At 40.0% G+C, this 68,861-nt stretch overlaps 6 protein-coding genes across 6 annotated transcripts in view; 4 read left to right on the top strand and 2 right to left on the bottom strand.

Moving 5' to 3' along the window:
* The window catches only part of LOC131691230 (mucin-17-like), a 10,160-nt gene extending 9,449 nt beyond the window's left edge, over positions 1–711 (bottom strand). The window contains exon 1 of the mRNA XM_058977470.1: positions 1–711. This exon is cut by the window's left edge and continues 9,449 nt beyond it. Coding sequence (XP_058833453.1) covers positions 1–667 — 667 coding nt within the window. The 5' untranslated portion in view covers positions 668–711.
* A 354-nt stretch (positions 712–1,065) lies between these two features.
* On the top strand, positions 1,066–1,961 carry LOC131690940 (uncharacterized). Its single transcript, XM_058977025.1, has one exon. It carries the CDS (start codon positions 1,076–1,078, stop codon positions 1,913–1,915), a length of 840 nt encoding a protein of 279 aa, XP_058833008.1. The 5' UTR covers positions 1,066–1,075; the 3' UTR covers positions 1,916–1,961.
* Positions 1,962–33,219: 31,258 nt separating this feature from the next.
* Positions 33,220–34,171, top strand: LOC131690181 (probable endochitinase). Its single transcript, XM_058975753.1, has 2 exons — positions 33,220–33,589; positions 33,645–34,171. Exons 1-2 carry the CDS (start codon positions 33,259–33,261, stop codon positions 34,088–34,090), a joined length of 777 nt encoding a protein of 258 aa, XP_058831736.1. The 5' UTR covers positions 33,220–33,258; the 3' UTR covers positions 34,091–34,171.
* Positions 34,172–37,713: 3,542 nt separating this feature from the next.
* LOC131687107 (uncharacterized protein K02A2.6-like) lies at positions 37,714–38,847 on the bottom strand. The gene has a single exon (XM_058971148.1). The coding sequence runs from the start codon at positions 38,845–38,847 to the stop codon at positions 37,714–37,716; it is 1,134 nt and encodes a 377-aa protein (XP_058827131.1).
* Positions 38,848–54,827: 15,980 nt separating this feature from the next.
* On the top strand, positions 54,828–55,900 carry LOC131690530 (uncharacterized). Its single transcript, XM_058976395.1, has 2 exons — positions 54,828–55,178; positions 55,233–55,900. Exons 1-2 carry the CDS (start codon positions 54,839–54,841, stop codon positions 55,679–55,681), a joined length of 789 nt encoding a protein of 262 aa, XP_058832378.1. The 5' UTR covers positions 54,828–54,838; the 3' UTR covers positions 55,682–55,900.
* An 11,307-nt stretch (positions 55,901–67,207) lies between these two features.
* On the top strand, positions 67,208–68,325 carry LOC131693267 (uncharacterized). The gene is made up of 2 exons (XM_058980967.1): positions 67,208–67,556; positions 67,614–68,325. Exons 1-2 carry the CDS (start codon positions 67,226–67,228, stop codon positions 68,057–68,059), a joined length of 777 nt encoding a protein of 258 aa, XP_058836950.1. The 5' UTR covers positions 67,208–67,225; the 3' UTR covers positions 68,060–68,325.
* Positions 68,326–68,861: the final 536 nt, after the last annotated feature.

Here is a 68,861-nt window from a genome sequence, read left to right on the forward strand (position 1 = left end):
CCTCAGGGGTTGTCTCTTCTGGCGTGGATTCAGCTGGCGTGGTCTCCTCAGGCGTAGTAACTTCAGATGTTGTTGTTGTTGTAAGCGTTGATGCTTCCAAAGTAGTTGCTTCTGGTGTGGTTTCTTCAGGGGTTGTCTCTTCTGGCGTGGATTCAGCTGGCGTGGTCTCCTCAGGCGTAGTAACTTCAGATGTTGTTGTTGTAAGCGTTGATGCTTCCAGAGTGGTTGCTTCTGGTGTGGTTTCATAAGGTGTGGTTTCCTCAGGATTTGTCTCATCTGGCGTAGATTTGGCTAGCGTGGTTCCCTCAGGCGTGCTTATTTCAACCGTTTTTGTAGATGAAGTTAATTTTGGCGTTGTTGTAGTTACTTTCTGAGTAGTAGTAACCTCCGTTGTCGTTCCAGTTCCACATCCTTGGGGAATCGTATCACGGCATGCAGCCTTTCCGGCTTCACTTGAATCTTCACTACAATACTGGTTCGCAGTGCAAGTTGATGGAAACTGGTTTTGATCTCCAATGCAAATTATGAGTGACGAACATCCGCTACATTTGGTTGCGACTCCAAAACCTCCCACGGGTATTCCACAAGCGTTGTTTTCTCCTAGCGTACATAAAGGCAATTGTATCAACAGCAATAATCCAAAACTTATGAACTCCGGTGGTTTCATTTGACCTTAGCTTTCAGAAAATATTATTTATGCAAAACGACTTGATTATTGGAGGACTGCTCATTGCTAATTGTTGTGGAGATGAAGATATATTGTGAAGTGTTTTGTTATCTAACAGTATAATATGTTTATGGCATGCAAAATTTTGACTGGATTGTGCATATATATTTTCTATTTCTTGGAAAAAATGTGCAATCCTTGTTCAAGCAAGCCAAATATACGCAGCACCGGTGATAATTTATCAGCCTTTTTTATCTGGAAGATATCAATGTAAATAAAACATGTCTTATCTTCAAACTTGTACCGTGACCTTGTATACACAAGAGGTATTCATCTCGCCGACTTTTTGTGCTTTTTTCACACCTTTGCTTTAATAGCCATGATTATTCTCATCTTAAGTCAGTCAAAATGTGGGCCTCTCACTGGATCTATCTCGGTGTCCTGTTGCTGTCCCAACTATATCGTTCGCAATGTTTGAACAACCAGTGTGGCATTCCAATGGGCAGTGGAACAATTGCCACCAAATGTACGGGCTGCAAATCGTTGATAATTTGCGTCAGGGATTTGACTACATTTGAGTCAGGCTGTGACCAAAATGAATATTGTATGGATATTCCGGGATACCCCGGAAATGCGGTCTGTAGTACAATGTTGCCGTCTGGATGCACAGCAGATTCGACGACAACAACTTCTACCACAACTGCTGCAACTACAACTGAAGTAACAACAACTGAATCGAATCCCGTCACACGGCCATCAAACGATCAAGCTGCCATTCAATGCACCGGGTCCGGTATCTATCCGGATCCGACAAACTGTTTCATTTATCACTACTGCTCAGCTTCCAACGAGGATTCAACGGTTCAAGTGTGTCCACCGGGTTATTCTTTCTACCACGGGGCTGCCTCGATAGGTGTATTTCCCTGCAAGCTGGATACCGTTTGTGACGTTGTTGATTGTTCCGGAACTGCAACCGTCGTACCGTACGGAACGAGTGAAACATTCTTCGCTATTTGTCATGGATCGGATGGAGGATCGGCAGCAATGATGAAATGTAGCGATGGAGCTGCTTTTGATGGGGTAGAATGTGTGTTTAGTTGCACCGGGGAAGGAATGTTTGCTAATACAGTTGATTCGAGCGTGTACTACAAGTGTTACTTCTCTGGTACAGAGCTGGTGAGTACGTTGGAGTATTGTCCAGCGAATAAAGTTTTTAACGATGTTATAAAGGTGTGTGTATCAAAATGATTCTTTGGTACAAAATCAAATTAATAAGAATGGTCAATAGTGTTCAGTATTGTTCAAGTTCATAAGAATATGATGACTTCAATCAACACTTTACACATAATATTTATGTAGGCATTTTTGTTGGGACTGAAATGGTACGATCCAAAAATTATTTAAAAAAATTCGAAAATGCTCGAATTCATAGCATTTATCAAAAGATGTTAAAAGTTCAGAGACAAATACAGTACCAACCCTAACCTGAAGTATTCAATTAGAACGGTTCTTTAGACCATAAACAAAACACAATGTGAAATGAGTTATTACAGCTAAAGAATTTGCTCTGAGTTGATCATATCTTCAGAAAACGTTCATAACAGAATATATTTGGCTCCAAGAACTTGATTTAACATTTCAAAAGCTAACAATGAACAAAACCTTTAGCGACCAGTTAAATTCAAAGAATAATTTGGAACAGTTGTTAGAACTTACATCTCTTGTATTACTAAAATTATAGCATGATAAATCGAGGTATTAAAATACAGGTCGGACTCGATGATTCGGGAAAAATGATTCGATTATCCGGGTGTTTCGAAAACAAAATTCAAACTTCTACTAGAATCTCTGATTATAGTGCCAATTCGATCATTGCAGTCAATAGCATTTTTTGACTAATAAGGGGTCTAAAATTAAACTGCTCTCAAATTTTGACATACCTAAAATAGCTTATATATGGGTTTCCCGCGCAAAGTGACCAAAAAACCATAACTTGGAATCGACCTCCACGAATTGGAACTGGATTTGAAGAAATTGTTTATCTAGAGCCAATATATAATAACCTAAATTATTGTGTCATTTGAATCACCTTCGTTCCATGAAAACACTCTTAATTTTAGAAAAAAATTTGTTCAAAAAATTATTTTTCTTCTGATTATATCTCTGGTACTGTTTGATCAATGAATCTAGAAAACATACTAGTTTTAAACGGCAGTCGTGCCAAATATGCAACTTTTTAATTTTAAGCTGTACGCACACGATGCGACAGGACAAACGCCACAAAAAATACTCACTATGGATTTTGTTCAATCTTTTCCTACGCTGTTGCTGTTGCCGCGTTGGAATAGATTGAACAAAATGCATAGTGAATATTTTTTATGGCTTGTATCCTGTCGCCTCGTGTGCGTACAGCTTTGAACTAAAAGTACATTTTTCTCACTGCACTGCAGACCTTTTTGACACATAAAATGTTATACATGCTTGGCTCGATCGGTTTCTGGAACTCTCTTGGGATAATGATGACAAGCTTCTCAGTACTATGTTTGAGTAGCTACCTGAAAACAACCAAAATATGATCGAACTATTTAGTTTAATCATCGAACCCTTTGGTTAAATAGTATTTTGATTGTTTTCGTATAGCTTTAAAATGCTTTGCAATATCGCCTTGATGTAAAAGAGAAAGTTACAGGAAATGTCATGGGTCTTTTGAAAAACTTTGTTGTTGATTGACAAACGCGAATAACTTCTGAAAAGGTCGCAATGAAACAAAAGAATTGTGTTGTTAAAACAAAATTTAAAATATCTCGAGAACTACTACATTTCAGATAATTTTTGTTATGAGCATTTTGATTTCAAATGGCATTTAGAATCATTTTTAAAAAGAAAATTTTATTGTTGACTGCAAATAGTATGAATTATAAAAATATGTCAAAAGTTGTTGTTAGAAAAAATTTTCATTGAGAGCTTCTCCATGATCCAAATACACTGAAAAAGTTTCTTTTACGTCTTTAAAACGATAAACATAAGATTTTTGAAATTTTATGATAGGGTAAAGCAAATAACTTGTAAAAAGGACGTCATTAGTCGAATTAACCTTTTTTTGGAATAATGTTTCAAATATCTCGAAAACTATCGCATTTTGGAATATTTTTGTTAAATACATTGTGATTCAAAATGATACTTATAATTATGTTCTGTAATAAAATTACAGTTTTGCATGTCAATTACTACGAAATTTCAAAACATGTATAAAGTTATTGTTAGAAAAACTTTTTTACCGGTATGTTCTCCATCATACAATCACATTCAAAATGTTTCTTGTCTCTTTAGGTTTTTGTTGACAAAATATAGAAAAATAGAAAAATTTGGCTTTTTTGCCCTTTAAATTTTTACACAAACTTTTGTTTTTGTGAAAAATGACACATTTTTTTTCAGTGCTTTTTTTCGAACAGAAATGTTCATCCCTGTAACTCGTTTTCAGAAGTTTTACTTTACTGTGAAATTTATTCAAGTAGAAATATTTACGCCCTTTTGAAAAATTGCTCTTGAATGAAAATATTGCAACTGTCAGAGAAAATCATGGAGATTCATAAACCGACGAACGCAACTTCAAAGTTTCGTTGGAATCGACGATGGCCATATTTTGTGGTCGGCCGGTACTCATGGAATCCCTCAATTCTGTCGAAGTTTCCTTAGCACTCAAATTGAATCTATTTCAGAACTTCGATCGAATCCATATCCGTTTTTATACGGTTTTTTCTCTGAATTTTGATACAGGATTCTAGAGAAAAGCTTCTCAAAGATCTGGTGGAATCCTTCTCAAGATATAATTCTGCTGAAGATTATGATTTATTTAAGCTGCTGATGGCATCATGTTCCTGTTTTCAATGAAATCCGGTGTAAAATTCTGATGAATATCCTGCTCTGAGTTTCAATATACTTAATATACACAATAATGCGCTTCTTTCATTATCCTATTCATTAATTGATTCCTGCTCAGAGTTCCAATGGCACCTTTAACCCCTTCATGCCCATGTTGTTGATAAACAACCACGTTTCTAAACGACTCTAACTTTTGTTTTACACAACGTGTGTTTACAACGACAAGTAAGGTTAATAATTTGGACTAATATCTATTCAACATTATTGAAAACTGAGAAAACTTTCTAATTTAGACTACCTTCAACTACCTTTTTCATTCAATTGGACTAGATCGGAAGGTAAATATTAAGCAGCTTCTAGCACTGCTAAAGAAGCACCTTTCTTTCTTAAACTTTTCTTTTTCGTGTTTAATGACCCCAACAGTTCTAAGAAAATTAGTTTTGGATTCCTATAAGCAGTAGAAAAAAAAGTTGGTCAAGAAAGAGTTGCCAAGATTCTGATAAGAGACCCGGGAGCAAACTGGAGGCGATTTCAATTCTTGAGTAGCTCAAGCAAACATGAATGTTAGTCTATGTAAAGAAAGCGAGAGTAGTACTTCTCGTTGAGGCGGCCGGGAACCCAACATATACGTAACTGTTGGTAGTCCTTTAAAATTTTAAAACAAAATATTCTGTTTAAAACCGTAATTGACTCTGTTCTAATGCATTGTAATGAATATCCTTAATGGGTTTTCGTTCTCACATGATATGAATGTTTACGAAAATTACCTTTAGTAAGTCTCGAACTGAGGTACCTTGCCTCGTCCTTCACGGTAAGTGCGCTGCGTTTGCTTCCTGGACTATATTGCATATGTTCGATTGAAATGAAATATGCCGAATATAATCTTCAAGAAGAGTTGCATAACAAATAAACCCACAGCATTACAATAGCATTATATCAGCTTTTTATATGATCTATAATGGCATTAAATACACTTGTAAAGCTTACTTGCTTTAAAGATCCTTGAAGCATGTACGCGTTATATCAGCTTTATATACGCATATAGAGCAAGCTTTAATGCGATATGTTGGCTGCGCAGTTATGCATTATTGATGCTAATAAAGAGCTTTATTGCATTGTTAATGCTGTAATGGAGTTTCAATGCAACATTAGTGCAAATGTATAGCCAATATAGTGCAACGGCTTAATGCTTATGGTTGGTTACTTGGGAAGGATCTCTTTGTGGAGGCACAACGCGCACTCTTCTAACTGGAATGAGGGTTAACCCTTTATAAGGCCCAGAGTTTGGGGCTATTAATGAATGTTATATTAATAGAAACACGGTTCTTTCACTTAGTTTAGAATATGTTTACATTTATTTCGTAATAAAAACTGTTTTGAAAATATACTAACTACCGCCCGTTAGAAAACGTCAGTCCTCGTAATGTTTGATGTATTTCCAACGATATTGGTGCAAATATAAAGACAAATCGAACTGGATCAGAAATTCAGAAACAAATTAAGGTGGGCTACTGGTTATTACCTGATTGACAATAAATAACCCATGGATTCTGAGGATAAGTTGAAAAATGAGACCACAGATTACAGACGTCCATTTATTCATTTTATTTTTTTCTTTGCAATTTTTACTACTCTTAAACCAAATTTTCGGCTTAAAAATAGTTGTTTTTACAAATTTGCATCACCAACTTATAGAGTCTAGAGTATTTTTTTTCAAAATCGAGCTAATTTTATTGTCCAAAAGGAAATCGCCGTATTTTTTTCAAAAAATTCTTCGTCAATCCGACACTTTTTACTGTATCCCAATAAAAAGTAATAAGAAGAGTTGCCAGACTCCCAACAAGCAGATTTCATAAGATTGGAACACTTCTCACTTCATATTCCTGCGTTATGAACGAAGCAAAAAGGTGGCAATATAGTTGCCACAGCCTTATAAAGGGTTTAAAGAACCGTTAGCGATATATGACACGTAAATTAAATTGGAGCCAAGCAATAGACGACCCCCAGATTACTTTAAAAAAACCCTTAATTGAAAGTTTATCTCCAAAACTCAACGTAGGAGTTAGGTATTTTTTACACAGAATATGTAGAGAAACCCGGGGCTATTCGAACCTACTTAAGCAAATCGCCCTTTTAGGTAGATAGATGTGAAAAAAGTTACCGCTCAAAAGTCTTAATTATTAGTTTGAAACCTCAGCTACATTTTAGTACCATAAAAGGTTCATTTGCACCACTCAATGGCAGCGCTAGGCGACGATTTGCAAACCTCTACGTTTTTCCATTCTTTTAAAATGTAGCGGATCTCCCAACGGGGCAACTCAGACCGTAATTTTTCTTTATTTTTTTACAATGGAATTATGTTTACCTATAAATTAGTTACAAGAGACACTCCTTATGAAGCACAAAAATTGCTTTATAAAAACTTAATCTGGTATGTCATAGCTGTCGATTGGCGGCCCATGTAATTTCTTTGATGTGGCGTGTGCAATGCTGTGCGCAGCCGCAAGCCGCTGAACGGTGGTTGACGGAATAGGGAGTCCGAATAGCCCCGTACGCTCATATCGCACAAAAGCAGTGAGCATCTCGAAAATATCTTTGTTTTCACCCAAATAAAAATCATTCCATAAAATAGGAGCCTCGAGCTTTCCAAAACAATTACCTTTTATTTTTATTTTGTTGCTTTAATCACGGTTTTTCCATTATGATGATTTTTGTTTTGAGAATGGCAAAACAACGAAACACGTTGTAACTCCTTTCTACAAAGAACAAAGAATCAACTTCAGCTCTCAAAATTAATGTTTCAGAATAGCGGTTCCACGCATATGTATGATAGTCAAAAAGTTTTGCTATTTTCGGAGAAATCGGGGGGGGGGAAGAATAACCCCCACTGTCTTAATAGCCCCGGGTCGACCTATTTAAAGTTTGAAATAATTCGTCTAAGTAGTTTTTGAATGTTAGTTAACACCGCAAATCGTGTTTTTTCAGAGACGTTCTACAAAAATCGTCGTCACAGAGCCGCTTGTCGATATTTGTGTTTAGAAAAATTACAGAATGTTATTAAAATTATACATTATAATGTACAAAAGTTTTGATCAATTCGCTTCACCCAAATTTCAAGAAAAAAAATCGCAAGAAAAATGTTCATTTTTCACGCTGGAACTCCATGTCATTTTTTTCTTCGTTATACATTTTGAATTTTTTTAAATTAGGGGGTTACACATTGAAATATACAGTATACAAGAGGGGAAATATAATATTCGTAAGATCAGGATGGGGTCATTTTGTGTGTTTTTTGTATAGCAATGCACTTTAGGATTATTAGCAGAGAGATATTGAATATTAACTAAGCCAACATTTTACAACCATAATAAAACTAGGACTAATTAGAGAAATTGATTCAATTTTGTGGGGTGATAAGATTAGGGTGGGGGTGGATAATTAGGGCTTTTTATGAGTAGTTGTACTGTTGGGTATTTCTTAAAGAGAGTATACTAAAACTAGAAAAGACAAGGGGGCAAGTTATGGGATGATATTAAAGGTGGCGATGGTGGTGAATTCCCTCATCTAGATATCAGAGACAGGGGAGATAGGGTAGACAAGTAGACAGGCTGGAGAAAAATATTAACTTTTAGTTCCAAACGATTTCGTAGTACGGGTCAGATGCGGATCGGCAACACACCGCGTTGCGCGTGTGATGTTTGTGCTGTGGGTCCCGTGTTTGTTGGCTCAGTCGATAGAGATGTTTCGTGTAAGCTTGAAGTCGCATCAAACCATCGTTGGTGTAGGGTACAGGCGGAAGAAGGCACTTCTGAGAATGATGAAATAATTAATTTTTTTTATTTCGATTATAGAGGTTTTAACCTCAAGGTCATTCGCCTCTTCGGGTTAGAAAAATCTCTTATGAAAATTTTCTAACCCTATGTGCGGGGTCGGGACTCGAACCCAGGTGCGCTGCGTACAAGGCAATCGATTTACCAACTACGCTACGCCCACCTCCATGTATACAAGGGACATATAGAGGAGATCGCGGCTAGCCAGTCATCTCAAACCGGGACATTGGGCGATCCTCATCGGGCCCGAAGGGAATCCAATAGTTGAGATCTAGCAGAACAGTAGCCGACGCATGCCCAAACAATATGTTCGATATCATGATAACCGTTGCCCCAAACGCAGATTTGCGTACCCAATGCGTCGGAGATGAGTGTCTAGCGTGTAGTTATTGGGCATGAGCCGAGACATCACACGAGAGAAATCCCGATCCACATGCATTCCTCTGAACCAAGGTTTCGTTGATACTTTCGGGATGATAGAAAGTCTAAGCACTCTTTGTCCCACCACGGGTTGGGAGAATGTTTTTGGGTGTTCACGCCGGGTACTCGTTTCGTCTGAGCTTGAATCGTGCTAACAAGAATCGAGTTGGACAAAAACTTACACTTATCCTCCGGGGGAAGTACCTGCGTCGAGTCGATAGTTTTGGATATCGCTGCAGCGTAGCTCTTCCAATCAATGTTTCGTGAGAGGTCATAGGGAACATTGATTGAGGTTGGATTAGGTCGTTTTTTAGAGTTTCCAAGCGGAGCCAAAGAATGTCCCTCACAAGGATCGTTAGAGGCGTTACCGCCACTTAGCAAGAGAGCGTATGGGTTTTTGGAGACATGTGGAGCAGCTCTTGTAAGCATTGCTGCGTAAAAGTGTCTGGAGCGATCTTTGGTGGAACGCTTCAGTTTATCTGCGCGAAGTTTGCACGTTGGGAATGCCAGAAACGCATGTTGATTCTCTCCACAGTAAACGCACTTCTCAGCGGGCGTCCTGCAAGCATTATCCGCATGGTGTTTCCCACATTTGCCGCACCGTACTTTGTTGCTGTGGTTGGCAGTCTGTAGTATGGCCTGGATGCTTGCAATTGGAACAATTCATGACCCGCAGTATTTTTAGTCCCATCTTCGATGGACATTGAGTGCAATTGCTTGCAGTCCAATATTTGAACTGATTGAATGTTAGGGTTGAAGCGGCATCACTTACAACCAGTGCCGTAGCGTGGTCTTCTCCCTAAATAATTCATGTTTAACTATCGTTTATTTCATGTAAATTCCAGCCACAAAACTTTTATTGTATATTTAGGAAAGCCACATAGGGAAAATCCAGCTTTTTGGCATGTAGGGAAAACAGGTGATCATCGAATTTAGCAACCGGACGCATATCAACAAAAAAAAAGTTTTCCGCAATCGCACGCGATTAATGGGTTGCGCAAAATGGCCAAAGTGCAAAAAATTTTACCCGTGAAAAAACACATAAGGACCCTTAAAATATTCAAAATTTGAATCCGATTTTTTATGCCAAATGTATGAAATTAAGCGTCGCGATCTACATTTAATTTTCACACTTCAAATACAAATTTAAAAACTTGTTTTTTTCGAATTGACATCAGATTTTGACATCTAATTTATTTCTAAAACACTTGGCGTTGCGTTGCATTGTGACGATGATTTTGACGGATTGCACACTGACTTCATCATTTTTGACTCCTGATTATCTAATAAGAGTTGCTTAGGAAATGGTAAGTAGGAATTCATACTAATCCGACCCACATTAAAACCTCAACAGCATGATAGCCATCATTGCCGGCCACCCCCATCTTCATCGTTCACGGGGAAGGATAAAGGATAAGGTAGACAGGAAGTGTTGATGCTCCACCTACTTAACGGAAGGACGACGATTCATCAGACTCTTCCACAGGTGTCGCGGAGTTGGTAGTTTGGAAGGGTATCAGGTCTAGGATTCGCTTCAAGCAAGCGATGCGACCTATAAAGTATATTTTATTAGGTAGTTGTTTAGTTAGTCTTCGAGTGCACGATGACTCGAAAAAGAAAAGATCTTTTTTAGTTTTTGGTTCTTTTTAAACTCTTGGCAGCCGGCTACCGAGAGTATCCTGTGTTCCCTAAACAAAAGCAATTTGAACTCCACACAGCCGACCGTGGGAGTATTGCCTAGGTAAGCTAATCTTATCTGCGTAATGGGCCGGATCACTATTTATTGAAACAGTATTTAGACAGAATTTGTTACTTCTTCTCTACGATATATTTATTGGCTTGAAAACTACCGAGTGATAACACAATATACCGATAGCGCGAGATGTTATAAATCATGGAAAGTATTTCTTATTTTCCATATCGGATTGTTTTTGGAATACAAGTATACGAGCGATAATAACGAACACTGAAGGGAAATATAAAGGATTGTTAACCTGATGCACGGGCTTGTTAGCAATAACGGAGCTTGAAATAAGATTCATAAAAACAGATGCGGCGAATTTTCAGTACGTATTGACCCGTGATCATCGATACTAGTCAGATTAGTCGTATTTGGGTTAGTTTCCGATCAAATATTCATTTTTACGGCAATGTTTTCTCGACTAGATCTGTTCACACCCTCATTCTGCTACTATCGGCAGAAGGCTGATAGCACCCAGTCGTCGCCGGTCTAAGGACCAAATGTCATCAATAGACTTAGACTCGCGTGGAGGCATGGGATAGGAAACTTGTGAGAATTTTATTATCCCACCATTTGACAACCCGGATACACTTTAAAAGTATTGGCACCTCGAAAAAAAAAGTCCCCATGCAAAATTTGAGCGCAATCAAAAACAGTGTCATGAAGCGTCGAGATCTGGTGTAATGTAGAAAAAAGTGTCTCTGTGTCACAAGAAAACATATTTGATTTGAGATGGGACTTGAGTTTGGAAATGCAGCTTTCGTTTTTTTTTGTATGCCAAATATTTTAAAAATCCATGAAATTTCGAAATCTGGTGTCATAGCATAGCATAGCTAATTGATTTCTAAAGCACTTGGCATACAAAAAAAAATAAAAACTGCATTTCCAAACTCAAGTCCCATCTCACCTCAAAAATATTCCTTGTACCACGAAGACATTTTTTCAACATTACGCCAGATCTCGGCGCTTCATGATATTGTTTTTCGATTGCGCTCAAATTTCGCATGTGGACTTTTTTGAGGTACCAATACTTTTGAGGTGTGTCCGATTTGAAATTTCAGAAAGATCATAAATAATGGCACTCTACTGTATATTAAGTGTACCCCTGAATTGACCCAAATGATCCTAAAATGGATGCCGAACAAGATTCGTCGCCACAGATTTGAGCTTGCCCGCTCACAAAGTTAAAATCGATGGTGTAGTTATCGATTCCAGCTCATGCGCGGATCTAGTGTCTGTTTCAATGCCCCTTGCTACAGTGAGTGACAATCGCACCGGACCTTCAAACTAGTGTCGGGTGACCTTTTGGCAAGACTGCTTTGCATCTTCTTCGACAAGGATCGTCTGCATGATCGGTTATTTGTTGGTCCCGCGCGTCGTGCATGTAGTATTGCACTAATTACAAGCAAATGAGTCTTCGTAACAATATTTTTTCTCTCTTTTGAAAGGCCGCTAAACATACCAGCAAGAAAAAAAACTCTGCCAAAAATCCGAAACAAGCAGAAAACTGGTCAATTCAGAAGAAACAAAGAGTTTCCAACGCTTCCAGGAACACCAAAAATCATGTGACATTTCAACCAGAGATTCAACTTAGTGCAAGATTGGTTAGTCCTAGGTTTGGGAACCGGAAACTTTGTAATATTACGGAACTACTCCCGGCATCGGGGAGACTTCAATTTTCATGGTACGGGCTATCTTCTCGATGATAATTGATCTAGCTTAGTCTACGATCTTTGCTACAACTTCAAAAAGGCGGCCTGCTTTACTGGCCAAGACCACACTTCCGTTCCCCATGTTCCTATGAAACTGAGAAAACGAGCTGAAAAGGTTTACAATATTTTTCGCTATATTTTTTGAAACTGGAAGTCTTTGTCTTGTTTGTTGTTTATTCTGGACTAACAGGACCGTAGCGTAGTCCTCTGACGCCTTTAATAGAGTCTCAGTTATGCGCCTTTTTGCTGTCTGCTTTGGCTTTCTTTTTCAGTTCGACTTTCAAACAATAATTTTGTGTGTACCTGGAAATGATACTCTTATTCTGACTAATTTCATGAATTTGAAAAGTAGATCAAGATTTAAGCGCCCCCCTAAGTTTGGTGCCCTTGACAGGGGCCAACCTGGCCAACCGCACGCAACGGCTCTGCTTACAACCCCGTCATTCTCCACATTTCGAGACGGAATGTAGACGCGATACTCTGTCGTGCAGGGACTGTTGCTAGCAATATCGTTTATCTGTTTCAAATCATCAAATTAATTCATAACTAGGCGCTAATTATCTGACTGGACTTTTTTAAACCCAAACGCCTCCGAGTAACGTTTTGTCAGCTCAGTTAGTCAGTTGGTTCTGAATACTATTCTTCTATCCATCACAGGGAAAGGTTGGGATCCGCATCGAATTAGAAACTAGTGTTCCTAATACCGTCCCTTTATGGCGCAAATTCAGTGCTGATAGTAACGAGAAAATACCGGTACGCAAATGTTTGATTTAATCAAGAGGAACTCTGTAGTGAAATAGAATTTTTATAATCATGTTTTTGTTGATCAGATTTTATATGCTTAAAAGGTATTGTGATCAACAAATCATATTAAATGTGTCACTTATTTCCGAACAATATCTCATATTTTACCAGAAGATTTTTCTTCTGAAGCGGCACTTTATTTGATTCCGCGATTGGGCTCGCTTTTAGAACAAATTATTTTTAGCTGCGCTATTTTCTTCGAATTTGAACCCCATGGCCAATAATAAACCAAATATCCTCAGTTTTCTTGATTGGATTCTCTCTCTTACCACATCTCGAACAGAATTCAGTGCAATTCACTGTGCAGCAGCCTTATGCAACAGTACGATTTGCCTCATCGTATCCTTTGCACTTCACGGCTCTTTCCTCTTCGGTACACTCCGTCTTCTTGCTGACTATAGCTGGCTTCTACACTCGCCAGCAAATCACAACTCTCAGCATTCGAAGCGATTCCTGCAGACTCCAATCCAAAATTACTATGTGCTAAACCGTCGACTAAATCAGTGTTCGTCCATTTATAGATAAAGATTAAACAGCAAATTGAAACCAGAAGTAACACCAAAAACTAATTATGTCGGCAAACAGCGAATTATGGAAACTAATCAGAACTTCGCTTATGAAACATTCGCAAAAATCGTGTTTTTCATACGTTATAAATACTTTGCTACTTAATACAATATCGTTGTAAATATTTTCGACCTATTAGTTAAAATATTCCTTGCAGTACGAAGAAAGTTATCCATAACCGTTAATCTTATAATACCACAATTCTGGTATTATACGTTTAAAGGTTATGTCTCTTAAGGGCAAAGCAGTGATTACATTGACCGTATGTGAGTTCGTTATCATTTTCCACATTTTTCTCCCATGTCACAATATATCCCATAGAAACAGCGTGTCCGATGTCTACAAATATTTTTGAGTGGATTGATGAATTGAAGATAATTAAAAACTTTAATATCGCGAGTTGTGTTTACTTATACATGGCACCGGAAGTATCGATAATTATTTTTATTCAGCACTCTTTTCCCTTTTTTTGGGCAGTGTAGTCTTAAGAACTTACACTTATAACAACGCGACGCGAGATAGGGTACAATGTCCTGTAGATGGGCAATTTCGAGCCCGAAACCGGCATTTCGGTAATAAAACCGGGTCGGTATTCCCCAAGTTTACGGTACCACAAGCCAAATAGAAAATAATGCTTTGCTTGTTGCTTGAGAAAATTCGAAATTTATTTTGTTACCAAATGTAATGTATTTGCATTCATTTGGTCAAATGAAGCGGTACATAGCAAAAAAATCTACTGATCACTTCGAAAATATTAGCAAATTGAAGTAAAGAAATGCAAATACCTTTTTACCAAAACTGCTTCTGGTCGAATAGGGGAGGCACATGTCCCCCGCGTTCCTGCCTAGAGCCGCCAGTGACTTAACACCTGGATCTACTTTACGCTTCCCAAAACACCAACAAAAGACTGAAGTGGATGAAATCCGTTTTTTACATGCAGGGATTAAATTTAAACGAACGAGCCTTTAGCAATTTTATTATTCCTTTAACAATTTAGCGACATGGAAACAATACTTTTGCGAAACAATTTTAACCCAAATTGCCAATCCAATATCCAGCATTTTAGTTTTATTTCCTATTTCACGATTTCACTATTTTGCTCCAGAAAAGATTGCACACCATTACTTTTGAATTGGTAACGCCGGCGCCTTCAGAACATTTCGTTTCGCCGGCTGATATATGGTAACGTTGCTGCTGAGTCCGACTATCGTATCGCACTGCATTATTCGTCGGTTATACAGCCGATTACTTCTGCACTTGGTTAACCGTCCCACCAGCGGTTTATTCTTTTCCACCCTAGAACACTCGTAATACATTGTTGGATTGTTACTGTTCGGAAACCTGCCCTCACTAGGACACTGAAATCGACAAACGTGCCCATCGAATACCGTCATCTCTGGACAACGGAGCATGTAGATCGTTGGGTTGGTTCGATCCTCTGACGGATCGCAATATGCGTACAATCGTCGGTTCCCCTCGTAAGGAATCAGAATTCTCGAACTGTTGCAATTCACCGTATAGCAAGTGCTATTCTCTGTTCGACGATCGCAAGCCAACGTGTCCAGGTTGAACTGGAAACCCTCCGGACAGCGATACACATCCGAACGGCCGGTGTCAGACGTACACAGATGGTAAATGCTGCAATCCGTTGGATCCGGGAAGAAACCTCTCGAGGTGCAACGTAGTCCGGTTGCAGAAGTACACTCCGTATAAACAGGATCCGGTGTGGCCAAGCAGACATCTCCCTCCTCCAGGCTGTTACAGTACGGATGAGTTTCGGGACATGACCGAGGTTCCAGACTCCCAACACATACCGAGATGTGGGTGCAGTTGGTGCAAAGGGTCAGTTTGCTGGATGCGCTGCATGTCGCCCTCGGTGTCGGATCCGATAAGCTGTTGTGTTTCTTGGTCGATATTCCAAACTGCTGGCGAACACCATTCACGTAGATGCTGCTACTTTCAGCTGCTGTGAAAGTCTGTGAATATAATAAAATAAACACTTGAATGTACTACCGTTACTTCGCGAAAATAAGAATGACAAACCAGCCAGCAACTGATCGTGAATAACTTTGCAAGTCTGTTGGTCCACATGGTGATCTACGGGAAAATGATGAAACAACCGAATGAACGCCACAGCTTTATATTGAATATATCTAATGTCTCCTACAAAAAAAATGTTTACAAATTGTATGGCTAAACGATCTCAAACATGTTCAACTGTGCCGCACTGCGGTTATAGTTTTTTTGTTGATCTATGAAATTAGCGTGCCGAAATCATATGTACCGGGTGGATGATCACTGTTCCGATTTGGGGTGGGTCACTGAACTTGTACTGATGATGTATCCAATTATGATGGAAGAAGCCAGGCTATAGGCTATATTCCTTAGAGTTTCCTGAATAACATCGTTCGACAAGATGAGGCACAACGCATATTGTTTATTGGAAAGCAAAAAGAAACTAATGGAAAATAGTGTTCTCCGATTTCCGTTAGATAGTACATCAGGATCCGTATTTATAAGCATTTGAATATATTTTGTATTATTAATTATAAAAACAGCCACCCGGAGGGATTAAAAATTAAGAAAAATAAAAGAAAAAATCAAGTACTACTTATGGTGCAAGCAGAATAATGCAAATCTTAGGTGAAACAGAAATAATCCGACCAAACTGTTGAGAATTAAGTTAACTAATCTATACTCATATTCATCGCCTTATTTTATAAACACTTGCCATGTATACTTCGGCATCACTTGTTTACTTAGTTTTAGTTTTTAATATTTGGGCTATGCTTTTTCACTTTTAACGACATTCAGTTAGCTACACGGAAAAAAATCCGTTCATAAACTCATGATCAAAAGGTCACGTGACCAAGTTCCTGAAATTATAAATAATAAACCTCGCATTCATGAAACTATTTGTGTTTTTTAAAACTAGTTCGCCCCGAATATATACATGGCGTTACATTAGAATATTTTGTTTGGTTACTGTTGTTGTTCAGTGGACATGTTTAGTTTTTGTTGTGATTCTTGTTCATGATTTGGGAATAGTCAGTCGACAGTCAAACATTGTCCATGATTTCAAGAGCTTATTCGCGATTCTTGTGAATTCTCATGACGTTAGCGGGATTAAAGTTCAAGATTTCAAGATCTTAGTCGCGATGTTAGTAATTTTTATTAACGATTTCATGATATTTTAGTCATGAGTAGAGTGATTCATGTTCATGATTTCACGATCTTTGTCACGATTTTAAATATGTCTGTCTTGAGTTGTGTGATTTGTGTACATGCTTTCAGGATCTTAGTCGCGATTTTTGTAACTTCTGTTCATGTTATCGTGATATTTTAGTCATTAAAAGAGCATTTCATGTTCATGACTTCAGGATCTTTGTCACGATTTTAGTTATTTTTGTCACCAGTTGTGTGATTTGTGTTCATGCTTTCAGGATCTTAGTCACGATTTTTGTAACTTTTGTTCTTGTTATCGTGATATTTTAGTCATGAATAGAGCAATTCACGTTCATGATTTCAAGATATAAGTCGAGATTTTCAATATTTTTGTCACGAGTTGTGTGATTTGTGCTCATGATTTCAGGATCTTAGTCACGATTATCGTAATTTCTGTTCATGTTATCATGATATTTTATTTTAGAGCTTATTTTCAAAGAGTAATGTAACTAATGTTCATGATATCAGCATTTTTATCATGGCAGTCGTAAATTCTTTTCGCCTTATCGTGATGTGTTATTTTTTGGTTAATAACGGTTTTTGCCTTTCTCAATAGAAAGGTATTGCAATTGCTCTGAAAACCGACTTTTTAACGGAGGCCCGGAGGGCCGAGTGACATATACCATTCGATTCAGTTCGTCGAGTTCGGCAAATGTCTGTGTGTATGTATGTGTGCATGTATGTATGTGTGTGTGTATGTGTGTGTGTATGTGACCAAAAATGTCACTCATTTTTCTCAGAGATGGCTGAACCGATTTTGACAAACTTAGTCTCAAATGAAAGGTGCAACGTTCCCATAGGCTGCTATTGAATTTCTAATGGATCCCACTTCCGGTTCCGGAATTACAGGGTGATAAGTACGAACACGCAGAAAATGTCGATTTTAATAAATTCTGCAATGAATGTATAAAGGTGAAAATTTTCCAAAATATGACCACAACTGCTTCGATTTGTAGTATTAGGTCACTAACATCCATTCAAAGTCTATTTGGCCACATTGGCCACCATCATCGGTTCCGGAAGCCCCGGCGGAAGTATCTAAATTCAGAATAACAGTCACATCGGTTTCTCGGAGATGGCTAGACCGATTCGACTAAACTTGGCCTCAAATGACAGGTATTGCGTCCCCTTAAATGGCTATTTAATTTCATCCCGATCCGACTTCCGGTTTCGGAGTTACAGGTTGTGGCGTGCGATCACATAGCAAATTGTGAAGGTAAAAATTTCGCTAAAATGTCTCTCAAACAACTTAAATTTGCTGTTCTAGGTCACCGACGGCCAACCAAACTTTCGTTGACTACATTGACCACCATAGACGGTTCCGGAAGTGCCCGGGAAAAGCGGCCATCTTTCAAAATTTACGAACTCACATCAGTTTCCCGGAATTGGTTGGGCCGATTTTCACAAACTTAGTCCCAAATGATAGCTATAATATCCCCATAGATGTCAATAAAATTTCGCACGGATCGCTTATATGGGTCCGGAAATATAGACTAAATCGTCCGGTCACATATGAAATTCCCATATAAGCCGGAACTCTAATTTTTTTTTTCAAAGGTGGGACCCCATGAAATTTCAGAAATCGAATTCGTATTTTTGATGCCAAACATCTTTAAAATGCTTGAAACGTCGAGATTTTATGTTATCTCGAAAATTTTTTTTTATGAAAATCTACTTTTTGGGACTTTGCTGATTTCGCACCTTTTTTCAGTTCAATATTACCGTCGCTGTTTTTTCTTTTTCAAAATTTTATAACTCGAATAATGATTTATTTTCCTGTATATAGTTGTCATGTGATGTATAATAATAAAATGTAATATATGCATTTAAAAGTGTTTAATGAATATAAACAACGCACACATTCTCGTGATTCATGATTGAGAAAGGCACAATTGCACCGCTAAGTGGATTAAAATAGGTTTTTTTTATTATAAATGATTAGGGATATCTTCTAAATATCAAAAACACGCGAATAGATACTAGATAGATCGTAAATCATGCACTAGGAATCATGAACCAGTTCACGAATACATGAATAATATTTTATGATTTCGTGAACTTTTTCACGAAAACGAATGACAAGTTGTGACTTTTGTACTAGGTATCATAAACCAGTTCACGAATACATGAATAACATTTCATGATTTCGTGAACTATTTCACGACCACGGATATTGGATCGAAACTAATGTTAGAAATCATGAACCAGTTCACGAATGCATGAATAATATTTTTTGATTTCATGAACTAATTCACAAAAACGAATGGTAAGTTGTAACTATTATTCTAGGTATCATGAAACGGTTCACGAATACATGAATAATATTTCATGATTTCGTGAACTATTTCATGAGCACGGATATTGGATATTCAATAATATATTAATTCCTATTCGTGAACCAGTTCACGAATGTATGAATAATATTTGATGATTTTGTGAAACATTTCACGAGCACGAATATTGGATCGTGACTAATATATTAGGGATCATGAATTAGTTCACGAGGATTGAATGGATTTATGCATAAAATTCCGAATTTCGTGAAATAGTTCACGATAAAATAGCCAGAATATTTTGATTTTGTGAACTAATGTTCCTATTTCTATGAAAAAAAAAACTAGGAGTGGGTAATGTCCGGGACATAACCGCGGTGTTGACGTAGGACTAAACTTGGGCATATCATATGACATTCATGGATAATTTGAGCCAATGCCAATTTTGAATGAATGTTTACTGGAAATTTCATGTCGAATGAGATTGCCACATTCACTGATTTTCTAGGACTTGCAAAAACCTTCGGGTTTGTAGATTAATTTGATAAACATTTGCTTATATGAATCACTGGTACATGTACAGAAGAATTAACAGGGGCAAACTCAATCCAAGTTATTAAATGGAACTTTCTAATTCATTATGTTTTCATCCTAATAAGAACGGTTTTCAGATAACTATTTTTGGTGATACCAGACGACAATCCTTTCTAACAACTCGAACCTTGCCCGAATTCGCTTCTGCTGCGTACATACACGAACATTCCCCTTTTGCAGCTCACATCGAATGAGCATTGTATATCGCAATGCGATCTCTTTTATAAACTTCTAAGTGCAAATGGAAGTCCATCCTTTTGTGCGCAAATGGAAATATTTTCATCATTCTTTTTGGTGTGGCTTTCGCTTAGTAGTTTGTAGATTAATTCGATAAACATTGGTTTATATGTGTCACTGATAAAGTACAGCAGACTTGACAGGCGTAAACTCAATGCAAGTTGTTAAATGGAACTTTCTAATTCAATTCTTTCTCCATTATGTTTTCATCCTAAAAAGAACGGTTTGCAAATAACTATTTTTGGTGATACCAGACGACAATCCTTTCTAACGATTCGAACCTTGCCCGAATTCGTTTCTGCTGCGTACATACACGAACATTCCCCTTTCGCAGCTCACATCGAATGAGCATTGTATATCGCAATGCGATCTCTTTTATAAACTTTTTAGTGCAGATGGAAATCCATCTTTTTGTGCGACAAATCGAAATATTTCCATCATTCTTTTTGGGTTGGCTTTCGCTTAGTAGCAGGGTTGCCACATTCACTAATGTTCTTGAAAAATTTGCAAAAAACACCAATCAAAGCAGGCTAATTAATGCTTTTACAAAATCTATCAAAATTTATGGTAAAATCTACGGAATCTACTACACAATTGTTTCGATTATTTCCCAACGAATCGCGCAAATATCTGTTTGTTCCGTACAGCACAGCGCAAATAATTGACGTTGGAAAACAAATCGGCAACTTCAGCTGCCAAACACTTAGGCACGATCGAAGCATTTTTCCGTCAATGTCACTTTTCTGACTCAAATTTTTGTAGGTATTTTCTTGCTTCCGTCCAATTGGTCAGTTTATTAGTTTTATCGTACATTTTTCGGATATTATTATAGAAAATAACTAGCCCGATAAGAGGGAAGTTATTTTCCAAAGCACGAAATGGAAATTTCAATTGTAATTCTTCTGAGAACGATTTTGTGGTCCTAATAAGAACCGTTTGTTGTGAATATTATTTCGCCGTTTCCCGCTCGGCATGATGATTATTCGCTTGGTATGGATAGCGTACAGATTGGTATCTTCCAACAAACTAACCAGGCAGGCCCCGCTCGCTTCTTAGAGGGCCATTACGGCTGAGCTCCGGAAGAGTAGATCGGTTTTGAAATGCTGTGCAATCTCACAGACCAGGCACTGGAAGAGCAGCTTGCGAATTAGTAACTCTGTCCACTTCTGAGAGCGATGAATTTCACGCAGGGCGACGACAGTTCTTGGTTGGCAGCGATAAGGCAGTAGCTATGATTTGGTTGGTGGTCAAAATGCAGCTTCTCGTTGAGCAGCACACGTACGTGCGTTCTGCTCTGTAGCTTACACACGTCTGGCTTTAAGTAAAACTGTGACACCCATATTTATAGGTTCTAGCATTAATGTTGATTCGCATTAAAAGTAGTTTTTAAACTTTTTAAACAAGTTTTACATAGCAAACAAGGTATCAATAGCAAGCGTTGAACGTTTTCCTTTCGATTTATGAAACAATATTAGTAATTCCTTTAGTAGGAGAAAAGTTATTAAGGTTCAAAGTGTACGTAACGCATCCGTTTTGAAAATTTTGAAATGACTCCCAGTATAGTAAAGAAAGACGTAAGTCCTACGTCAAAATCATGAGACAACCTTTGGTTTTATGAATAATGTTCATAAAGTTGTGAACTAGTTCTGAGCATGAGCATGATAACCGTACAATTCGTAGTTGCTACTCCGCGATTGACCAGGACTAGCGAAATTGCACAGAGAATCAACGAATGGAGCCTGGGAGTAGCTATCCATTCTCAATGTGCAAGTTTCGAGAGTTCCATATTTTCAAAGTCAATAGCAGCGCCGGCCACGTCCTTACGGTCATCGGGGAAGGAAAGGAATGTTAGTGTAACAAACGTTGTTATGGAGACCGTGTATACCTCTGCATCTCCACGTTTGTCACGGGAAGGAATTTTTGTTAGTAGGATGGGATAAAAAGTTACACAAATCAGGATTCACCGTGATAAGCGATACGATCTATGTAACTCTAAGAAGTGTTATCATGTGTTTATTGCTCTGGGCAGCCGGCTGCCGAGAATTTGTGATAGATTTATCGTTTGTTGATTTAATTCGGAAATTCTCAGTTTGTTTAACCTCATTTCCAGACAGCCGGCTGTTGGGAATATCATATACGTTTATTTGAATCTGTGAATGTGAACGATGTTATTACTCCTTGCCTCTCCACACCGGCGAAACACGGCAGTTTAAGAGTATTGCATCACTACGCAGAGTTATTAACATTACTGCCTTGAGATATTTGACGGCTAATACCTATGTTATCGAAGACCTCGTAATACAAGAATCATTCATCGTGCAAAACCTATGGTATTATTATAAACAATAGAACAACTATTTACTGTTTCCTCGCCACAAACAATTGAATAAGATGCCGACTTATATGCCACCAATACTCGCGCGCGTTACTATTTAAACCGAAATGTACCCCGAGTGGTATGAAACAAGCATTATTTAAGCACCTGAAACGACGGACACACAACCGACGACACGCGTACGTTTTCATGCTTGAAATCCTACTATAAATAGAACCAAGAATAGCAGTCAAGAAAGACAAAAAGAAAGCAATACACCAATTCAACACAACAATATGCTAACGCCATAAAATAGAATAAGAAAAAAATTAAGAATAAACTCCCGTTTCTGTCGCCATCAATCGAGTATAAAACCATTACGCATATGACGACATATGCCAAACATGACAATCAATAAACCACTATTTAGAGGATCCGACCAGATGCTCAGTCAAACCTATGCAAACCTCTTAACAAATTTACAATTATACAAAAATGGTCAAAATGCAATGTGTAAAATTCCTCCACTCATTCATGAGATTCCACAGAAATCAGTCCCAACAAAGCCATGAAAGCTTTTCCATTTTCGTCCCTCCCTAGTCAAATCTTCTTGAAGCATGGAAACCTGTCCAAGGGCTGAATATTAATATAACCCTTCAAATTGTGCACCTTTGGTTTTAATGATTCCTTCAATCCGATTAATAAAAATGTATATCACCAGGTCACAAGGAACAACGTAATACACAAGTACTATTAAAAATTCCTACACGCGGCTTACATATACAAGACTAGCTTGTTAGAGTGTAAACATTCGACGAACGGGTGTCATAGAAATCGTCGGCGAAAACAATTAGATGAAATTCATATATTCTTTGCTGCTAACGGATGATCGGCACCTGGTAGATCACAATTACGGTTAGATATGTTTTCTATGTCAGCAACCAAATTCCCACTTTTCGCTAATAAACACATAGATGCACTGAATATCTACTGTGTCTAGTGTAATTATGGCGTAATTTACATGACGAATCCATTACAGATTATTTTTTCCCCACCGTAAGAGCTTAAATATTGTTAATTATCAACTTTTGAGAAATCCGTTTGTTTATCTCAACGATTTCTCTGACGTCACCAAAAACTGTCAATTCGCGGAGTAGCAAGCCTCGTTTCTGTGAGCCGTGTTCCTACATAGCTTGGAAGTTTTCTCTCTCTCTCTCTCTCTCTCTCTCTCTCTGCATCATTCAGTGCAAGTTCATTAATGTGAGTTAGCCAATCCCTCGTGGAAGGATTTTCGTCCCAAACTTAAAAAGAGTTTTTAGGGTGTCGAAACATGTATATACATTCCTTTAAAAAGCCTTGATCCATCTCGCGAGCTATCAACTCTCATACATAACTCAACAGCCAGCACTACACTCAGTCAAAACTGAGTTAGTTTGTTCAGTTCAAAGGAATATCAGCTCAATTAGTGCCACCCTGTTGACATATACTATCCCACAATGCCGTAAAATCTACGAACATCCAAAATCTCAAAACGAGCAATTCTGTAGAAAAATCAAAATAGGAACGACCGCTAATCTGTAACTGTTCATAAAGTTGTGAACTAGTTCTTGACAGAAACCGTGACCAAAGTTCACAAAGCAAAAACAAATATTTCCACTAATGAAAGCGTTATGGGGGCGTTACTGAAGGAAAATAGAACAAAATTATAAAAGCCATGATTTTTGTTCATGGTCCTGTTTTCGTAACGTAAAAACGTGATTGTTCCAGAATTCATGGCACTTTATTCACGATTTTGGGAACAATTTTTTTTTTTTCGTAGGGAAAGTTATGAAAATTTAGAGCCATACTACTCAAGTAAGAGCAAGGATGTGAAATATATACAGTACGAAAAACTAGAATTGACAGGGATCTTTGACAACCTTAAAATCTTACGAAGTAGTCTTTTGCTTCTGCTGGCAGGAATCGAGCTTAGGTAGAGTAACTACGAATCGCGCAAGTCTAGGCTCAGGACTCATGTCTCACGGCAAAGACAAACTTGTCTCTTCTTACTAAGAGAACTGACAAAAGTTAAGTCACGTAAGATCACCACTAGAAGCCTGTCGACGATTCACAGCGTTAATTACGATGCATTCCCATCAATTCTTTTTTTCTATTTCCATTTTTTTAGTACGACTAAAAATGGATATAAATTTTTCTTTTTTACTGTTCTTTTTTACTTTTGTGAAGACAAAGTTAGCACCGGATTGGCGCTAACTCCAAAAACAAAAACACTATTTGTGGTTTTGAGCAAATCTTTAGTCCTGCGTGATGTGCCTCAAGAAAAGGAGCTCTGATTAAGTAAAAAATCATTTTTTTCGCCTTTCTCATCTAGAAGGGTTATGCAATCGGTCGGAACTTCGACTTCTTAATCGAGGCCCGCAGGGCCGAATCTCTTATACTATTTGACTCAGTTCGTCGAGCTCGGCAAAAGTCCGTAGTATGTGTGTATAAATGTATGTATATTTCATATTTGAAATATACATACATTTATACACACATTACCTCACCGAATTTTCTCAAAGATGGCTGGACGGATTTGCACAAACTTAGTTTCAAATGATAGGTACAACCTTCATATCGGTTGCTATTGATTTTTTTATTGATCCGACTTCCGGTTCCGGAGGTACGGGTTGAAGAGCACGATCACACAGAAAATTCCCATATAAACTGGTACTGTGTACAACATTACTTGGATTTGCGTGTTTGGATCATTAATGACCCATTGAAGGCGCTTCGACCATATTGGCCACCTATAACGCTTCTTGATTCCCCCAGGGAACTTGCCAAATCCCTAAGTTAATGTCATACCTATTTCTCAGCGAATAATTCACCGATTTCTACAAACTTGGTCTCAAATGAAAGATACAAGGTTCCCACTTGCTACTATTGAATTTCTAATTGATCCGACTTCCGAATCCGAAATTACAGGGTGATAAGTTCGAACACGCAGCAAACCCCGATTTCATCGTATGTGGAGATGTAGGTAAAAAGGTAGTTCTAGGTCACTAACAGTCATTTAAAGTCTCTTTGGCTATATTGGCCACCATCGACGGTTCCGGAAGCCCCGGCGGAAGTACCCAAATTCAAAATAACATTTACATCGATTTGACCAAATTTAGTCTGAAATGAACGGTGTTGCGTCCCCAAAAACTGTTATAAAATTTTATTTCGATCCGACCTCCTGTTGCGGAGTTACGGGTTGTGGAGTATGGTCGCAGAGAAAACTCATGTTCAAACCGATACCGCGATGAATCGAAAAAGGATTTTTTTGCTAAAATAGAAGCCAAATATCTTGCATTTGCAGTTGTAGGTTACTGACGGCCCATCGAAAACTTGTTGGCCACATTGACCACCATAGACGGTTCTGGAAGTGCCCGGAAAAATCGTCATATTTAAAAATTAAAAAAACTCACATCAGTTTCATATCAGATGGTTATGCCGATTTTCACAAACTTAGACTCAAACGAAAGGTATATTATTCTTATAGACTGCTATGAAATTTCGTACAGATCGATTTTATGGTTACTGAAACATAGTAAGCAGGGATTATAATTCTCTCTCACTCACACGAGAAGTAGCTTATCCGATATCCAACTTTTCCGAGATAAGATGAGTCACAAAATTCTCGCAAATAGCGTGAGAATGATTTTCCGGATAAAATTTATTTGACCTTTTCCTTCTCACCGGAGAAGGGGATAAAATTTTAATTTCGTGGAAATCAATAAAAACTTCAAAAAATACACTTAATTACAAAGAAAAGCGGCAAAGAAGTATGATAGACTTGTTTTATCGTGTTTTGGAATAACGACAGCAAAGCAGGGAACGCAAAAAGGATACCGTGATAAACTCATTCACTCATTCTCCGGATGTTTTATTTATCCGGAGAAATAACACGTTGTATTTATCCGGAGAAGTTGTGTGAGTGCCAATAACTTTTCGTGTGAAAATGTGAGTTTTCATTGTCGCAGTAGCAAACTATCCGGGCGCATTTACTCATATGAGCGATAAATGCAATGCCTGATAGTAAGATATCGTCCGGTTACATAAGAAATTCCCATATAAGCAGGAACTAAAATTTTTATTTCAAAGAAGGGCCCCATAAAATTTCAGAAATCGAATTCGTATTTTTGAAGCCAAATATCCTTAAAATGCATGAAACGACGAGATTTTAAGTTAAACTGAAGCAAAAAATGTTTGAGAAAAATAGACTTTTTGAGACTGCTGATTTCGCACCTTTTTGCATTTCTTATACAAAAAGCTTATGCAATCCGTTGCAATTTCGACCTCTTAACCGAGGCCCGCAGGGTCGAGTCTCTTACAAGGTCTCTTATACTATTCGATTCAGTTTGTCGAGAACGCAAAATGACTGAGTGTATGCATGTATCAAATAGTGTCACTCAATTTTCTCAGAGATGACTAAACCGATTTGCACAAACTTTGTTTGAATTGAACGGTATAAGCTGCTATCGAAGTTTTAGCTGAACCGACTTACGGTTCCGGAGCTACGGGTTGAAGAGTACGGTCGCATAGCAAGCTATGCTGTTTATCACTGAGTTGATAACGTCCACCGTGGACTTACCCTTCCGAAAGGCAAACTGGTTGCTTGACAGACCGTCCGTACCTTCTGCGTACGGAGTTAGCCTGTTGAGGATGATCCTCTCAAGCAATTTGCCAGTCGTGTCGATCAGAAAGATTGGTCTAAACGCCGATAGGTCGTCTGACGGCTGCCCGGGCTTCGGCAACAACACCAATTTCTGCCTTTTCCATCCATCGGGGAAAGCCTGTACATGTTCGGGTTCGCTATGATCGCTGCCTTGAGAGCGCTGTTTGGAACTCCATCCGGCCCTGGAGCTTTGTTCATTGCCAGGGAATTAGCCACTGCGAGTAGTTCTTCATTCGTCACCGGAGCAACCATTTCGGCCGTGCCCGCACTGTCTCGTAGTGCAGGTGGTCAGGGGTTTGTGGCTCGAGACGGGATGAGTGCTTCGATAATCGTCGCCAACCGGTCCGGAGACCGTTCTGGGGGTGAAGAGCCTCCTTTGGTCTTGGCCATCACGTTTCTGTAGGCGTCACCTCACGGATTCGCGTTGGCACTCTCACACAGGTTGTCGAAACACGCTCTCTTGCTGCTTTTAATGGCCTTGTTAAGGGCCAATTTCGCAGCTCGAATCACTTCACGGCGGTTCTCTCTTGCATCCTCGGTGCGGGCTCTTTGCATCCTACGTCTAGCTCTGAGGCAGGCTGATCGTAGAGCTGCAATCTCGGCACTCCACCAGTATACCGGGCATCTGCCGTTTCTTGGCAGGGTTTTTCTCGGCATAGTGGCGTCGCACGCGCGTGATAGAACGGCTACCAGCGCATCCCCGCTTAGGCTGTCGGTGTTGGCCTCCAGTCCCAGGGCCGCGGTGAAAGCTTCGCTGTCGAAGCGGATTGTTAAATGATCGCTATGGGTGTAGCCTTCGTCTACCCTCCATTCCATGCCTGGAACCAGACTCGGGCTGGCAAATGTTACGTCAATCCATGACTCCACCCCGTTTCTACGGAATGTGCCAGCGGAGCCATTATTAGCAAACACAGTATCGAGTTTCGCAAACGCCTCTATTAGCGCTTGGACTCTGCTATTTTTACAGCGGCTGCCCCACTCTACTGCCCAAGCGTTGAAGTCTCCCGCTATGACTACCGGTTTCTGGCCCACTAGGGCTGACGAGAACCTGTCAATCATCTGCCGGCAGGGATGTTGTACGGGTCTGATAGGAAGGCGACATCTGTCCTCGACTCCGCGACCGACTGCCACCACAGCTATTGGACTGCTGCACAATGGTTAAGATTTAGCTGTATGACGTTTACGGCTTCTTCTTATTTGCCTCACCGAAGGGACACGAAGGTCCACCCATAGCATGATTACGGGCTTGCTTCTTAGCGGTGCAGATAAGGCATTTATGCGCCTTAGTGCAGCCCCGAGGGGAACTCAGCCGCCGCTTCGAGCGACTTGGTTGCTCCATGGAAGGGGAAGGGGAAGGCCCCTGTCTGGGTACCTATGTCGGCCTTCTCTCTTCCCTCCCTCTTGGAGGCCACTGTCTGGGTTTCTCTGTCGGACTTCTCCCGACATTCCACCCTCTTTGCGTAAGCCTGCTGTTTCTGTCTTGCGACACGAACAGCCTTCCGGAGCACTAGCAGGCTCTGTTTCAGCTCCTTGCTGATATTTTGGTTCGCGTTAGTGAACTCGATTATAGTATCGTGCTGTTCCACCACTTTACGCATCGCGGTTAGTGGCCCGTCCAGCGCGTTCGTAGGGCAATTTTCTACCACTGCTGGGGGGTCACTGGTACTGTCGGATGCAGCCCCCGTCGCTCCACTACTCTCTCCACTGGGGGGGACCCCATCAAACCACCTTTAGCAAAGGGGTTCGGCACCTCCGATTGTTTGTTTTTATTGTTTTTCACGTCACTCATTGATCCCACGAGTCGCGCGAGAAAGAAAGGTCCGCCACGCCAGAGCTCCGCAATAACGTGGTAAGGGACACTTACTGTGGGGGTTGCCCAGGTACCCCACAGGCTCCGTTAACGATCGAGCATCTTTTTCACCCCCTCGATCACTCATCCCTCGGCACGGGTCGCTTCACGCCTTGGACTTGGGGTTATGACCTTTTTTGCTTTACGTGGTGACCGCGACCCAGATCATCACAACCTTCCTCCTTTACCATGACTTTGGACCTGTAGCTCTGGTTCTCAATAGTTCCAAGTACGTAGGTTATTACAGACATGCTACTATTGAGATCCGTCATTCGCTAGCGGAGTTTCAACGTCGCTTGTTCCTAAACGTAAGTCACACCCCTTTTTTCCAGCGAGCTCCTAACCGATTTTTACAAACATGATTTTAATAGTTTTTATTTTTTAACGACATTTAATTAGCAAGGGACTGGAAGGTGTGAACTATTTTTCAATATTAAGAGCCATAGAACTCAAGAGAGAGCAAGGAGTTGAAGGAAGAAAGTTTAGAAAGCGTGGAGTAGGGTCACATGAGCAACTTTATAGTTTCCCGGCGACTTAACCCTAAACGGCTTTAAATTTGCATAGCTTTCCCTGCCCAGTAATCTCTAGTTAATTGAATGTTAATAAAATGTAAAGAAGAAAATGTGACTACATTTAGTCGAAATAAAACAGGAAAAAAGAATTCACAATATGTGTAGCCTGTCGATGAACCACAGAAAACTGAATAAACAAATTTATCTCCACAGTATTTTGAAGCAAAGTGACCGAATTTTATTGGAAAATATGACATTTTTCGGTTTTTATAGCGCTATTATCCGAAATTCAAAGATTTTTCTATGTTGTGGTTTATATAGTAACTACAAGTCTAAGCTTTAAAAATCTTACTGAATTTCCTGTTGCGGACAATTTTATCGAGAGTTATCATATCCACCGTTGTGTTCCTCGACGTGGAAATAGTTGGACGTCTACTCTTCGAACGATCGTATGTGTTACTCTGTGCGATTGAAACTTTTTTTCGTGCATAATGAAAGTAAAAATAAATCTTAAGGGGTGGCATTTTTTTAAAACTTTGCGTGAAGCTAATTGATCAAAACTTTTGTACATTATAGTTTACCATTTCATTAAACTTTTGGAATTTTTCTATGGAAAAATATCGACAAACGACTCGGTGACGAAGCTTTTGGTAGAACGTCTCTGGAAAAAAACATGATTGGCGGTGTTACCTGCCACTCGAAAACTACTAAACCGATTTATTTCAAACTTTGCATACACATTCCATGTAATGAGTTTTTGAGATAATTTTTCGATTAAGGGGGTATTTACTCATAGAAAGGTGAAATTTTTCGCGAAAAACAATTTTTTTTTTTAAATGAGAAAAGCGTTTTTCGCGCTGAAACCTTTACACCCCCCTTAACGTCACACAAGAGGTCCATTGTTGCCCTGCCTTCAAAACCGTAAAACGAAACTATTTTCGATTTGAGCACTTTACACCAGATGCCCTCTTAAGCTGATGAAAATTAATGGAGTCCAAACTTGGCCCGTTTTTGGAGCTTGCGTCAATCCGGTGCTAGCTAAGTCACTGAGTTTATGTCAGATTCTGATGAGACGAAATCGAAACGCAAATTCTGTAACTATTACGCCAAATCAGAAAACGGATCATCATTGATATCCTCAAAACATCGAGCAACCATCGCAGACCATGCGCAACAAGATAACGATGACCCCTAGCCGCTATTAAATGGCACCGATGACATTTCCAAATACTGCTAGGATACTTAAATTATACAAAAGACTATTTAGCTCCATTAAGCATTGAACCTTTACAAAAAAACGAGTTTTAAAAAAATCATTCAATGACGTCTCAACGGTTATCCGACGATGGACGGGGCCCACTTCGACACTATTTTGAAACACTTTGTTGGTCTTCTCAGTGGGTGGTACTGTACCCAAACAATGCTGCCTCATGACGCACACAGGCTGACCTTCAAATTTATCTTTTTTCGCGGAAAACAAACGTAATCTAGACGCAACAAATAACACGTAACAGATGATAAACACTATGAAGTTTTATTTATAAAACTTTGATAAGTCAATATTAACGTTTAAACAACATTTTATTACGTTTATGGGGTAAAATGAACTAGAACGTATCTAGGCTAAATTTTCAATACGACGTAAGCTTGTTGCTAAGGCGAGACAGCAAGAGTCAAGGCTTGGGTTTTAAATTCTCAAATAAAAGATAAAGAATAAACGGATGTAATATACCCTCGTTAAATGAAAATAGGCGTATTTTATCGTTGAGTACAATGATCAACTACTTCATTTTTTCTAGAATAGTTAGAAATTAAGTTCATGTATTTTAAAGAACCTTTAGTAAAAATAATTCTAATAAATTCTAATTTTTTTTACCCAGGAAAAATAACCCAGCTACAGTGCGCGAATTAAGTATACCGTACCCCATAAAATTCTTAAAATAATAGTTCTGCAACACAAATCAAAATGAAATCAATTTTTGTGTAATACTTTGGAACGAAACAAGTCATATGGATCATATCTTGACTTTATTGTTAAGTTTCTTATATTCAAATGAGAGAATTTATAAACAACTCATAAGAAATAGGGTAAGGTAGGGCAAATCCGACCGTTGGGTAAACCCGACCCCCCTCTGTTATCGAAAATCGGAAGCACTACGCGAACTAATATCAATTTTGTCGTGTAGAGCATCGAAAATAATCATAATGGTGGCATGACAGCATTTTATTAGTCTACATCGCGATGCTCAAACGACAATAAGTGTGTTTTTACAACTTTTGATTTGATTTTTGTGCATCATTGACTTCAAGATATTTCTGATTGATAAAGTGATTGCATAAAAATGTAAGTGGATTTAAATTCTTTGATTTAAGTCTTACAAAGTGCATAGATGAATTTAGGCCAATTTTTTTCATAATTTTTTTAATCGCGTCGTAATGAAAAATGATGCGGTGGGGTAAACCCGACCTCTAAATAGTGGGGTAAATCCGACCGCTTTTTTGCTAAGAAAATGTTTATTTATCAATTTGAAAAATATTTTTATTATCATTATTTAGCATTTTTTCGCACAATTACAAACGAAAAACACAAAAACGTGATGAATATAGTATTCGTTGAGCTTTTACGTGCTACTGCTCATGATTTTGACATTCCAAGATTGACATTGAATTCCATTTTCTTCATGTTACATTTTAATAACATAACATTAATCGATTTATCATTGAACAACCATAAAATTTGGGTAATATCTGTACTAAATCAACCAACCACATAGGCGGTCGGGTTTACCCCATCATTTTTTAAAGCAGCAGAATTGAACTTTTTCGCAAAACTCTTTTATCTCCAAATTTTCTAAATTTGCAAATAAAATGCTATATATAGAAAGTTGCCCAGAAGTCTAACCTTCAATTTGGTATATAGAACGACTTGATCCGATGTAAAATGAGAATTTTACAGCCAAAACCATTTACTAGGTCGGATTTGCCCCACCTTACCCTATCTATACCGTGCAAAACCGAATCGCACTTCCATATAATGACGATCACCGTCGCCAATGTCATGATCCTGTGTTCTTCCTGGGACGTCATTATAGCCATAAGGGTTTGTGCATTGGGCCGGAGTTCTAAGGGTTGCAGGTTCGAATCCTGCCTCTGGGGTGAATTTTTTGACATAATTGCTTTTGTTCAACTCATCATTTACCAAAAATTACCAAAAAAAAATCTTAAATGAGGTATTGGCACTTACGTCAAAACCCAAAAAAAAATATTTGTTCAATAGTGAATGTTTTCAAAAGGGACTCCTAGTGTGAGCAAGTTTGGGGTTATGCAGAAAAAGAATTGGGGAAATAGTGGAGTGAACTCAATTTCTGAATTGGGGCACCAAACCTAACTTAGACTGTTGGATTCTATGTTTAGTAAGTCAGTAAGTAATACCAACTTGAGGTCACTTAGACGATAAATCTAAACAGACAGTTAATGTTAGTTTGGATTTATAGTCTCACAGGTCTCAAATTTGTGTCAATTGCTGACGAGTTGAATACGAAATCTTAAATCCACCTTTCCTAAGTCTGGCGGTATAATCATTATGCAACTATACTTTTAAAAATTTGTGATTTGAAGTATCAATAGTTCATTGTGACTTTTCACTGCATCATTCGTCTTACCAAATAGCTATTATTCGCGAGATTTTTTCTCCGAAAACTGCCATGACTTTAATTTGCCTTCCTTATGAGTTTTTATGGCTTACTTGTTTATTTTGCATGTACACCAAGGTTGGATTGTTTCGGCTAGATTATTTTGCACAAGCAAACAAGCTCTCGGAGATAACCGAAAAGGCTAAAAATTAGATAATTTTATCCCATTCGGTGTATAAAAGCACCCTTCGGCTTGAAGCCTGTTCAGTGTGTGTCGCAGTTCGCAGATCAGAGAAAATGTTCGCCAAAGTCATTCTACTAGCGATAGCCGTCCAGGTTTGCCTGGCAAGTTCCGATGAGATGCCCGGATATCCTCTAGCGATGGCATCGATGTTCCAGCCTGCACCGACGGCATTCTATACATGCGATGGCACCAGTTCCGGCACTGGATGCAAAAGCTGTACAGTTTCGCTACTCTGTGTTGGAGCTACGGAGGTTCCCACTGATTGCGTTGCTACCTCACCGACCACGCCCAACTGTAATAACGGTGCATGCTCTGCCACTGCCGCCGAAGGATGCGAAACTCAAGCTAAGCCTATCACCTGTACCGGCGAGGGAGTATACCCAGGTAATATATTGAGGTGATTCTCGATAAGCCTCTATTAAAAGTCTTATTATTTCAGATGCGAAAAACTGTGGAATCTATCACTACTGCAGTGCATCAAGTAGCCCATCGGATATATACACATGTGCTACGGGATATGTGTTCAATGCAGCCACCGGATTGTGTAAAAGAAATGGTTCGGCGTCGGATTGTGTGGTGATCAAATGTCCCGCCAGCAGCGGATATGGTAGTTACGGTAGCAGCAAGACCTACTACGGCTACTGCGTATATTCGGGCACTCCACCAGCTGTCACAGATATTTATATGTTCAAGTGCTCAACCGGCGCCACTTTCGATGGTTCTACCTGCGTGTATCAGTGCTCCAAGGAAGGAAATTTCCCTAACACCAACGATTCGAAAACCTACTACCAGTGTTACGTCGTAAGTGGAAAGTGGAAGGCAGATCTAGTATCCTGTCCGAGCGGTAAAAAGTTCGATGCCACTAAACAAATTTGTGTTGCCTAAAAGCAACTTTGAAATAACTTTACGTAGTTGACGTTTATAGATACGGTTTATCAGAATAAACAAGCTCCAGTATCACCACAATCATGTGTTATCAAAACTATAGAGAAATAACCTATACAAACCCTACTCCAATCGTAATAGCCATGAGACTGTGTTCCAAGTTACGTTTGTAATTCATGATGTGAATTTGAATCGATTGTGAGGTATGTGTTCCAGATACAATTCGACTCAGTTTGACGAGATCGGAGGATATCTGCGTGTATTTGAACAACTGATCACGCAATTTTCTTCAGGCACACTGAACGGTTGAACTTAACACTGTAATTCCTACATTGCTTTGACTGCCTTCTCACCAGAGATGCAATATATACAGATTTTTAAGGGCAGATACAGACCTGATACAGAACACAGATTTAATATATATTTTCAATATACAATACATATTTATACGGATTTTTCCAATTTCTATTGAAAACGTTATTAACGGACCCTTCCTGCAACCGTTTTCATTAACAGTGGCCATTTCTTAAATAAATTATTGTCAAATGAACCAAAACACTTTTTATATTTAAATTAAACACATTCATTCAATACAGACAAATACAGATTTTTTATATTGAGGATACAGATTAGCATAAGCATAAGCATAAGCATAAGAGATCTCCCATAGTTGCTACTCCGTTATTGACCAGAATCAAATTAGGTTGTAAAATATTCATTGGAACAATATGCTTTGGAATAACATGATGAGCCACATTGTACAATCTATATTGATCCCTGCATGCTGATCAATACCGACGCCGGCCACGTCCGAATGCAGATCTTATGGGAAAGGAAGGAATATTAGTCCGATACATGTTGCTACTAGAGACCGAAGAATCCTCCGCATCTCCACATGTATCACGGGAAGGGGAGAGTTGTTAGTAAGTGTGCCAATAGCGTTATTAAGGGATAATTGCTCTAGGCAGCCGGCTGCCGAGAATTTGGGAAATTTATCATTTGTTGATTAATACGATTATCAAAATAAGCAACTTGAACTCCGGATAGCCGGCTATAAGGAGCACTGCTTATATTTTTTAATACTATTCAATCACGCGACGAATTTTTTCGTGGTTTCTATGGTGTCGGTGCTGATTTTACCCGACGATCGTTTGAATAAAATGCGGAATCTTATACAGAAGGTATTTTCCTGCATCTTTATTTTTTTCTTGTGTCGAGTACTTTTCTTGTAGATAGTTGAAATTGCACATGGATAATGATTTCGTAGTAAGAGGGGCTTTTCTTAATAATAAACTTTATTAAGTAGTGTGAAAACAGGATCGTCACAACGCAACGCAACTGTGAAGCATAGTTTATTAGGTAGTAGTTTAGTTAGTTTTCGAGAACACGATCGTTCGAAAAAGAAGATCTTGTTTAGTTTTTGGTTCTTTTTAAACTCTGGGTAGCCGGATACCAAGAGTATCGTATGTTTTAAACAAAAGCAATTTCAACTTCACACAGCCGACCGTGGCACAGTGTTTTAAAACGTCGTTTTCGTGCTCAAAATTAATAGCGTCTAAACCGTTAACTTTAGAAGTATAGTTTGTTCGAAGAAGTTGTTGTTCTTATGATTGCGCATCCACAGGAGTATATTGTTCAGTGATTAATTCACCTATAAATGATATACAAAATTTATTTTCGGAACTAATTAAGGTAGAGATATTGTGCCTTCAGCAAAGTTGTTGCAAATGTTACTACAAAAGAAATTGCTGAAGGCACCATATATCTAGCTTTAATAGTTCACAAGTTATGGAACAGATTATATGGAAGACCTCTTAAAATTAGTTTTTTCATGATAACTTTTTTAGACATTCTCCTATCTTCTTAGAATCTTCAACAAAGTTATCTGCGGTTATTTTACGATATTTTTGATGTAACTTCCACCTTAAATAACTCGTTAAGGAGCAAACAACATCATAACATACTGGAAGTACTAGCTTTTTACTTTCATATAGTGGCCCGATTGTTAGTCGACACGATTCTCCCCGAGTGTTATGTTATGTTGCTCCGTGACGCGGACGAAACCCTTCAAATGTGCTGGAGATCGTTTATTTCTCGCAGAGCGCCGAATAACTTCTTGATTATCATTGTTGTGTTTGGTTTCGGGATTTGGAGAGTGAGATTGTTCCTGATTGCCTCCGGTGTTGTTATAGTCTAGATTAGGCTCCCTCCAATCGTAAACTTTTCGTGTCTGCGACACGTTCCGTTTAAGGATTTGACCAGTTTCATCACTCAAAGTTAACATAACACTCATTTCTTGTATTACGGTATATTTACGGGGATCAAATCTGGATTCTGCTTTCCCCCGGGCTTGGCGCTGTATCACAACTCACAGTGGCTGGAGGCTGGCCAAAACCTCAAAAATTTATTTTTGAAATATTGATATTTTATATTTTTCCTAAATTTCTCATGTATTGAATGATGTATATTCAAAATTTTATGATCATTGGATAAGAACACGATTTTGAACATGAGTTTAAACGTAGCAAAGTCCGGACTTTTTAATGATTTTCATTTCCGAAACTACCATTGCTCTGTTCACTTCAAATGCATGTTGCTCTTTTGATTTTGGTCCGATTTTAGCACAACTAGTTTCATTGTGTAGAAGAATGAAAGAACTTGCTTGGTGAATAAAATACATTCGGTAAATTTGCTTGAAACTATGACTTTTTAGTTTAAATATGTTTGAAGTGGTCAGATCAAAAATACTTTTTTCACTAATGTATTCTGAACAAATTTCGGAATCATTTCGGAACGGTCACATAGTATTCATTCTATGGGAAATAACCTCTACTTTTCGAATATCATGGTCTCGTTCTGCGCCTAGGTGCGCAAAATTTTTTAAGGAGATTTTGAAGCTTTGTTGCTGATATGGAGGCGCATGGTGTTTTGTGTAAAATAGTTAGACAATCTACAGTAAACCAACGCATTATACAATGGATTTAAAGTAGTATTCTTCATTTTTTATGATATTGCTGACATTGGTGAACAGTAACGGAAAATCTATCATGAAAACGGGATCATAGTTATAAGAAAGGTTCAATGACACTGTATGGAAAAATGCAATTAATATTTTATGACTTTTGACATCAAAAATGAGCTCAGCACCTCAAAATTAGCTTAAATTGTGATTTTCAGCCAAATTAGGTAACATTTGAGGTTTTGTCCGACCTTTGTTTGAAGACCCGCCACTGTGCAACTCTGTCTCCAGACTTACCGCGACATTCACGAGCCCCACGTCTAAGGTCTTCGCGTTTCTTACTTTGAAGTTTAGAGTCGCGGTCTCTTTCGTTCAATAGATTATCGTCAAATAAATGTTTTCCGCGGCACAACAGGGGAAGCCCGCGTTTTATTTTCCGCCCCATCATCACTTCCTCTGGTGGTATTTTTGTGACAGAATGAGCTGCTGCGTTATGTGCGTGAACTGTCGCATTTAATTCTTCCAAATATTGTGTCCCGCTAGAAGCTGCAGCTGTCATTGCTTTGTTGACTAGCTTCATGCAACTTTCAGCTAGTCCATCTTGCTGGGGATGAAGTGGGATTGAAAATACAAGATTAATTCCACGTTCAAGGCAGTATCGTTTCTACTCTTCACCGTTAAATAGGGGGCCGTTATCTGACTTTATGCATTCCGGGAAACCTTCTTTGTCAAATACCATATCCAAAATTTTCCTGGTGTTCTCGAAACTTGTTGATCTTACTGGTTTCGCAATAATGTATCTCGACCGATAATCAACGATAACCAGTATGGAGACTCCGTCAAATTTCGAATATGGTCCATTGAAATCAACTGCGATTGTTTCCCACGCTGATTTTGGTGCAAAAACGCGATCCATTGGGGTGAGTTTCTCTGGTTTACCATTTGTTGTGCATACTGAGCAGGAGTTTATCCATGCCTCTGCGGCCTTCGACATACCTGGCCACCATACTCGTTGCCTCAAAATATTTTTGAATTTTGCCGTTGACGGATGACCTTCATGGGCGATGGAAAGTGTCTTCTTCCACAGATTTTCCGGGATAACGGCACATCCGGTTTTGACCAGTAGTCCATCGCGCATACTTAGTTCACCGCTAAGAATCTCAAAATTCCTCAAATCCATAGGCCAAACTCCTGTTTCGAGAGCGTGCATTACGTCTTGCAGCTGTTGATCAGCTTCGGTTGCTATCACACGTGGAGGTTGATTATTTCCCTGTTGGACTAATACAGCGCCGAGTGCGTTCGGTGATGCATCAGTGTAGATAATAGTCTTTTGATCTTCCGTAAAGTATCCGAGCGATGTTCTACAATTTACGATTTGTTCCTTCAGCTTATCAAAATCGTTTTGCTGTTCAGAGGCCCATACCCACGCATTAGAGCTGGTGATTGCCCACAATGGGCTAGCAGTGTCGGCAATGCCTTGTATGTACGGGCTAATGAATGATGCCAAACTCAAAAAGCTTCTGAGCTCAGAAACCGTAGAAGAAGGTCTGAACCTGCGGATGTCTTTAATTTTCGCCTCGTCGATATTGAATCCGTTTTCGTCCAACTCGTGCCCAAGGAAGCTAATCCGGGTTTTGTCAAACTCGCATTTGTTGGTATTTATGGTTAGGTTATTTTCTTTCAGAATCTCAAGGACTTTAGAAACAGTTTTATGCAAATCTTCCAAGGTTTCTGCAAACATCAATATGTCGTCTATGTATACTATTATATTTTCTACTCCCTCGAGGATACGCGACATTTCTCGTTGGAAGTTTTCCGGAGCGCAACTCACCCCGACACTAAACGTGTAAATCTAAGCATGCCGTTTTCAGATAAGAAAGTAGTCAAGTCGCGGAATTCTTCATGTAGCTCCAAATGGTAAAAGGCGTTCGTCAAGTCAATCTTCGAGAAAAACTTTGCTCCATGGAGCTAAATTCGCATTTCTTCCAATAATGGTAATCGATAATATTCGCGTCTAATTGCTCGATTCGGTGCCCGCATGTTGACAACCAGGCGGAAGTCATTTTTGCCTTTGGCAACGACTGACATGGTGCTGATCCAGGTTGGCGCTGTCGTCACCCGTTCAACAATTCCCTGTTTTTTCATGCTCTGAAGCCTGGCTCTCGCGCATTCCCTGTAGGCTGCTGGTACATGATAATAAGCTTATCAACGCAAAACTTTACTATAACACCAGGCACTTTTGGAAATATTTGATTTTTTTTCGATGTTTCACAGCTGTTGACGGACACGTCTACCCTCAGAAGCTTCATGTTGCTGGCTGTAGATCGACTCAAGAGCGAACGGCGTCCTTCTGTGACAACGAAGAAGTTAGCAACAATCGACGGTTTCGCGTATCCGACCACTTCAATTTCTGCTCAAAAGCCACACTTGTCTGAGATTGGATTCGATGAAGCGTATGATCTGATGTCATTACTGGACGATAGCCTGAATGGTTCCAATTTTGCGAGACCTGAATTGGCTTTACCTTCTAGTTTGCGCCAATCTTCGCCGCCAATAATATGAACATCTGCTCCAGAGTCTATCAGGAATCGGATTGGAGTCGATGATCCTAGCCGACACTCGACAAGCGCATCTGTTAACGACAGTTCATTTATTTACTGGAAATAAGGTGCGAATAAGTACTTGTGCTGATTTTTTTATAGTTATTTTATTATGCTCTTTTTCTAGGAAGTTTACATTTATGAAATAGAGAGAGTTTAAGCCATATCGTCATTTACCTTCTTGTCTTCTTCATTCTCTGTCCATTCTGGTGCATGCTTCTGTTGACATTAAAAATGTCTTACTCCACTATCTGGGGCTAGGTGTCATTCTAAAATCTAAACTATCTCCCATGTAATGAAACTATGTAAGGTTTGCACGCTTATAACTCCGATATTACTAGATGGATTTTAATCATTCATACACCAACCGATTCAGAAACACCTAACCTAAATATTGGTAATAATTTAATATCTCCCCAATAAAAGTAGACTTTTGGAAATTGGTAAAATTAAAAAGTTCACAAAAAACGGGAAAAATACCATTCGTGAGGCAGATTTCTCAGACACAGCCGTCAAAAGAGGGCAGCTTAGTTGCTCAATGAAACACGAAAAGTCATAAATAGAAGTAACGCATGTCCGTTTAAATCAGTTGTTGCTCTTATCCCACACGAGCAACGTCGTCTCCGGGCGATGCAATAAGCGCTATCGATTTTCGGTAACGTTGGCATTTGCACACACTCGCACCTAAGTGACTAAACCATATACGGTTAGTTTATAAATAGAGGTGACGCGTACCCGTTTGAATCATTCTTTCGTTGTCTCTTGCGCTGACAAGACGAGTTAGTTTTTATTCGTTCAAGTATACATACTTTTATTCGATCGCGTTGCTGGGTGCTAACCAGCTTATCCCGAACATGGGAAAAAATCAGCTATCTGCTAGCGGAAAGCGACGCCAACCAGACGACGGTCCTAACGAGGCCGGCTCCAGCAAAAAATTACTCAGTAACAATCCGTATGCTGTTCTCCCTGTCGAGGGGACACAGAAAAAAGAGAAATTACCTCCCTTCTATGTGAAGTGTGCTCCGGATGAACTAGTTAAACATCTTAATGGTTTAATCACAAATGGACTGCGTGCTGAGATCCGTCTCTATACCGATGGAGTAAAAATCACCGTTCCCTCATCAGCACATTACAAGACGGTTACGGAGTATCTGAATGTTATAAAAGCTGAATATTTTACACACGATATTGCAGCGGAGAAGCCCTTCGAAGTTGTTTTGCGTGGACTCCCGAACATGGAAATTAGTGACCTGGAAGCAGCCCTGAAAGACAAGAAGCTCCAACCCGTGCAAATTTTCAAAATGCGACGCCACAATCAAGACGTCCAGTATCGCGACCAATTATATCTTATCCACTTAAGCAAAGGTTCGACGAGCCTAAAGGAACTCAAAAACATCAGAGCACTCTTCAATATTATCATTCAATGGGAACGTTATAAACCAGTCCATCGAGACGTAACGCAATGTGGTAATTGCTTGAGTTTCGGGCATGGTACCAAACATTGTCATATGAAGAGCCGCTGCTCCAAATGTGGCGAAAATCACACCTCATCGGACTGCCTTGAGGCCAATACCAAAGTCGCCTGTTTGAACTGCAACAAACAGCATTTGACTACGAGCCGAACATGCCCCAAACGTGAAGAATTTGTTAAGTTTCGCAAGGAAGTGTCACAGCGTAATCGACCGAAACCCAAGAAAGAGCTCAACATCATCAACGACGAATACTTTCCAGAGCTGAACCAGTCACGGAGACCCGGCCCTATCCAAATTCCGCCTCTAGGAAAACGTGAACCACCTGCAACACTAGTTGGCCCCAACTACTCATCCCCTGGATACCGCACGTATGCCCAGGCATTGACAGCCACCCCAGATGATGCCCTATACTCGATGGATCAATTGGCGTACCTCTTTTCAGAGCTGGACAGGCAAACACGGGCCTGTCGAACCAATAATGAACAAGTTGCAGTAATGATGCGATTTTACTATCAACATCGTAACATTCTCACTGCGACTGCTTAATTTTAATGCCGCATCAGTGGCAGCTAAACAGTTAGAAATTAGTGAATTTCTTCGATCCCACGAAACTGATATCGCATTCATAACAGAAACACACTTGAAACCGCAAGTCAACTTTAGCCTGCCAAACCACGCGTTCATCCGGCTAGATCGAATCGGGACTCGAAAAGGTGGTGTTGCGATTGCAGTACGACGAGGAATTGAATTTAAAATGCTTAGTGATTTTCGACTCTCCTTCACTGAAGCGGTTGGTATTGAGCTGACCTCATCCGATGGACCAATAACCGTAATCGCTGCATACTGTCCAGTGCAGTGCAAGGATTCCAATGGCAGTGCTACACAGCTGAAAAATGACATCCAAAAACTTACTCGCCGAAGTGGAAAGTTCATCCTAGCTGGAGACCTAAACGCTCGTCACTCGATATGGGGCAATTCGAGAAATAACAAGAACGGACTTATTCTGGCCAATGACATTCAAGCTGGACACTACACCATAGTCCATCCGGAAACACCAACGTTCTACTCCTCAGCTGGTGTTGGATCCATACTAGACATCATACTCACCAACATCCCGGAGAAACTAACTGCACCTCAATCTCTCACCAAAATGTCTTCTGACCATCTTCCCGTGATTTTTGAGATGAACTGGATGATCAACCACCGCGATGAACAACAAAGACGAAACTACCATCGTGCAGACTGGCCCCGGTTTCAACAGTTCGTAGAAGATAGTGTGAACGAGAATCAACCTATAGTTTCAACCGAAGATATCGGTCGCACCCTCGAAACGCTCGTCGCCACCATCCACGTTGCCGAAGACCGCTTCATTCCCACATCAACAACAACACGTAAGTTTCTTCGACTTGATAGTGAAACAAAACGAATCATCGCGCTTAAGAACAGTGTACGAAGACAGTTCCAAAGAACCCAAAATATCTCCAGGAAAATCCTTTATAAGAAATTAACTAAAATAATTGCAACAAGAATTCAAAAGCTTAAAAATAGGGACTTTAGAAAAGATATTCAAAATCTTCCAAGCTATTCCAAGCCCTTCTGGCGTCTAACAAAAGTGCTTAAAACAAAACCAAAACCTATTCCACCTTTGAGAGACAATGACATTACGCATATAACAACCAGTGAAAAAGCCAATATTATATCTCGGAATTTTTCGGCATCGCATAATTTGGGTCGGGACATGGTCAGCCCGATGGAAGCAACCATAGCCGAAAGCGTAGCTCAGCTTGCTGGAACACAAAACTTCCTACCTGAAGGTCGAAAAACTACAATAGATGAACTGAAACTTGCAATTAAATCCTCTCGCAACATGAAGGCGCCGGGATTTGATGAAATCTTCAATATAGTGCTTAAAAATCTCGGTCCAAAAGTTCAAACCCTCCTGGTAGACATTTTCAACCGTTGCCTTGAACTCGGTCATTTTCCCTCTAATTGGAAACTATCCAAAGTTATACCTGTATTGAAACCAGGAAAAGATCCTACAAACCCGTCCAGCTACCGACCTATCAGCTTGCTCTCGTCTTTGAGTAAACTGTTTGAGAAATTTATCTACACCAGGCTCCTTGAGCATACTGTAGCTAACAACATTCTACTTGACGTCCAGTTTGGTTTCCGAAGTGGCTACTCAACGACCCATCAACTACAACGAGTGACTAACACCATAAAGCGGAATAAGCAGATCTCAAAGACAACGGTAATGGCCTTCCTTGATGTGGAGAAGGCCTTCGACAATGTGTGGCACAATGCAGTAACTCACAAGCTCCTCAACTACAACTTCCCAGTTTACTTAGTAAAAATTGTAGCAAATTACCTTTCCGATAGAACGTCCCAGGTCTCCATTGGAAATACACTCTCCCAGCCGTATGATGTGCCGGCCGGTGTCCCCCAAGGCAGCATTTTGGGCCCAATTCTCTACAACCTCTTCACGTCAGACATACCGACGCTGCCAGACGGTGGTACTCTCTCCCTGTTCGCCGACGATTCTGCGATCAGCTACGAGGGACGCATTATCCGAACTTTAGTCTCTAAATTACAGAAAGGTATTAACACGTATATCGATTATCTCTCCACCTGGAAGATACGTGTGAATGGCATGAAAACTCAAGCGATCGTGTTTCCCCACAGTAAGAGCCAGCGTCTTGTTCCAACGACTAAAATCCGGATCCAGAATGTCGAAATAGATTGGTCTTCTGAAGCGCTTTATCTTGGTCTAATATTAGACAGCAAATTATTGTACCGCTCCCACATCGACAACAGAGTGATTAAAAGCTCGATCTTGCTTAAAAGGCTATACCCGATCATAAATCGCCGCTCGAAGGCTTCAGCAGAAAACAAATTAGCCGTTTATAAGATGATCGTCTACCCAATGCTACTGCATGCCTCTCCAATCTGGCGAAATTGTGCGAAAACACATATAAACAAGCTGCAAATAGTCCAAAACAAATTCTTGCGAATGATACTAAACAGTCCCCCACGAACTAGAACTACTGACCTCCATCAATTAGCAAATCTTGACTCTATAATAGATGGAATATCCAAGCAAGCGAACAAAGTCCAAACAAAAGCTCTTACATCTGCATCTGAAGCCATCAGAAACATCTATCTCTAATAAATACATCCTGTATTCCCTGTAAAATGATCCAAGTTGATACATACCCTAGATAAGTAGAGAGTAAGGTTTAGGTTAAGTCAATTATTTCTCTTCATAAAAAAACTATAATGTTTATAATGTAAACTAGCCCACAAGCAAAGAAAAGAACAAATTAACAAATAACGCAAAACCAAAGAAGAAAAACTATACAGTTGCATCACTTGATGTGTAAGAATAAGCCTGTTAAAAAGACAAAAAGTTGCAAATAAAGATATTATTTAATGTAAAAAAAAACCCGTTTGAATCAGTTTTTGTTCTTATGTCGAACGGGTAAGATCATGGCTGCAGCGTCTGGGCACTACAATAAGCGGTAGACGCTATGCATTTTCGGCAGCGGTGGCCGTGTGCGGATTTGTCGGGTACCAGCATGGTGTCACAGAATGTTTTGCAAAGTGGGTGGGCGGGGTGGTTTGGATTTAATTCAATACGGTGTGTGCTGCTTAAGAGTGTTGCGTTTGAAAAAAATATATTTATTTTTATGCATGCGTGTGCGTTGTAACTTGTTAATCCATGTTTACGGCGCTTTGTAGCTGCGTAGGGTAAAGAGCCAATTGGTTTTCATGTTTCATATTTCGGTTATATGTTTTTTATCAGTAAGGCATCTGACAACGTGCTTCTGTAGTTATTGCACTGTTCAGCAGCGTAGTATTTTATATAGGAGAGTACACTCAGGTTTTTTACGCGGATTTTGAAATTTACGCGGTTTTCATTAACGCGTTTTTTTTTTAAATTTACGCGGTTTTCATTTACACGGCCTGTATCCCCTGCGTGAAAAATCTGAGTGTAATTGCATCGGAAACAATCACATTCCCAGCAGAACTTTTTGTTTTCTAATTTCAAACACTTTTGTTTCGTACTGCACACAACGGAAAATTTTAAAACAGAACTTACCCTCCCAGCAGCAGTTGAAGCGGGTGTTCTTTTTCGATTCAAATTCAAGCCATGTCTTAAGCGTTACTGGACTTAAAATTGTTTTCCCAGTTTAACCAGTCAGAATATCTGTCCTACCCTATGTATTTAAAACACAGTTCTAATTGCGTTTTAAGGTATACAACAAATACGGTTGGGTATACTAATTTAAATTTTAAAATAAATCTGTTTTAAATTATGAAACAAACCGCTGTACTGAAGATATAATTATGTCAGTCCTATTACCACATAAAACACCTATATAACATAAAACGCTGCAGAATTGGTTTAATAATACAACGTTTACACTACAGAGTTATAACACGTTTTAATAATTAGCAACAAGAAAAATGTCACCAAGATAGCATAAAAACCCGTTTTAACTGGTAGTGCGAACGTTGCATAACAATGTAATTTATCAAATAATTTCATTTTTCCACCACTAATCGATCAAGAAATACTTACACTTAAGATTGTTTACTTAAAGTCATTAGTACATTATTGAAAATTTAAATGGAAAATGAAATTTCATAATTTATGGAGAATCTGCATATTTCCGTTGGCGGGCGTGGGTTTCCTCATCACAGCTCTCAATATGGAACTTTTCTTTTGAATATATTTTCTGGACAGACCAGCCTATTTTTACTAGATGGATCAGCCAAATAATGCCAATCACCTAGTGAGATACTTGATTAATTAATAGATTACCGTTAAAAGACTTTCAATAAATTATATTTTAATGGGGAGGGTATATAGCAAATTGTAACATATGAAAACAGGCGAGTGAACAAGAACGTGTGTCGATATGTGTGATAGATAAAAAAGCTATATTTTTAATGTCACCGTGGTCGCGCCCTGTACACAACCCTTTAATTTTTTTCTTGAATGCTGTTGGCGTTCTTCTTTCTGCATGCTGCTACGAAATGGCCACGTTCTCCACAAGCATTGCAGTTACAATTTGCAGCCGGACAGGACCCGAATTTATGGAATAAACGATAGCATTTCGGGCAACGAGAGCGACGTCCCATTCCACGATGTCTGCTATCATTTGGAATTCGCTGTTTCTTGGAATTTATCCACCTACTTTCAGTTTCAAAACGGCGCTTTCGTTGTAATCCATCGTTGGACGATCGCTGTTAATTTCGTACCACAATAAATGCTTCAGAGGTTCCAGTTTGTGAAGTTCCTGCTGCATACGCTTCTTCCCGAGTTGCTGGTTGGACTATAAAAGTTGTTTCATACCCGAACATTCTCGCAGTCTTAGCCAATTCTTTATTACGCATTCTTTTCAAAAGCTGCATTCTGACAAATCGATCTTCATCGACGCTGCTACAGCGGCAGAGGCGTACCTTTTCCATCAGTCGTGCGTGAAAATCTATTGCCGGTTCATCCGCGCTCTGTTTAAGATTTGAGAACATTTCATGTTCAGCAGTGATATCCACCATCGACTAAAGGTATGCTTCAATATTTTTCACAAAAACTTCATAGCACTTTGGATCTTTCAAGCTTGGACGAAGCCTGGCGGCTCTGGTTATCCCTTGCAATTTCTCTCCCAAAGAGAGGAACAGTATTTGGGAACGCGTCACTGGATCATTAACGTTAGAGATCGGTGCAGTGATTTCGAAACGATTAATAAAACGGTTCCACTGTTCCCACATTTGGCTTGCGGGAACTTCACTTGGAAAAGATTGAATATTTTCCCAGCGCATAATTCCGGTGCTTGTAAATGCTACTGTGAAATCACCCGCGTTGTTCCAGCTACGATCGTCCTCGTACTGTGCCGAATTACAACCACGAACCTGGCTTCGATTTAACTATTCCACTAACTGATTTAGCGTTTTCTCCATTTTCTCCATTCTTCGTATGTATTCCAGATTTTCGCCATGCGGGGCTGCTGTACTGTTGTCACCACTAGGGTCGTTCGTTGCTTTTTCTAGGTCTGTATCGATTCCTACGACAGAATCCTCTAAGCTTGTCACAGATGAGCTTGTATCACTGCCACCTCTACCGAAATCGAAATTTGATTCATTCCGTACATCGTGAGTTACATCGCAGTCTTCCGAATCACTTTCAGATTCGGGTGCTCGAACGTACTTTCCATCGCTTGCCATTATCTTGTAAGTTGTTTTAAACCTCGCGTATTTCAAGCCTGTAAAAGTTTAGAGAGATTTAAAATCTCGTTATTTTATCTTATTCACATAAAAACCCGATTCAAGAATATTTTCTTTTATCGAAGAACCGGATTGAATGGAGTACAATCATTCAGCTCCACGGTGGTCGTTATTTTAGAGTGAGTAAAGTTATCCCGAGTATCGGAATAATTTTAACCCACTGCTAGAGTTGCTTCACGCGGTCATCCCGATCTGCTATCAAAAGTTTGCTTACGCGGTCATCCCGAAGTTCTTCCAAGCCAGAATTATGCGGTCATCCCAAGCCGCTATCCGTGAATGAATTTACGCAGTCATCCCGAACCGCTTCCAAACCAGAACTTCGCGGTCATCCCGAACCGCTACCGAAAACGTAAAACAATTCGATATACAACTGGACAATTACGCAGTCATCCCGAACCGCTGCCAAACTTGTAAAATACAGTTCGCTCGGTTAGCATCCTAGCTAGATTTATACGGTCCGCTACTGCAAATGTTATCCACAACCAACAAGGATCACATCCGAAGACATTATGCAATAAGGAGACGGAATTGAACATTCCGATCGTGGTTGTAACAGTGTAATCGAAGGCTACTCTAATGAATTACTAACGGTGAGTGTTGTAAGCACTACAGTACCGGAGATTGTTATGCCTTGCCTACTATAACACTTTTCAAACGAATGAATAAGAATAAAATGGCTCGGCGGCCATCTTCTTTTCTTTTGCCTGAGATATTTTTCACTTCACTTCGGTGATTCCAGAGTGCCCACTATTAGAAATTATAAGAAATTATTCGAGTTACTGCTGAAAACTTAGCAGCCTGTCAGGATCGCCAATGTGAATATTCTGGAACTGAGGAATCACCCAACGTATAGCACTATATAGGTCTTACCTCGTTGACAGCCAGATGCAGAAATAGACGATTGTCGGTGTTGTGTGAATGTGTATGCATGCGAAGTAGGATATATTAGGGATCTACAACAGACATTACTGGCAGTGTTGTACGCGTATTAGTGTTTTACCACACAAGTTAGTTCAGTTCGTAGCAAACAGTGGCGTAGTAGCGGGGGGGGGGGGTTTTGGGGACGAAACCCCCCCCCCCCGAAATATTTTGGAGAAATTTGAAAAAATTGAATATGTTAAACAAAAATATGCCTAATATTTTAAATGAAATTCTCAAAGTTTCATTTGCAAAAGTTATCTTGTAAAAAAATTTCCTTGTGGTGAAAATTGGCTGCAGACTCGACACCTACCTGTCGGCACGTTGTGGAGGCTAGCTCAACCGCCGAGGACTATAACGAGTAGATCATGGCGAAGCGAGGAGCTAGGAACTTAATGGTTCACGAAACGGATATCGGTACCGAGAGAAATTTCGCCACATTCTGTAGTCCTTGACTTACGGCGAACATGGACTGGAGAGTGTGAGGGAAGTGTCCCCATAGAGGCCACCAGGCGATTCGCTACCGCATCGGTCAATGGAACCCTGCTGCAGCACGAAGAAGGACGGGCGGCAAGCTAAAGTCGAAGACGAAAGCCTTTAACGAAAACCTCTTTGTTGAGTTACTTCGGCGAACAACGGAATCGATTGTGACGGCTTGTGACGTTACAATGTCACGAAAACTAGGGCCATGTAGTAGACGGCGTGCAGCTTACTGGTTAAATGAGTAACTCAGTATGCTATACGCTGCTTGTCGTAGATCCAGAAGGCGGGCTCAGAGCGCAAGATCGGAGAGTGAGAGAGGAGCGCAAGCGACGTATCTAGAAGGTAGGGACTCTTTAAAACAGGAGATCAAGCTTAGCAAGCCAATTGCCATAAGTAGCTGTGCTGAGAAATAAACGCCAGTCCCTGGGGGACGCGTACTGAGTCGTCATGACGAAGATGAGGGTCCGTCGACACCAGCTGAAATATGCCCGGGTAAGCTAAAGATAATCGTTGAGGGTCTCTTCCCGAATCACGATTCAACTACCTGGTCACCGACACCGTACGGCGAAGAAGAAGGAGGTAACACAGTCGAGTGGCAAGTGACTAACGACGAGCTCAAAGACGCGTCGATGTGACTAAAATCAAAGAAAACCCCTGGTCCGGATGGAATACCAACAGCGGCGCTGAAAGCTGCGATCCTGGCATATCCGGACATGTTCAGACATGCTGAAGTCTTTAGACGATAGTAATCCCCGAAATGAGGAAGGTGCAGAAACTGATGTTGCTGCCAAAGTCAGGGAAGTCACCGGGCCATCCAGCCTCGAATAGACCAATGCCGCAGCGTGGCATAAAAGAATGAGCCAGATCCTGAAGAGCTACTTCCAGAGTAGAGCACTGCTGTACCAGACGAACAAAAGGGCAGAAGGCAATGCGAGTCGCAGCGGGCGTTACTCAGGGCTCCATTCTCTGTCAAACACTTTGGAATGGGATGTAAGATGCACTGATAACATAAATTCGTGAATATAATAAATCATGCAATGCACGAATTCATTCGTCGTTTTCTGCAACGAAGTATTTTCGTGCATTGTAAATAGTAAGTTTCGTTCATTTTATGAACAAGAAAGGCCGTATGGTGAGCGAAAGCTTTCGTAAATTTTACACATTTAATGTACACTGCACGAATGATATCGTTGATAACTATATTATTTTTCGTGAATGAAATGAAATGTTTTGGTTATTTTAATAAACGTTTGTGTATATTACGAACGATTTCGTTGGTCGCACGAAATCTTTTCGTTTATCTTAGAAAAGTTTTCGTATTTATTGGCCTCTTATTGTTTTCAGTCGATCTTTTAAGATCGATGTTTTTTTTATTTAAAAAATCTATCTGGCCAATACGATTTTATTGTGATTCGAAGAAATGGCCGCTTGATGAACGAAATTTTCGTTTATTTTAATAAACGTTTATGTATATTACAAACGAATTTGTTGGTCGCATTTTATCTTTTAGGATCGATGTTTGACAACACCGATATCGCTCTGGCAGAGAAAAACTCAAAATTATTCATACAAAATCAAGGAGCAGTTCGCGACGGCTCAACTGATTCTGTACTGCTCCAGATTCTGAATCAACTGGAAGCGAAAGAGGTTCTGGAAATCTTCCTGCAACCGGCGGACACGACTACGACTACTAAATAGTCAGACAACAACAATTATCTGACGAATAGCAACAATGGCTCCATATTGCTCTTTTGACGTGGACGGTTTGACGAATGGTGCTCGTAAATTTTATAAAGATATTCGTATATAACAGCGAACGACTCGTTTGCTGAATGAAGCTGTTTCGTAATAAACTAACGAAAGTCATTTCGAGGTTTTCACGAAAAACTCGTAATAAAAAACAAAAGTGTTTCGATAGAACTACGAACGATTCATCATATGTACGAAAAATTCGTATATTTTATGAAAGTTGTTTATACGAAATTAATTCCGAGAGATTTACGAATATGTTCTATCAGTGTGGGGTCTTAACACTGCGGCTGCCCAGGAAAGTGAAAATTGTTGGTTTTGTGGACGATGTGTCAATAATGGTGAGACACTTGAAGAAATGGAGGTATCGGTGACGGAGACAATAGATGCGATCGAGAATTGGATGAACGGGTCAAGCTGCAAATAGCTCACCACAAGACGTTGTTGTTGGACAGCAACTGCAAAGGAGTTCAGCGGATACAGATCACCATCAAAGGGCATGTGATTGCATCGAAGCGTGCACTGAAGCAATTGGGAGTGATAATCGACAACTGATTGAGCTTAAACAACCACGTTGATTACACATGCGAAATGTCGGGTCTTTATCTAGTATTTAGTCATCGATACTGCTTAGGGTGCAGCGCTGAAAACCAAGAGAAACCGCGAAAAGCTGAACAGGACGCTTCGACTACTGGTCGTACGAGTTGCGATTGCGTACCGGAGGCAGTATGCCGTGATGCCGAGATGATCCCCATCTGCATTACCCTGACGGAGGATATCAAGTGCTACAATCAATGAAATGTCAGAAACGTGAGGAAGATGATGAGAATCGATTCGATGATGACGTAGCAGCAGGAATGGGATAATACGGAGAAAGGAAAGTGGACCTACTGGCTCATCCAAACCTGTCGACGTGGGTCAATAGAATGCACGGAGAGATGACCTTCAACCTGAAACAGCTTCTACCGAGCCACGGCTGCTTAAGGAGTATCTTCATCGGTGTGGGTACGCAACGTCAACACTGTGCCTGGAGCGTCTTTGAATGTCCGGGGTTTCAAGTATTTGAATGTCCGAGGAGAGTCTTTGAATGTTCGAGGTTTGAAGTGACGTGCAGGGAGCTACTTAAAATGGGAGAACCGGACATCAACCCGAATAATGTAGCCTACAGAATGACAAGCGACGTAGAGACGTGGAACGCAGTAAACAGAGATATGATGTAGATCAGTGATTCTCAACCTGGGGTCCGCGGGCCCCAGGGGGCCGCGAAGTCATTGCTGGGAGTCCGCAAAGAAAAATATATTTTCCGAGTGCATATTGAAATTTCAAATCTTGTTTCCTAACAAATTGAAAATAACATATTGATAGCATACAAAATTGATGTTTATCTGTGGGGGTCCGCAGCAACCCAGTGTGATATCTAAGGGGTCCGTGGTACGAAAAAGGTTGAGAACCGATGATGGCATGACCGTCTTACAGCGGAATAGACATCGAACAACGATTTCGGGAGAGCAATCACCGCCAGGGAACTCTCCGCAGGTATAAGCTAGATCCACCGCCGAGGACTAGTCGAGTAGACCGCAACAGAGCAGCGAGTATGAGTCGTCGAAACGCCAGCGAACCGGACGTCACGCTCCATGCGAATTCGCCGGACCGACCACGGCTCCCCAGAATCGATATTGGGAAAACTTTTTTCGTCAGGGAACTTTCCGTTAGCGTAAGCTAGGTTCACCGCTGGGGACTAGACGGATTAGACATCAATGAGACACCACTAGTCGCGGGTCATCGGCGCACCAGTGCACCGGATACCCAGCTTCACCAGAATCGCCGAACTGAACTCGACACCTAGCTGATTGGCTCGATCTCGGGAGAACTTCTCTCGCCGGGGAATTCTCTGTCGGAGTAGGCCAGGTCCATCGTCGGGGACTAGACCGAGTTGTTTGCGAACAAGTCGAGGACTGAATGGACCATCAAGGAAGTAGTGCTAAATGGCCCAAGAAGAGAACTAAATGGCTTAAAGGAGTTGCGGTGCTAAATAGCACCGGTTACGGAGCCAAAGGGCTCAAGAAGTTGTAGTACTGAAACCAAATAAGAATCGGTATCGGGAGAACTTCTTTCGTCTGGGACCTCTCCTTTAGCTTACAGTCAGATTCACCGCCGGGAACGAGACCGCGTAGACCGCGACGATACACCACCAGCAAACCGGATGCCCCACTCTACCGGAATCGCCGAACTGACCGTAGCACCTGGTTGGTTGGCTCGAACTTCTCTCGCCGGGGAACTTTTCGTCGGTGTAGGCTAGATCTATCGTCGGGGACTAGACCGAGTAGTTCGCTAACTAGTCGGAAGATCAACGAGGAAGTGGTACTGAATGGCACAAGGGAACTGAAGGGCTCAGTAAATTAGACAGTCTGAAGTTTGCCGCCCAGATTGTCCTCGTAGGGGAAGAGCATTTATTCTCTACCAACAGCTAGTTTTCCTACCTTGACTACCCAAACCTGTTCCCTGAGTTGTTGGTTTTTGAACATTTTTTCCTGCTCAGAATGTTTTTGAACATTTTTTCATATATATACAAAAAAAATTTCATATCCCCCCCCGAAAAATTTTCTTACTACGCCACTGGTAGCAAAACACATCATTTCTTATAGATTGGACATTCTTTAGCTTTAGAGCTATAAGAAGAGAAATCCGAGAAATTAACAAAATAGTAATACAATTAACAATAAACGATAATACAAAAGAACAACGGTCAAAATGGACAACAAACACTTCTTTCTATATTTTGCCAGTATTGTGAGAATTAGAATTACTTTACTGAATCCTCTAAAATATCAACGTTCGCCCATATACGTTTGGCAATTATAGTCTCGATGATAAAATTTCAGATTGAACATGTAAAAATCGTATTACTAAAATAATCGATAAATATAAAATTTTGCGCTTTGCTCACGCAAGCCACCTTAAACTCATAACGGAATACAAAGATTTTTCTCTGGTTAAGAAAACGTTCAAATGGTGGATAGTGAACCCGCCCTACTTCAGCTGTCCTCATTGGTCAAATCACTCTTCATTCTTAAACAACATCATATAACTATTAACTATGAAGGTCAGATCTTCACATGTTAATTATATCAGGTTACCGTCATATTATGCAGCTGCTGTTAGGAGAAACGTCACGGAATATTTTTTTTATTTCTAACCTTCAAATATCCTGTTATCTTTCCAATAGCTCTTACTATATGTCTCCTTTTGGGAGGCTTAGTGTTGAAACACGATTCTTCTCTGCTATATTCTGCTTTATCATTTTAAACGCTATTTACTCTACCTTAGGGTGTCCTGGATATTGTTTTTTTTTAATTCTGCGCATGATGGAGTCATTTGCTAATAAATTTTCAGATCATTTGAGATCATTTAGCGTATACAATGTCACCTGGTTGTAAATTCTATAACCATGTATTTTATTCTACTTGGCTCAAATTTGGAAGCCTTTGAGTGTCATGGATGCTACTATACATCTATTTACATCAATGGTATGGGCCCCTTAACTCAATAATGCCCAGGTGATGTTTGTTAGGATTTCAATCATGTGATGTCCCTGCTCATGTCGAACCATTACACGCTGGATGTGTATAGGCGGCATATTGGGCTTATGGATAGTAGTCTTTGCGCTTGAAGTGCCTTCAATCACGACATCACACACGTTGTCTGGTAAGGTGTTGAGAATTATAGAAGAGCAGTTATAGCATTCTCTTCGGGCCCAGGGAAGATCACCCAATGTTCCAGTTCGGAATATTCTGACAAGCGACGATCTTCTCTATATGTGCCTCATAACTATTTAAATATAAATAAATATTTAAAATTTAGCCTCTCTACTTTATTTGCTCGTTCTTCGACGGTCCCTGTATTGTACTTGTTGTGCCGACCTGTATCATAACGCTACTGCATGACCGTCTCCACCTGTATTAACTGGATTTGAAGCGAGAACAACGTGGAGGTCTGAAATTCGCGAAATTTTTCCTACCTGAAATTATATAACATCATCAGCAAATGAATGTGCTATTCGAATTGACCCTCCAACGCAGAGCGCAAATAATTGATAACATTTACGAGTCATAAACATTTACGATATTTTTTCTCGCAAATATTATTTTCAGCAAGACATGTTTACACATGGAAGAGGCGTACCCGGAAACAAGTTATCAGTTTCCAGATATTTTTTGTTTTCATATAAAAGCACCCAAGTATGCGAAGAAATCGTTTGTATCAGCACTGAACCAGGAAGATGTTGACCAAAATTATTCTGCTGGCAGTGGCAGTGATTTTCAAGGGTTGCCTGGCGAACTCCGATGAAGTGCCCGGAATTCCACAATCGATGGCAGCGATGTTCCAGCCTGCACCGATGGCGGATTTTGCGTGCGCAAATAACAATTTCGGCATTGGATGTGTTGGCTGCAACAAAGTGTTAACCTGCCTTGGAACTAAACCGTCGGTTACTACGGAATGCAACACAGTGTCCCCGTACACTCCAAACTGCGTTGATGGTCAATGTTCTGCTAAAACCAATATCGCTGGAGGATGTAAAGCTAAAGCTATAGATTGTACAGGGGAAGGAATATATCCTGGTAAGATATTTGTTTGATACGTTAGTAGACATTATACAATATTTCTCTTTTTAGATCCAAGAAACTGTGAAATCTACCACTATTGCAGTGCAGCCAATTCGCAATCAGATATCTATACGTGTCCTTCGGGATATGTATTCAACGCCTTGACCGGAGGTTGCAAGTTAAAAGCTTCGGCAGAAGACTGTGTAGCAGTGAGTTGTCCAGCTAGCACTGGCTACGGCACTTTCAGTGCCAGTAAATCGTATTATGCTTTCTGTCTTTATTCGGGATCGCCAGCTATTCTCACAGACATTATAATGATGAAGTGCGCAACTGGTGCCACCTTCGATGGCAACAAATGTGTGTTTCAGTGTAGCACGGAAGGAAATTTCGCTAATAGCGACGACCCGACAACCTACTATCAGTGTTATCAGGATAACGGAACATGGGTAGTCCAACTTCAGAAGTGTCCTGGTAGTAAAAAATTCGATGCCACTAAACAAATTTGCGTTTCGGCTTAGGACTTTATTTTCGCTGATTAGTTACACTTAACCTTCCGGTAGTCGCACTAGTGGACTGTCTACACAACATTCGGAAACTCTAACGAAATCGTCTAAGAGCCTGGTGCCTACACTGTCGTGCAGGTAGCCACTGCCATGACTGTACGGAAGATTACAAATACGTAATGTGGAACTAATATTGTTAATAAATTGTTCTGGTTCGCTTCTGTTATGGAAAAACACGCATTTTTAAATGCTGTTTACTATTTCACTTTCTAAAAAGAAGATTTGTTAAAACCATGTTGTGTCCATCTATTAATTTTAGTAGGTTAGTATTAACATTTTGAATTCGACTCATGAGTACTCGTCTCGAGTGCACTCATAGATGTATAGTTCAAAAAACGAACACTTATTATTTCTCTTATCTAAACGGTGTTAAATATTGTACTGAAAACGGCTTGCAATATTTTCTTCCAAAATCCACTTCGCAAACATTAAAATTTAAATAACCTTTTATGGCCATTATGGCAATAAACAATAACTAGTATAAACTGCGTTTAAGCTCCGATAGTAACATATTTGGTATTTCCGCCAAAATCGCACCAGGCGCGAATTCCAGGTGGTGTATTGTTACTGAATGTCAGATTGTTTCGAATAATAGCATTACCAGAAAAAAAAGTAAATCAAAGTTCCATCTGATGATTGTTGCCAGCACTGGTTGCCGAACATGATAGTGAAAAAAAATCATGTCAGCTTCGTTATCATGCTAAACAGGTTCTTGCATTTGAAACAACGAGTGCAATAATTATTCAGTTTCTGACACTCGCCCCAAAAAGGACTTACAATAGTGGAGTTTTCTGTAAAATTTGTGCTAGCTCACAATAGCAGCAGCGCTACGCACGCCACACAAAAACAGTACCATCGCAGTATCGTACCATAAACGACGGCGTCAGTGGTTGAGTGGAAAGCGTGACCACTACCCACTCCAGTGGGTCTGGGTTGTGAGTCCAGGCGAGGTCGTTGAGATTTTCTGAGATGAAAAATCTGTGGTCACGCTTTCCTTCGGAAGGGGAGTAAAACCGTTGGTCTGTTGATCACAGCGTAGTTCCAAGTGTGTTCTCTGATAATTATGAATAACATATCAAGCGAAAGGGATTGAAAAAGCATCATAGTGGGTCACTAACGCTGGATGAAACTAGAACAGGAACGTTCATCGCCTGACAACGTTTTTATTAAAAGATTTTTTATTGGTGAAGCGTATTCGAGGTAGGTAGGTAGGTACTAAGAATCTAATGTTAGTTAGTGAATAGTTTAGCTAATAGCGTGAATATAGGAATTCTGCGATTGTCGGATATCTAATAGTTTGAGCTTGTGCGACCACCCCGGAATGCAACTCTGTTATTGATCGGAACTAGCTGACATTGCTCACGGATAGATGATAGATGATAAAGCCTGGGAGTAACAAACCACCATTCAATGCAACTCCTGGTAATCCAAAGTTGTTTATTGAATAATACCGGCGCCAGCCATGCCCGGTACGTAGATCGCAGCTGGGAAGAGAAAGAATGTTAGTCCGACACTTGTTATTACTGGATACCGTATATACTACTGCGCACTCCACAAGTGTCACGAAAGAGGAATATCGAGAGAAGGGATAGGTATTCGATTAAAAATTATGCCGGAACTCGCGCATATTAAACAAACTAAAGTTACAACTGAAAAGTTATCGATTGTATTCCCAACGAAAAAATGAAAAAAAATTGAGAGGCCCAAAATAAGCATTACCTATAAGCGAAAATCTTACTTTGCATAACGGACATACTAGTAATTTCACGCGCTTCTTTTCTAACTACAAAAGAGAGATTTATTTCGAATAGATAAGAAGAATGGTATGTCAGTCTCTACGCATCGCTCGATCGAGACAGAAGTGCTTTGTTTTCGGTCCGTGCGAAAAAGAACAGTACTAATCCGCGTTCAAGGTTATCGTGCCATTCTCTGCCTCCTCGAGGGTTGGACTTTTATCTTCTCTTGTGCGTGTGTTAACCGTTAGACTACATTCCTCAACCTTGTGTTCGCAAAGTGAGGATTGAACAATAACCAGCTATATAAGCTGGACTGGTGCGTCGTGGGAAACGTGAATACAGATAAGTGAAATCTACCTTTTTGATACATTTACGGCTTTTTCCCATCTGCGCGGGTGCTGACCCCGTGCGTTGACGGTGTCGATGACTCCCTCCCCGGATGGCCAAATGGAGATCGAATCGACTCCTAAGGCTTTCCCCCAACCCAAACAATATCCAGAGCTCTCGACCGGTCCCTTTGTGGTCTTCTTTCGGCCCAAAACAAAATCGCTGAATCTATTACAGATTTCTAAAGACCTAACGGAACGATTCTCGGCTGTAACCGAAATAAAAAAGGTCCGCTCAGACAGACTGAGGGTCGTGCTGACTAACTCAAAGCAGGCAAACGATATTGCTTGCTGCGAGCACTTTACGAATGACTATCACCTGTATATTTCAGCTGTAAAAGTACAGTCTGAAGGCGTTGTCACCGATAAGAGTTTGACATGCGAGGATCTGCTGCAGTACGGGGTCGGCCGTTTTAGAGACCGCTTACTTCAGCCAGTGAAAATACTTGAGTGTAAGCGTTTGTACTCAGGAGATGGTTCAACGTACCCCCAATCAAACTCTTATCGGGTGACCTTCGCTGGTACCGCTTTGCCATATTACGTCCTCTTGTACAAGGTTCATCTGCCTGTGCATCTGTTTGCTCCGTGGGTCATGAATTGCACAAAGTGTAAACAATTGGGTCACACAGCCACCCATTGTAGCAATAAAGCCCGCTGTGGAAAATGCGGTGAGAATCATGTAGACGATTCGTGCAGTAAGAATGCTGAGAAGTGTCCTTACTGTGCAGAGAATCTGCATGATATCTCGGCATGTCCCGCGTACAAACTACGCGGGGATAAACTAAAACGTTCCCTTGTGGGCGATCCGAACGTTCTTTCGCAGAAATGCTAAAGAAAGCAACGCCACCATCCTCAACAAACATCTATGCTCACTTGCCTCCTAACGAGGGCGAGGCTGATGACCCACAAGAGGGAACATCCACTAGGGCGCCTGGAAGTTATAGGAAGAGGAGGAACATTTCTTCTCCTAAAGTTCCTTGTAAAGGCCAGAAGGTATCCCTTGACGGGGTTCCGAAAGTCACATCTATTGGAAGTGTTGCCACCAAACCGAAGCAAGTAGCTCCTAGTCTCGGAGGATTAAGTTCAGAGAAGGAGGTCCCAGCACTTCCAGGAACATCAAAAATCCCAAGTGTTCCTTTGTTTCAGTTCGAGAATAATCACAGCACTGGAATTATCAAACTCTCGGACATAGTGGACTGGTTAATAAAAACTTTCAATATAACTGATCCTATTAAAAGTCTTATCTTAGCTTTTCTCCCTACAGTAAGAACATTTTTGAAGCAGTTGACTGCTAAATGGCCCCTCCTTTCAGCGATTGTATCCTTCGATGGCTAACTCATCGAACGAGGTTACGGATTTGATCACTGTTTTACAGTGGAATTGCAGAAGTATCATCCCGAAAATCGATTCCTTCAAAATTTTAATAAATAGTTTGAGTTGCGATGCATTTGCATTATGTGAAAATTGGTTAACTTCAGATATAGATCTCAACTTCCACGACTTTAATATTATTCCCCTGAATCGAGACACCCTCTATGGAAGAGTGCTTTTGGGGATCAAAAAGTGCTACTCCTTCTACAGAATTAACCTTCCCTTGATAACAGGTATTGAAGTTGTCGCTTGTCAAGTAACAACCAAAGGCAAAGATCTTTACAAAGCTTCCATATATATTCCCCCCAACACCGCGATTGGGCATCGCCGGCTACATGACATCATAGAATCACAGCCTGCACCGCAACTAGTTTTAGGAGACTTTAACTCTCGCGGTACGGAATGGGGTTGCTTTTATGATGATAACCGTTCCTCTTAATATTTGCGACAACTTCAATATGACAATTCAAAACACGGGTGAAATTACACGGATTCCTCCCCCACCAGCGCGCCCAAGCGCATTAGATTTATCCCTTTGCTCGACCTCGCTACAGTTAGAATGCGCGTGGAAGGTAATCCCTGATCCCCACTGTAGCGACCATCTGTCGATCACAGTCTCAATCAATAACGGCTCAAGGCCATCGGAAACAATCAATATTTCGTATGACTATGCTGCCGCGATATACGACAACATCGAATCTACCCAAGAACTGCCTCCGGAGGAAGAGTACAGCTTTTTGGCTGGCTTGATTCTCGACAGTGCGAATCAAGCTCAGACTAAGCCAGTACCCGGCGCGAACATACAAAAACGTTCTCCCAATCCCTGGTGGGATAAAGAGTGCTCAGTCGTGTACGCAGAGAAGGCCGCCGCGTTTAAGACCTTCCGGAACGACGGGTTACCCGCTAGTTTTCGACAGTACGCGACGTTAGACAAGCGAATAAAGAGTTTGATGAAAGCCAAGAAACGCGGTTATTGGCGCCGGTTCGTCGACGGATTAACGAGAGAAACATCGATGAGCACTCTTTGAGGAACAGCCCGACGTATGCGAAACCGAAACAGTACTAATGAGAGCGTGGAATATTCAAACCGTTGGATATTCGATGTCGCCAAGAAGGTTTTTCCGGATTCCGCCCGGTACAGAAGATCTACCACGCCGCGTCCCCTCACGATAACGCGAACGAAACGCCTTTTTCGATGGTGGAGTTCTCACTTGCTCTCTTGTCGTGTAACAATAAAGCTCCAGGGCCAGACAGAATCAAATTCAACTTGCTGAAGAATCTGCCAGACTCTGCCAAGAGACGCTTGTTGAAGTTATTTAATAAGTTTCTTGAGGCTAACATTGTCCCACTCGATTGGAGACAAGTGAAGGTCATCGCCATCCAAAAACCAGGAAAACCAGCCTCCGACCACAATTCGTATCGACCGATCGCAATGCTATCCTGTATCCGGAAGTTGTTCGAGAAAATGATCCTATCCCGCCTCGACAATTGGGTCGAAGCAAATGGCTTACTGTCAGATACACAATTTGGCTTTCGCAAAGGCAAAGGGACGAACGAGTGTCTTGCGTTGCTCTCAACCGAAATTCAAATGGCCTATGCTAGTAAAGAGCAGATGGCATCAGTATTCCTAGATATTGGGGGGCTTTTGATTCAGTTTTTATCAACATTCTTTCAGAGAAGCTGCACCAGCATGGTCTTTCAGCTACTTTAAGCAACTTTTTACTAAACTTGTTGCCGGAAAAGCACATGCATTTTTCGCAAGGTGACTTATCGACATCACGATTTAGCTACATGGGCCTTCCCCAGGGCTCATGTCTAAGCCCCCTTTTATACAATTTCTATGTCAACGACATTGATGAATGTCTTTACAATTCCTGCACGTTATAGCAGCTTGCAGACGATGGCGTGGTGTCTGTTACGGGACCCAACGCTGTCGATCTACAAGGACCATTACAGAATACATTGGACAATTTGTCTGCTTTGGTTATTAAGCTAGGTATCGAATTCTCTACGGAGAAAACTGAGCTAGTTGTATTTTCTAGGAAACATGAACCAGCACAACTACAGGTTCTATTAATGGGTCAAACTATAGCTCAGGTCTTCACAGTAAAATATCTAGGGGTCTGGTTCGACTCGAAAGGTACTTGGGGATGCCATATTCGGTATCTGAAATAGAAATGCCAACAAAGGATCAAGTTTCTTCGTACAATAACCGGAACATGGTGGGGTACCCACCCAGGAGACCTAATTAGGTGGTATCAAACAACGATACTGTCGGTAATGGAATACGGATGCTTCTGCTTTCGCTCCACCGCGAACATACATTTCATCAAACTCGAAAGAATTCAGTATCGTTGTTTGCGTATCGCCTTAGGGTGCATGCAGTCGACCCATACGATGAGTCTCGAAGTCCTGTCGGGCGTTCTCCCGCTGAAAAATCGATTTTGGGAAATCTCATATGGATTGCTCATTCGATGCGATATCTTGAACCCGGTGGTGATTGAAAATTTCGAAAGGCTTGTTGAGCTCAATTCTCAGACCCGTTTTATGACCCTGTACTTTGACTACATGGCGCAGAATATTAATCCTTCTTCTCACAATCCCAACCGTGTGCATTTCATAAATACTTCTGAATCTACTTTCGACACATCCATGAAAGACGAGATTTGTGGAATTCCGGACCACATACGCCCACAAGTGGTTCCAAACATTTTTTATAATAAATTACGAGAAGTCGACTGCTCTAAGATATTTTACACTGACGGATCAAACCTCGAAGGGTCCACTGGCTTCCATTCCGGGTAATGAGAAGGCGGAGTCCTTAGCTAAGATGGGTGCCCTTGAAGGTGACGTTTTTGAAAGACCAATTTGCTTCCACGAATTTAACAGTATTACTCATCAGAGAACCCTCGAAAGTTGGAAAACCTCGTGGAGCAATGGGGAGCTAGGAAGTTGGCTACATTCGATAGTCCCTAAAGTATCGACGAAACCTTGGTTCAAGGGGATGGATGTGGGTCGTGACTTCATTCGTGTGATGTCCCGACTCATGGCAAACCATTACACGCCGGATGCACATCTCCGGTGTATTGGGCTCGTGGAGAGTGGTATCTGCGCTTGTGGCGACGGCTATCACGACATCGAGCACATTGTCTGGGCGTGCACCGAGTACAGTTCCGCCAGGTCTCGGCTAATGGACACCCTCCGGGCCCGAGGAAGACCACCCAACGTCCCGGTTTGAGATGTGTTGGCAAGCCGCGATACACCTTCGTAAAAACCATCAATATCCAACTTTAACTGCCCCTTTTTCCTTATCATTCTCAGAAGCCCTCTCTTTCACTTTTACCATACACCCACGATTGTTTGATGCGACTCCAAGGCGACACAAAACATCCCTGTCAAAAGAGCCAACAAACACGGGACCTACAGCACGAACATCACACGCACAACTCGAAATGTAACCGATCAACATCTGAGCCGCACTACGAAATCGTCTGGAGAAACCCCTGCCATCTTGAGGAGGACCACCCGGCGTCCCAGTATATGATTCTTCCTGATGAAGGCCACCCTGATCCATTGATCTCCCGAAGCCATCCGTTGATCTCCCGAAGCCTGAAACTGAAATAATGTTCTCCCCCTGCCATGTTTGTCCACCCTACTTCCCCTGACTCTTATACACAGAAGTAACACACCTCCCCCCCCCCCTAATATCTTCATGAAGCATTTAGCTCTTCTTGCCTTTTCTAGTTTTAACTATTATATTATATGATCTCGTTGAAAAAGCCCAACTCTACTACCAAATAAAATAACTCTAATTAATGTACCCGAATCTTTACAAAATGTAATCACGCCCTCTAGTTATTTCTACTTTAAGATAGTCGTAAAAAATTTCCCCCCTAAGTTAAACATTATTTGCTCCAATAATCTCATTGCTAAAAATGTCAAACCAATGACTAATCTTACGAAAATTATATTACCCCCTTGTGTATATGTATAGCAATAAATTAGCCTTAGTTTAATTTCAAAAATCAATACGCAATCCCCTAGTTTTAAGTAATTTAAAATGTAAAACAAAACAAAATTGGCACCTTTAAGCTAACGCAAACCTACCTTATCAAATAAACGAATTGAATAAAAAACCTTTTTTTATTTCGACTATGTTAGTCACATTTTCTTTTTTACGTTTTAACGACATTCAATTAGCTAGAGATTACTGGGTAGGGAAAGTTATGAAACTTAGAGCCATAGTACTCAAGTGAGAGCAAGGATGTGAAGTAAACAGATCGGAAAACTAGAAGTGGCAGGGTCATTAGAACAGGCTTAATATCGTGCGGGCTTAATTTTTGCCTTCTGATAATGAGGGTCGAGCTTAGGCAGAATAACTACGAATCACCCGAGTTCACTATCATGTGTCCTTGATAAAGGTAGACGTATCTATCTTTACCGTGACAACCGGCACGTTGTCACGGTAAAGATAGATACGTCTACCTTTATCAAGGACACATGATAGTGAACTCGGGTGATTCGTAGTTATTCTGCCTAAGCTCGACCCTCATTATCAGAAGGCAAAAATTAAGCCCGCACGATATTAAGCCTGTTCTAATGACCCTGCCACTTCTAGTTTTCCGATCTGTTTACTTCACATCCTTGCTCTCACTTGAGTACTATGGCTCTAAGTTTCATAACTTTCCCTACCCAGTAATCTCTAGCTAATTGAATGTCGTTAAAATGAATAAAAAACGGTTTCCGATTAAGTGTCCAATAAACGATAAATGATTATCGAAATATTACTGATATTATGGGAAAATGATATCAAAATCGAAAGGTTTTATGCAAACTCTACACAAACTACGTGCCATTCCAGAAGAAAGACCGAGAAACGATGGAACTAAAAAGCAGCCGATTTTCTTTTGTTTGTTGCTACAGCTTCGTCTCGGATGTATTTGCTACGCCAGGTAGCCCATAAATAAACAGATTGCTGGTGAACGAACGCTCCGAAATGCGATTTTTCCTATGCTTGAAAATAATGAAATTGTTCCGTTTATTTTCGAGTGAGCATGAAAAAAACTAAGCTTTAGTAAGCTCAAATTATACAAGGCTTCTGCTTGCGGCAAGTTTCCTGGCCGATTCAAGTTTGTTTTCACGAAAAATAAATTATGGTTTGGCAAGGGATTTGTTCCTGTGGCTGGAAAATCAGCGTTTTTGGGCTGGATAAGACTACAAACTTGAAGTTGTTAAAAATGGAGTGCCATAACAAGCAGATTTCATCCTAAATGAAGTCCCATGATAGTTTTGACTCGATCTAAATATGAAGAATAATATGAATAAAATATTTGATATGAATAAAACTTAAGAAAACAAAAAATATATACAATTTAATGAAATCAAATGAATGAATTGATAAAATAGATTAAATGGAGAAAACAAATAAAATGACGCCAAAGCAAAAATCCTGATACTTTGGTGGTGATAAAAAAAGCTTGAAAATTAAAATTTTTTGGAGGACAACTTTTGAAAACAAAATTCATCCTTAGGACATTTTTTACCAACAAATTTCCCAAACGAACTGAACTGAGGAAGAGAACAAAACCAAAAATGAGCAGGGGTTTAGGGTTTCCACTAAACCGTTTTGAAGAAAAATGTCCATACAAACTTTGGTTTTAAGCTATGAAGACACGGTTCGATTTTAACTTGACCTCGGGTTTTTAGGAACCTTAAACATCGAATAGTTTCCATTTGTATTATCCATCCCCCATCCTCCTTGTATTTTTTATTTGGCTTCGGAGGGGGGGGGAGGTCGGTCACTTCGGGCATTCAGGCTGGTTACGTCCTTGGTGGATAATTGGATAATCATTAAATCGATTGTTGCCTAAATCACACCAGTATTCGATTCGTTGTTAATTAACCGTCCACAAATCCATTTTTCTTGAGAGGACATTGGAGTTTTTTCTGAAAAAATTATCTTTTTTCTTTTACATATTCTTAAAAAGGAACATTTTAAGAGTTTATATTCGAAACCTGTTTAATAAATTCGATCACTTGATAATGTATTCGTTTACGTAAACATCTTTGACGTAATTCCAAACTTGACATAAGTTAATAAACCGTAAATCACGCCCGGTGCCATGAAATTACGTTTCTCTACATTATAAACAAACGCCGCTGTGCAGTAGAATTATATGATATACGGAATAAAACGTCATGTAAAATAAAAATCATACGTAATACTACGTCATTTTTTGATGATCGTATATATCAGGATGAGACGTGAATTTACACGATCTTTTATCAATGTGAAAGAAATGTGCTTCATAATTGCCCGGTATTTTCGATGGGCTTTAGTTACAGTGCATTGGAGGGGGAGTTATGTCATTGGGTATGAAAATGACCCTGTAGGCTTCGTACCACTCCATGGCAATATTTGAATAGTGACACGGAGCTAGATCCGGCCAGAAGATCATAGGGCTTCAACATAGAAAGCAGACGCTTCTGTAGACACTCCTTGAGGTAAATCTGCCCGTTTACAGTCCCAGCGCACTTACTTTTCCACATGAGCAGATCGCTTGCCAAATCATGTGTTCTGGAGAAAATTTAGAATAGGGCGTAAGTAACATTAAAAACCTCTTTTAGTTTATTTTCTCTTTCGATTATAACGACGTCACTATAACACTTTGTGCCACATTTTCAGTACATAATATCGTAAGCCGATGGTTTTTACTAGAATATTATGCAAAGAGTTAAGTACTAAATGTCGAAACGACTCAGTAATGAACAGAAGAGAAAGACCCCAAAGAGAATCTCTCATTGTTACTTGCGTACTATTCTAAATTTTCTCCAGTATTTACTGGCAAACTTTGAAAGTATCTGCTTCTTTACACCCTCCGGAACATCAAACTTGTGCTTCTTGTATTTCTGATACATAGAATGTTTTTTTTTAATAATAACGGACTAAATTGCAGCAAATAAGTGTTTCCAAATTTTGTCCACTTTGCATGGATCAAATGTGTGAAATTGTTATCTTTGTAATTTTAATTACAATATGTGTCATTTTAAATACCTGTGATGCTATAATTTTTTCAAAAAACCTAACCTTTAATCTGTTTACACTTGTTCAATCATAGGACCCGCCCAATAGTTCCCAGGGGCCTCGAGTGGTCTAAATGCGACACTGAACCTCATCACCATTCAAAAGTCATTTGCTCATTAAGATCACAAAATTTTGTTCATTTTCATGGCTCACCTGTTTATTTTACGAACACCGTCTTTTATGGTTTTGGGCAACCTAATTAGCACAGGCAAACAAATTTTCGGAGATAACCAAAATTTTGCACTCAGAAAATAATTGAAAAAAAATTAAACCACGTCTGGTGCAGGATGCGTAGGCGACGACGTTGATAATTGGAACCTAGCTTAGGTAAATTCTCAGTGTGAACAAATCTTACGTGAAAATTATTGAATTTTTTTTTCGCTCGTTCATATATTCCAACGCAAGTGGCGATGGCTGTATATTTACATTACTGTCAAATTTAGTAATAGATATATCAAGTTCAAAGATTTTGCTAATCAAATTGCACATATTGTGACGTATAAATCAATGTCAAACAACAAGCAACCTTAATGCAGTTTTCATATAATTTTCAATAGAGTGATTTTTTGTACATTAAAAATAAAGAAAAAAAAACAAATATGAATTCATGTTGAAATTCATTTTTTATATGACGATATATTTGAATGAATTAAATCGAGTTAAAAGTATTTATTTACTCCAATGAAAAGTAGTTGAAATTTCATAAAAAGAGATGTTATAGGTTTATCTGAAACACTCCATTTACACCTGATGACCAGATATTTGGACTGCTTCCCAGGTAGATACAGTTAAAATACGATTTTACGTAGAAGAAACTTGATTTATTTTTTGAGTGCAGATAATTTAATCCCGTGTTGCGTATAAAAGAATCCCAAGCCGGTAATCTGCGCAGTGTGTACGGACTCGCAAGTTAAAGTACATAATGTATGTCAAAATAATTCTTCTAGCAATATCCATCCAGGCTTGCCGGACAAGTTCCGATGAGATACCCGGAATGCCTCAAGCGATGACCGCGATGACGCAGCCGATGCCAACGGCAATGATAACATGTGATGGAATCTTTGTTGGTGCTGTATGCCGAAGCTGTTCAGAAGCATTACTCTGTATTGGAGCTACATCGTTTAACTCAGATTGTGGTGCAATCTCGCCGAACATGCCCAACTGCAATAACGGTGAATGCTCGGATATTGCTCTCGAGGGATGCACAACTCTATATCCGCCTATAACTTGCACCGGAGAAGGAATATATCCAGGTAACGGATTAATGGGAATCTTGACGTGACAACCCGTACTATAAAGTTTTGTTCCAGATGCAATAAGCTGTAGAATATATCACTATTGCACTACAGTGGGTAGTCGATCGGATGTATACACTTGTCCTACAGGATATGTTTTCAATGCCGACACCGGGTTGTGTAAAAGGAATAGTTCTGCATCAGATTGCGTGGTGATCAAGTGTCCAGCCAGCAGCGGATATGGTACTTACGGCACCAGCAAGACCTATTATGCCTACTGTCTTTATTCGGGTTCTCCGGCAGCTGTTACAGATATTTACATATTTAAGTGCTCAACTGGCGCTATATATGATGGTACCCTCTGCGTGTACCAGTGCTCCAAAGAAGGAAATTTTGCTAATACCGGCGATGCAACAACGTATTACCAATGCTATATTTCAAGTGGAAAATGGAAGGCAGATCTGCTGTCATGTCCTCGGGGTAAAAAGTTTGACGCAACCAAACAAGTTTGTGTTGCCTAAAATGTTGTTAAAGTAGCAGCACGTAGTAGAACATGAAGATAGAGTGTATGATATAGAACAAGAATTACAGAAGTTTGGATACCTGTAAAAGCACTTGTCGTTCAGAAATACTTCTAAGAAATCATTTGAACAAATAGATAATGTAATGTAAAACATAGTCAAGATACTATGCATTTTCATACAGAAGGTTGCTCATCCCAAACCCGGGACAACAGATTTAGGTAGCCAACACGCTACGCGGCTAAGAATGACGTCTTCCTCGGCTATTTAAGGGTGATACAAGATCCAATAAATCGAGTTTTTTTTATTGCATACATCAAAAGAAACACCTTTTAACCCACATGCCCATGTTGTTTGTGGACAACGTTTTTGACAGCTATAACTTTCGATTGAGGCAAGATTTGCTCACGAAAACAAGTAAGGCTAATAAATGTCACTATTGCCTTTCATTTGAGTTACAAAGATCAGCTCTAGCACTGAATTTATTACAATTAGTCTGATTGGATTCCAATGGAGCAGTGCTGCCAGGGACAGTCTACGTTGACGACGGAAAATGGATTTTTCATATATCTTCGTTATGTTGCAATATTATTGAAAACTGATAAAACTTATCAATTTAGGCTGTCTTTGGCTACGTTTTCCGCGCAATTGGACTATTGTAAATATTCTAGAAGAATTGTGTTGAGCATTGGAAGGAAAAAAATGAGCAGCTTCTAGCACTGCGAGGAAAGCACCTGTCTTTATGAAAAAAGGCTTTTCGTGTTTCTTGACTCCAAAAAAATTTTCGAGATAACATAAAATC

This window comes from Topomyia yanbarensis, chromosome 3 (genome assembly GCF_030247195.1).
Source record: "Topomyia yanbarensis strain Yona2022 chromosome 3, ASM3024719v1, whole genome shotgun sequence".
In the NCBI taxonomy this organism is placed as follows: Eukaryota; Metazoa; Arthropoda; class Insecta; order Diptera; family Culicidae; genus Topomyia; species Topomyia yanbarensis.

Bases quoted from the DNA above. Each gene is read 5' to 3' on its own strand.
- LOC131690940 (XM_058977025.1), top strand. From the start codon at position 1,076: ATGTGGGCCTCTCACTGGATCTATCTCGGTGTCCTGTTGCTGTCCCAA.
- LOC131693267 (XM_058980967.1), top strand. From the start codon at position 67,226: ATGTATGTCAAAATAATTCTTCTAGCAATATCCATCCAGGCTTGCCGG. The intron at 67,557-67,613 runs GTAACGGATTAA...GTTTTGTTCCAG, and splicing joins CGGAGAAGGAATATATCCAG to ATGCAATAAGCTGTAGAATA.
- LOC131687107 (XM_058971148.1), bottom strand. From the start codon at position 38,847: ATGTCGCGTATCCTCGAGGGAGTAGAAAATATAATAGTATACATAGAC.
- LOC131690530 (XM_058976395.1), top strand. From the start codon at position 54,839: ATGTTGACCAAAATTATTCTGCTGGCAGTGGCAGTGATTTTCAAGGGT. The intron at 55,179-55,232 runs GTAAGATATTTG...TTCTCTTTTTAG, and splicing joins AGGGGAAGGAATATATCCTG to ATCCAAGAAACTGTGAAATC.
- LOC131690181 (XM_058975753.1), top strand. From the start codon at position 33,259: ATGTTCGCCAAAGTCATTCTACTAGCGATAGCCGTCCAGGTTTGCCTG. The intron at 33,590-33,644 runs GTAATATATTGA...TTATTATTTCAG, and splicing joins CGGCGAGGGAGTATACCCAG to ATGCGAAAAACTGTGGAATC.